We start from the raw sequence: 72,089 nt of genomic DNA, 5'->3' as shown, positions 1-72,089 counted from the left end.
TGGGGCCTTGCCGGAACTCACTTGGAAGCTGTTGTTGTAGGAGAACTCAGCATATGGAAGACAATCTTCCCACTTCATACCGAAAGAGATGACACAAGACCTCAGCATATCTTCAAGAATTTGATTTACTCGCTCGACTTGGCCACTAGTTTGAGGATGAAAAGCTGTGCTGAAGCAAATGTTGGTGCCCATGGCCTTTTGAAAAGAATCCCATAACTTGGAGGCGAAGATGCTGCCATGATCTGAAGATATCAACTGCGGAATGCCGTGCAAAGAGACAATCCGGGAGGTATATAGCTCTGCCAATTGAGCTGCTGTGATAGATTCTTTGATAGGAAGGAAATGAGCCACTTTAGTGAGTTTGTCGATGACAACGAAGATAGCATCATTGCCATGCTTGGACTTTGGAAATCCAGTCACGAAGTCCATCTCAATGTGGCCAAACTTCCATTCTAGAATGGCAAGAGGTTAGAGGAGACCAACTGGTCGTTGGTGTTCTGCTTTCACTCATCTGCAGACATCACATTCATTAACGAACTGAGCAATCTCACGCTTCATTCGAGTCCAACAATATGACTGCTTGAGGTCATGGTACATCTTTGTACTTCCAGGGTGGATAGAGAGGAGTGAATTGTGAGCCTCGTTCATAATGACTTTACGAAGGTCACCTTTAGGCACAACAATGCGATCCTCGAAGAATAGAGTATCCTTGTCATCAAGATGATAGCACTTGTACTTAGGTTGACTCTTGGCAATCCCAATCTTCACCTTCTTCACCATAGCATCAAGAAGTTGAGCCTCGCGAATCTGATCTTCCAAAGTAAGAGAGACTTGGAGGTTGGTGAGGAAACCTTGAGGAACAACTTGCAGATTGAGTTTGCGGAAAGCTTCACAAAGCTCGGGTTGGTAAGGCTTGAGAATCAAACTATTGCAATAAGCCTTCCTGCTCAATGCGTCAGCAATTACATTGGCCTTGCCCGGAGTATATTCGATACTCGGATTATACTCTTGAATCATTTTGACCCAACGAGTCTGTCTGAGGTTGAGATTAGGCTGAGTGAAGATGTACTTGAGACTCTTGTGGTCAGTGAAGATGTCCACTTTTCTTCCCGATAAGAGATGTCTCCAAGTTAAAAGAGCATGCACAACTGCCGCCAACTCGAGGTCATGAGTGGGGTAGTTCTTTTCATTGGTCTTCAACTGGCGAGAGGTATAGGCCACAACTTTCTTCTCTTGCATCAACACTGCACCAAGACCTTGAAGGGAAGCATCACAGAAGACCTCGAACGGTTTGGATTCATCAGGAGGAGTCAGAACTGGAGCAGTGACTAACTTCTCTTTCAGGGTGTTGAAAGCAATGTCACATTCAGGAGACTAGACGTACTTCACATGCTTCTGGAGAAGGTTGGAAAGAGGCTTCGCGATATTTGAAAAGTTCTCAACGAACCTTTGACAATAGCTTGCGAGACTAAGGAAACTGCGGAGTTGCTTCACGTTCTGAGGTGGTTCCCAATTCACAATTGCAGACACCTTCTCAGGATTCACAGCTATGCCCTTGGCAGAGATGATATGTCCAAGGTAGAGAACCTCATCGAGCCAAAACTCGCACTTAGAAAACTTGGCATAGAACTGATGTTCTCTGAGCTTATCCAAAACCAAACGCAAGTGCTTGGCATGATCCTCCTTGTTCTTGGAAAAGACCAAAATGTCATCAAAGTAGACCAAGACGAAGTCATTTGTGTAGGCGTTGAAGATGAAATTCATCATGCGAGAGAATGTTGGAGGAGCGTTGACGAGGCCGAAAGACATGAAAGTGTATTCATATGAACCATAGCTTGTTCTGAATGCTGTCTTGGGGATATCTTCTTCACGAATGCAAATCTGGTGATAGCCCATACGGAGATCAAGCTTGGAGAATACTTGAGCACCTTTGAGTTGTTCAAACAGCTCGTTGATGTTGGGAAGTGGGTACTTGTTCTTTATGGTCTTCTTGTTCAATGGACGGTAGTCGACACAGAGTCGGTCCGTTCCATCCTTCTTCTTCACAAAAAGAACTCCACAACCCCACGGAGAAGAACTAGGTCGGATGAGACCCATTCGCTCTTGAATATCGAGTTGCTTCTTTAGCTCCTTCAACTCTTCTGGCCCAAGCTTGTAAGGACGTTTGCAAACAGGTTCCGTGCCAGGCTCAAGATCGATGACGAATTCAACTGGCCGGTGCGGAGGCATTCCTGGAAGCTCTTCTGGAAAGTCGTCTTGATATTCGCAAACAACTAGAATTTGAGAGATGGCATCCAGCTCACCCTTCTCATTGAGAGAAAACAGACGGATGGTATTATCCCTTGCGGCAAAGAGAATTACATCCTCAGACGAATGAGTCAATTGAATCTGTCTGGCGGCACAATCAAGCTGAGCCTTGTGCTTAGAAAGCCAGCCCATTCTGAGAATAAGATCAATATCCGAGTTACCAAGGACCATTGGAGAAGCCAGAAACTTGAAATCACCTATCATGATAGAAATATCCGGAACCGCGTAGTTTGCGAGCAAGAATTTACCCGGTGAGACAACTGCTAACGGTTTATGCAAAACTTGAGAAGACAACTCATGCTTAGATGCAAAAGGTCTCGAGATGAAACAATGTGATGCACCAGCGTCAAAGAGAACTTTTGCAGGAACATCGTTAACAAGAAGGTTACCCATGATGACATCTGGCGAGTCCTCTGCCTGAGCTGCGTTCAACAAGTTGACCTTGGCGTGCTTGGGGTTATGCTTGACCACTGCGGTGCTGGCAGATCTCACAGGAGGAGGAGGAAGACGCCTATGATTGAAGCATTTGTTGGCATAGTGACCCTTCTATTGACACTTGTTGCACGTGACTCCGAGAGCGGACGGTGATATGAAGCACTTGATCTTGGAGCTTGAGACGAAGTCTTGTTCTGAAAGCCTGGGTTGGGTGGGTGGGAAGATCCATTGCCACCTTTGCTCTTCTGCTGATAAGGCTGATGGAACGGAGGAGGAGGCGGCCAATACTTTTGCTGCTTAGAAGCCACTTGAGTTGAGGAAGAAGTAGTTGCATCTCTGACTCGCTTCTTGGAAGCATCGCACTTTAGTTGGGCAGCCTCTTGCTTCATTGCCATGTTGTAAAACTCATCGTACTTCTTGGGCTCAAAGAGGACGAGAGCTAGTTGGAGTTCTTCTCTGAGGCCACCTCTGAACTGGTATATCATGCTCTTCTCGTCAGGGGCGTCTTGCTTAGCGAAACGGGCGAGCTTCTGAAACATGATGTTGTACTGGTAAACAGACAAAGTGCCTTGCTTCAGGTTGCGGAATTCCTCACGCTTGCTCTCAACAACACTTTGAGGAATTAGATGAGCTTTGAAATCTTGACAGAATTCATCCCAGGTAATCACACGGCCTCCTCTGAAATCTTTGTATTGCTGAAACCATTCTGTAGCTTGGTCTTTGAGTTGGAACGAGGCAAACTTGACAAATTCCTCAGGCCTGACGTTACTGCACTCGAAATGCTTGCATATATCCACGAGCCAATCATCAGTGTCTGAGGCCTCGACACAGTTGCTGAAGGTCTTTGGCTGATTAGCGAGGAACTGGTTGAGTGTAGCAAACTGATTCTGATTGTTGCCATGGCCTTGGTTGCGCTCTTGCAGAATTTGCATGATCAGCTGCATGTTTGCATTGGTAGCGGCCATCACAGCTTGCCATGCCTCCGGAGGTGGTGGTGGCGGATCTTGATTCAGATTTTGACCCTTAGCAGGAGCCATCCTGAAGAGGGTGACATCAGTTAGCATCTTGACAGACAAAAATTCAAGCTGAATCAAATGGATAGAAATTGCAACTTATAGTCTTCACATCCGAACAAAATGAATGAATGCCTTCCAATTGAAATGGTCACATTTCCATAAATTGAGAAGCCACTTAGATAGAGGTAGAAGAATAAAAACAAGGTACGGACAATAACAAATACTTGGTGAGGATTACCCAATCTCAAATCAAATATCCGCGGAAGAAGAACTAGAGCTACAAGAATTCCCACCTATGAAACTCCCGAACCTTTCCGGTTATGCAATCAGGTGTTGGGGATACAGGGGAAGCATAATATCTCACCCAAAGCTAGCAAATCCTACATCCAGCTGTATCCATCCTTCAACACATAACCGAGAAAACTTCAGAAATCATTTACCTCAACCTTCGAAAAGCATCGGTTATACGAGTTATGGCAATACTCCCGAACTCCCGCCCCAGTACTGGGTGGCGTCGAGGTTATCTCACCAACAACTGCATAAAAGAGATTTTCGATGTCGGCGAAACTCAAGTATTCCAGAATCTCAACAATAAAGTTGTGAGGACAACACCTCGGAGCTCAACTCCCCGGGACACTGCCACAACCCCTAAATGACAGGAGGCACCAAGAATAATGTTCTCATCACAAAACCATCGGAACGATTCCAAGATACCCGAGTGATCCTAAAAAAAATTTAGTGAAATTTGAGAAGAGAAGAGTCAAAACTCTACGTCAGGATGCCTCACCAGAGCGATGAAGGGACTGAGGAGAAAAAAGAATTCCTAACTCTCCGATATATATAATCCTAAATGACTCAAATCATTTTTCTAGACTCAACAACGCCAACGATTCGATCAAGCAGGGGGCTCCTAAGGTCGGGGAAGGCTCTGATTACCAACTTGTAACGCCCTCGATGCGGCTATATCTCCTACGTGTCAAAGCACGACTTAGAGGCATAACCGCATTGAAAGCAATGTCGCAAGTGAGGTAATCTTCACAACAACCCATGTAAATAAATAAAGGGGGAAAGTACATAGTTGGCTTACACTTGCCATGTCACACAATTACATAAATAAGTCATTACATTCATCCAATACCATCAGGGTCCGACTACGGTACCAAAATAAAGATCAACCCCCAAATGCGACATAGTCCCCGATCGCCCCAACTGGGCACCACTACTGATCATCTGGGAAAGACACGTAGTAACGCCAAGAGTCTTCATTGAACTCCCACTTGAGCTCGGTCATATCATCTGGAGCAGTATCGTCGGTCCCTGCATCTGGTTTGGAAGCAATCTGTGAGTCACAGGGACTCAGCAATCTCGCACCCTCGCGATCAAGACTATTTAAGATTATAGGTAAGGTAAAGGTATGATGTGGAGCTGCAGCAAGCGACTAGCATATATGGTGGCTAACATACGCAAAACAGAGCGAGAAGAGAAGGAAAAAGCACGGTCGAACAACTATGATCAAGAAGTGATCCTAGAACAACCTACGTCAAGCATTACTCCAACACCGTGTTCACTTCCCGGACTCCGCCGAGAAGAGACCATCACGGTTACACACACGGTTGGTGCATTTTAGTTAAGTTAAGTTTCAGGTTATCTACAACCGAACATTAACAAATTCCCATCTGCCCACAACCGCGGGCATGGCTTTCGAAAGTTCAAATCCCTGCAGGGGAGTCCCAACTTAGCCCATCACAAGCTCTCATGGTCAATGAAGGATATTCCTTCTCCCAAGACATTCCGATTAGACTCGGCATCCCGGTTACAAGACATCCTCGATAATGGTAAAACAAGTCCAGCAACACCGCCCGAATGTGCCGACAAATCCCGATAGGAGCTGCACATATCTCGTTCTTAGGGCACACTCAGATTGTCCAAACTTCCGTCTAGGCCAGCCCAGAGTTGCCCCTGGTGGCCACCGGCGGCTGACAAGGTGGACCAACACTCAGAGGAGCACTGGCCCGAGGGGTTTAATAAAGATGACCCTTGGGCTCCGGAAACCCAAGGGAAAAAGAGGCAAGGTGGCAAATGGTAAAACCAAGGTTGGGCATTGCTGGAGGAGTTTTATTCAAGGCGAACTATCAAGGGGTTCCCATTAAAACCCAACCGTGTAAGGAACGCAAAATCCGGGAACACAACACCGATATGATGGAAACTAGGGCGGCAAGAGTGGAAAAAAACACTAGGCATAAGGCCGAGCCTTCCACCCTTTACCAAGTATATAGGTGCATTAAGATAAAGAAGATAATATTATGATATCCCAACAATAAACATGTTCCAACAAGGAACGATCTCCAAACTTCACCTGCAACTAGCAACGTAATAAGAGGGGCTGAGCAAAGCGGTAACATATCCAAACAACGATTTGCTAGGACAAGGTGGGTTATAGATTTGACATGGCAAATATGGGAGGCATGATAAGCAAGTGGTAGGTATCGTAGCATAGGCATAGCAAAAGAACGAGAATCTAGCAAGCAAAGATAGAAGTGATTTCAAGGGTATGGTCATCTTGTCTGCCAAGTTCTCAGAGTTGCCTTGATCCTTAGAAGCGTACTCAACGGGCTCCTCGTTCACGTACTCGTCTCCCGGCTCTACCCAAGCAAGAACAACAAGCAAAAGGAACACAATCAACCACGTGCAATGCTCAAACAACATCATGCAAACATGATATGATATGCGGGATGCGGTATGTGATGCATATGCATGACTTGGAAAGGAAATGATGAACCTGGCCTCAACTTGGAAATCCGAGAGTGCCACTGGAAATAAGAGTTGATTTCGGTTGAAATCGATATAAAGATCACCGGAATCGGATGCACGGTTTGGAAATGGCAAGCAGAACAAATATGGCACCGGTCTGCGATAATCAGCACGAGACCATCTAAATGCATCAAGATAAACAAGCTACAACACTCCAACATGACAACAAAATACATGGCAAGGATCCACTCATGATGCTTGACAAAAGATGAGCACTGAGCTACGGCTAATTCACTCATTAACAGGTTCAAACAAGCATGGCAAAAGTGCAAACGATAACAGGTTTCTGACTTAGTGAAATTAACAGCATGTCAGGAATTTATCATCAGGAAGCAATGTTTAGAGCACGAAAACTACATGCTACAGGAACATATCGTGGCAAATCAAGGTGTGGCATGAAGATACTCACAGCATATAACAAAAGTCCCTTAGTGACCATGAGCCAAAAGGGATCAGAAAATACAATTACAAGCATGTGAACATAGCAAAACATAAACAGATTTAAACTGGAGCATGCATAACAGATTAACAAGTAGGCATGTTTACGAGCTCGATGCACTCACTACGAGGCATTGCATAACAAACTAAGCATACACCCAGCAAATAGACATGGCATAGAAGCTATACATGGCAAGAACAACAACATAGCATGCAAAGATCAACAACAACAAGCTCGGCAAAATTGCTAAACATGTTAACAATCTGCCAGGAACATTTTATAGGAAAAGTAGAGCTCGATTGACTCAAGCTAGGGTGCTCCATAATTGCAAACAAAGACATGGATGGATAGAGCGCAACATTATCTACAAAACATCGTTACTAATCATCCTCAAAATAGGCACGGATCACTAGGAAACAACATGAACATATGGCATAAAAGTAATGATAGGGCAAGGACTTAATGAAATTCTAAGTCCCTGAAATCAGCATCATTGAGCATGCTACTTTGCATGCTTGTGCTAGTCACCAAATATATCACAAAAATACATGGCATACACCCATGTAAAGATGGCATGGCATTCTACAAAACACATGTAGAGCTCAAGATCATAGCATGCACACATTAATCATGGCAAAAATGACAAAAGGCCATTTGCTGAAACAGATCTGAAATAATCATCACATAGCCCTTTTCCAACAGCATTTCGGGCATCAAGATGAGCTCAAATGAAAATGATGCAATGAGATGAAATGATGACCTCGTCGAGACGAACATTTTGATATGCTACACGCACGAATCGGAGCTACGGATGCAGAGTTATGGCATGTCAAAGATAGCAAAAATATTAGGGTTTCGGGGATAAAAGTCAACCGAGGCAACTTCAGATCCAGATCGGGATCGAGAGTGAACTTCGAGGTTCGTCGCCGGGGTACTGTAGCTGGCTGGAGAGGAGTCGATGGCGGCCGGAGACAAGGTGGGGGCGCCGGATCTGGGCCGGAACAGTGCGGCGGCGAGCGGCGCCTGCGTCGGAGAAGAAGGGCGGCGCGCGGGCGGAGCAGACGGCGTCGGGGGCGAGGACGGCAGGTGGCGGCGCGACCCGGATGGGCCTCGGGGGCCGGCGATGGGCTTCCCGGGCCCTGGCGGCGCGGCGATCTGGGGACCGGGCGGCGGCGAATAGGGCGGCGACACGTGGTGGCGGCGGTGGATTCGGACGTGTCCGGCCAGACGGAAAATATTCCAGCGGCGCGTGGAGAGGGAGGGGACTAGGGTTTGCCCGAAATTTCGGGGGAAGGCATTTATATAGAGGTAGAGGGAGCTAGGAAGCTCCAAATGAGGTGCGGATTTTGGCCACGCGATCGTGATCGAACGCTCTAGATGATGGAGGAGGTTTAGGTGGGTTTTGGGCCACTTTGGAAGGGTGTTGGGCTGCAACACACACGAGGCCTTCTCGGTCCCTCGGTTAACCGTTGGAGTATCAAACGAAGTCCAAATGGTACGAAACTTGACAGGCAGTCTACCGGTAGTAAACCAAGGCCGCATGACAAGTATCGGTCCAATCCGGAAACATTTAGCACCCACACACGAAAAGAGGTAGAAAGGGACACCGGAGGACATAGGAGCGCCGGAATGCAAAACGGACAACGGGGAAAATGCTCGGATGCATGAGACGAACACGTATGCAGATGCAATGCACATGATGACATGTTTGAGATGCATGACAAAGACAAAACAGACGGAGACAAAAACCCGACAATGAGGAAATAAAATAACTTAGTGCCGGAAACGGCAAGAGTTGGAATACAATTAAGGTAAATTACATTCGGGGTGTTACATACTTGCAGACATAGGACATGTAATCAGTGCATGTTTCCATGTGTCTATGGCTCCACAATATGTTTATGGTTAGCATGTGCAAGATGCGAAAAGAACATCACAATTTGTGAGAGCGCTAGAAGAAAATTTTGTTATTGCAGGTGACCTGAAGGCAGTACTAAAGAAGGATGGATGGAGAAAACCATCTAATGGCTTTTTTCAGCTGAACGTAGATGTCGTCTTTGACTGTGACGCGCTACATGAAGCTATGGGAGCAATCATAAAAGACGACAGAGTTCATTTCATAGTTTTCGTAAACAAACTAATACTCCTATTATGACCCTCTTTTTGTAGAGGCATTGGCTCTTAAATTCGGTTTACAACTCTCTTCCACGGCAGGGTGTAATAGGCTATTCATTAATTCCGACAGTTTGGAACTAATGGAGATTATGAACATGGATGATCAGTATGCGGGCAATGCAGCAACCATCATTGATGAGTGTTACCATTTGGCATGTGAGTTTAGTTCAATTTAGTTAAAATTCTATCCTAGAGAAGCAAACGTTGTTTCTCATGAATTAGCTAGTGTAGCTAGATCTAAATTCTGTAGCGAGTGGATTGAAATTGCTCCTAATGAGCTTCTTCCTCTTTTACTTAAAGATGTAAGTGTTATCACCAATGAATAAAGAGGGTTTTAGTTATCAAAAAAATATAAGCATGAACAACAATATTGATTTGTGTTCCTTGAAATTGTGATTTTTTTCAGGCAGAGTCTATAATGCATGTGTCATTCATATGCCCCAACATTTAAAATGCAGTTTCATGAAAAAGAAAAATGCAATTGCAACTACTAAAAGTTCAACTGCACACAATAATTGTGTGCAATTTCAACAAAAATAAAACAAAAATGCCAAAAAGAGTGAAAGTACGATTACAACAAGGACAAGGTGCAATTGCACAAAAAGAAAAGTGTAATTGCAACAAAAATAGAACTAGCAAAGTAGCAAGAAAATGGTGACTGAAAATTCTGAAAAGGGATTGCAACTCACAAAAGTAAGTGAAATTACCTGTCCTGATGAGATGGTGCTGGTGAAGATGTTGATGGAGATTGACCCCCTCCCGATGAGAGGATCGTTGGTGATGACGATGGTGGTGATTTCCTCCTCCCGGAGGGAAGTGTCCCCGGCAGAACAGCTCTGCCAGAGCCCTAGATTGGTTCCGCCTCATGGCAGCGGAGTCTCGTCCCGAAAGCTTGCTTATGATTTTTTCCTCGACGAAAGGCTTCATATAGCAGAAGATGGGAATCGGAGGGCCACCAGGGGGCCCACGAGGAAGGGGGCGCGCCCAGGGGGGTAGGGCGCGCCCCCTACCCTCGTGGCTGGTGGGTAGCCCCCCTCTGGTACTTCTTGCGCTCAGTATTTTTTACATATTCTGGAAATAACTTCCGTGAAGTTTCAGGACTTTTGGAGCTGTGTAGAATAGGTCTCTAATATTTGCTCCTTTTCCAGCCCAGAATCCCAGCTGCCGGCATTCTCCCTCTTCATGTAAATGAAGGAAATATGCCCTAGAGGCAATAATAAAGTTATTGTTTATTTCCTTATATCATGATAAAAGTTTATTATTCATGCTAGAATTGTATTAACCAAAAACATAATACATGTGTGAATACATAGACAAACAGAGTGTCACTAGTATGCCTCTACTTGACTAGCTCGTTAAATCAAAGATGGTTATGTTTCCTAACCATGGACAAAGAGTTGTCATTTGATTAACGGGATCACATCATTGGTTTAATGATCTGATTGACATGACCCATTCCATTAGCTTAGCACCCGATCGTTTAGTATGTTTCTATTGCTTTCTTCATGACTTATACATGTTCCTATGACTATGAGATTATGTAACTCCCGTGTGCCAGAGGAACAATTTGTGTGCTACCAAACGTCACAACGTAACTGGGTGATTATAAATGTGCTCTACAGGTGTCTCCAAAGGTACATGTTGGGTTGACGTATTTCGAGATTAGGATTTGTCACTCCGATCGTCGGAGAGGTATCTCTAGGCCCTCTCGGTAATGCACATCACTTAAGCCTTGCAAGCATTGCAACTAATGAGTTAGTTGCGGGATGATGTATTACAGAACGAGTAAAGAGACTTGCCGGTAACGAGATTGACCTAGGTATTGGATACCGACGATCGAATCTCGGGCAAGTAACATACCGATGACAAAGGGAACAACGTATGTTGTTATGCGGTCTGACCGATAAAGATCTTCGTAGAATATGTAGGAGCCAATATGGGCATCCAGGTCCCGCTATTTGTTATTGACCGAAGACGTTTCTCGGTCATGTCTACATTGTTCTCGAACCCGTAGGGTCCGCACGCTTAAGGTTTCGATGACAGTTATATTATGAGTTTATACGTTTTGATGTACCGAAGGTTGTTCGGAGTCCCGGATGTGATCACGTACATGACGAGGAGTCTCGAAATGGTCGAGACATAAAGGTTGATATATTGGAAGCCTATGTTTGGATATCGGAAGTGTTCCGGGTGAAAATCGGGATTTTACCAGAGTACCGAGAGGTTACCGGAACCCCCCGGGAGATATATGGGCCTTAGTGGGCCTTAGTGGAAAAGAGAAGAGACAGCCAGAGATGGGCCGTGTGCCCCTCCCCTCCCTTGGTCCGAATAGGACAAGGAGAGGGGGCCGGCCCCCCTTCCTCTTTTCCCCCCTCCGCGAATCCTATTCCAACTAGGATTGGGGGGGGAATCCTACTCCCGGAGGGAGTAGGACTCCTCCTGGCGCGCCTCTCCTAGGTCGGCCGCACCCCCCCCCCCTTGAGCCTTTATATACGGAGGCAGGGACACCCCAGAGGAACACAAGTTGATCCACGTGATCATATTCTTAGCCGTGTGCGGCGCCCCCTGCCACCATAGTCCTCGATAATATTGTAGCGGTGCTTAGGCGAAGCCCTGCGACAATAGTACATCAAGATCGTCACCACGCCGTCGTTCTGATGGAACTCTTCCCCGACACTTTGCTGGATCGGAGTTCGGGGATCGTCATCGAGCTGAACGTGTGCTAGAACTTGGAGGCGCCGTAATTTCGGTGCTTGATCGGTCGGGCCGTGGAGACGTACGACTACATCAACCAAACGCTTCCGTCGTCGATCTACAAGGGTACATAGATCACACTCTCCCCTCTCGTTGCTATGCATCACCATGATCTTGCGTGTGCGTAGGAATTTTTTTGAAATTACTATGTTCCCCAACAGTGGCATCCGAGCCTAGGTTTTATGTGTTGATGTTATATGCACGAGTAGAACACAAGTGAGTTGTGGGCGATATAAGTCATACTGCTTACCAGCATGTCATACTTTGGTTTGGCGGTATTGTTGGACGAAGCGGCCCGGACCGACATTACGCGTACGCTTACGCGAGACCGGTTCTCCCGACGTGCTTTGCACATAGGTGCCTTGCGGGTGACAGTTTCTCCAACTTTAGTTGAATCAAGTGTGGCTACGCCCGGTCCTTGCGAAGGTTAAAACAGCACCAACTTGACAAACTATCGTTGTGGTTTTGATGCATAGGTAAGATTGGTTCTTGCTTAAGCCCGTAGCAGCCATGTAAAACTTGCAACAACAAAGTAGAGGACGTCTAACTTGTTTTTGCAGGGCATGTTGTGATGTGATATGGTCAAGACATGATGCTGAATTTTATTGTATGAGATGATCATGTTTTGTAACCGAGTTATCGTCAACTGGCAGGAGCCATATGGTTGTCGCTTTATTGTATGCAATGCAATCGCGCTGTAATGCTTTACTTTATCACTAAGCGGTAGCGATAGTCGTGGAAGCATAAGATTGGTGAGACGACAACGATGCTACGATGGAGATCAAGGTGTCGCGCCGGTGACGATGGTGATCATGACGGTGCTTCGGAGATGGAGATCACAGGCACAAGAAGATGATGGCCATATCATATCACTTATATTGATTGCATGTGATGTTTATCTTTTATGCATCTTATCTTGCTTTGATTGACGGTAGCATTATAAGATGATCTCTCACTAAAATTATCAAGAAGTGTTCTCCCTGAGTATGCACCGTTGCGAAAGTTCTTCGTGCTGAGACACCACGTGATGATTGGGTGTGATAGGCTCTACGTTCAAATACAACGGGTGCAAAACAGTTGCACACGCGGAATACTCAGGTTATACTTGACGAGCCAAGCATATGAAGATATGGCCTCGGAACACGGAGACCGAAAGGTCGAGCGTGAATCATATAGTAGATATGATCAACATAGTGATGTTCACCAATGAAACTACTCCATCTCACATGATGATCGGACATGGTTTAGTTGATTTGGATCACGTGATCACTTAGAGGATTAGAGGGATGTCTATCTAAGTGGGAGTTCTTTAAGTAATTTGATTAATTGAACTTAAATTTATCATGAACTTAGTACCTGATAGTATCTTGCTTATGTATGTTTGATTGTAGATAGATGGCCCGTGCTGTTGTTCCGTTGAATTTTCATGCGTTCCTTGAGAAAGCAAAGTTGAAAGATGATGGTAGCAATTACACGGACTGGGTCCGTAACTTGAGGATTATCCTCATTGCTGCACAGAAGAATTACGTTCAGGAAGCACCGCTGGGTGCCAGGCCTGCTGCTGGAGCAACACCAGATGTTATGAACGTCTGGCAGAGCAAAGCTGATGACTACCCGATAGTTCAGTGTGCCATGCTTTACGGCTTAGAATCGGGACTTCAACGATGTTTTGAACGTCATGGAGCATATGAGATGTTCCAGGAGTTGAAGTTAATATTTCAAGCAAATGCCCGGATTGAGAGATATGAAGTCTCCAATAAGTTCTATAGCTGCAAGATGGAGGAGAACAGTTCTGTCAGTGAGCATATACTCAAAATGTCTGGGTATAATAATCACTTGATTCAGATGGGAGTTAATCTTCCAGATGATTGCGTCATTGACAGAATTGTCCAATCACTGCCACCAAGCTACAAGAGCTTCGTGATGAACTATAATATGCAAGGGATGAATAAGACTATTCCCGAGCTCTTCGCAATGCTGAAAGCTGCGGAGGTAGAAATCAAAAAGGAGCATCAAGTGTTGATGGTCAACAAGACCACTAGTTTCAAGAAAAAGGGCAAAGGGAAGAAGAAGGGGAACTTCAAGAAGAACAGCAAGCAAGTTGCTGCTCAAGAGAAGAAACCCAAGTCTGGACCTAAGCCTGAAACTGAGTGCTTCTACTGCAAGCAGACTGGTCACTGGAAGCGGAACTGCCCCAAGTATTTGGCGGATAAGAAGGATGGCAAGGTGAACAAAGGTATATGTGATATACATGTTATTGATGTGTACCTTACTAATGCTCGCAGTAGCACCAGGGTATTTGATACTGGTTCTGTTGCTAATATTTGCAACTCGAAACAGGGACTACGGATTAAGCGAAGATTGGCTAAGGACGAGGTGACGATGCGCGTGGGAAACGGTTCCAAAGTCGATGTGATCGCGGTCGGCACGCTACCTCTACATCTACCTTCGGGATTAGTATTAGACCTAAATAATTGTTATTTGGTGCCAGCGTTGAGCATGAACATTATATCTGGATCTTGTTTAATGCGAGACGGTTATTCATTTAAATCAGAGAATAATGGTTGTTCTATTTATATGAGTAATATCTTTTATGGTCATGCACCCTTGAAGAGTGGTCTATTCTTATTGAATCTCGATAGTAGTGACACACATATTCATAATGTTGAAGCCAAAAGATGCAGAGTTGATAATGATGGTGCAACATATTTGTGGCACTGCCGTTTAGGTCATATCGGTGTAAAGCGCATGAAGAAACTCCATACTGATGGACTTTTGGAGCCACTTGATTATGAATCACTTGGTACTTGCGAACCGTGCCTCATGGGCAAGATGACTAAAACACCGTTCTCCGTACTATGGAGAGAGCAACAGATTTGTTGGAAATCATACATACAGATGTATGTGGTCCGATGAATATTGAGGCTCGTGGAGGATATCGTTATTTTCTCACCTTCACAGATGACTTAAGCAGATATGGGTATATCTACTTAATGAAACATAAGTCTGAAACATTTGAAAAGTTCAAAGAATTTTAGAGTGAAGTTGAAAATGATCGTAACAAGAAAATAAGTTTCTACGATCTGATCGTGGAGGAGAATATTTGAGTTATGAGTTTGGTGTACATTTGAAACAATGTGGAATAGTTTCGCAACTCACGCCACCCGGAACACCACAGCGTAATGGTGTGTCCGAACGTCGTAATCGTACTTTACTAGATATGGTGCAATCTATGATGTCTCTTACTGATTTACCACTATCGTTTTGGGGTTATGCTTTAGAGACGGCCGCATTCACGTTAAATAGGGCACCATCAAAATCCGTTGAGACGACGCCTTATGAACTATGGTTTGGCAAGAAACCAAAGTTGTCGTTTCTGAAAGTTTGGGGCTGCGATGCTTATGTGAAAAAGCTTCAACCTGATAAGCTCGAACCCAAATCGGAGAAATGTGTCTTCATAGGATATCCAAAGGAAACTATTGGATACACCTTCTATCACAAATCCGAAGGCAAGACTTTTGTTGCTAAGTTCGGAAACTTTCTGGAGAAGGAGTTTCTCTCGAAAGATGTGAGTGGGAGGAAAGTAGAACTTGATGAGGTAACCGTACCTGCTCCCTTATTGGAAAGTAGTACATCACAGAAAACTGTTTCTGCGACACCTACACCAATTAGTGAGGAAGTTAATGATAATGATCATGAAACTTCAGGACAAGATACTACTGAACCTCGTAGATCAACCAGAGTGAGATCCGCGCTAGAGTGGTACGGTAATCCTATTCTGGAAATCATGCTGCTAGATCATGGTGAACCTACGAACTATGAAGAAGCGATGGTGAGCCCAGATACGGCAAAATGGCTTGAAGCCCTGAAATCTGAGATGGGATCCATGTATGAGAACAAAGTATGGACTTTGGTTGACTTGCCCGATGATCGGCAAGCAACTGAGAATAAATGGATATTCAAGAAGAAGACTGACGCTGACGGTAATATTACTGTCTACAAAGCTCGACTTGTCGCAAAAGGTTTTCGACAAGTTCAAGGGGTTGACTACGATGAGACCTTCTCACCCGTAGCGATGCTTAAGTCTGTCCGAATCATGTTAGCAATTGCCGCATTTTATGATTATGAAATTTGGCAGATGGATGTCAAAACTGCATTCCTGAATGGATTTCTGGAAGAAGAGTTGTATATGATGCAACCGGAAGGTTTTGTCGATCCAAAGGGAGCTAACAAAGTGTGCAAGCTCCAGCGATCCATTTATGGACTGGTGCAAGCCTCTCGGAGTTGGAATAAACGCTTTGATAGTGTGATCAAAGCATTTGGTTTTATACAGACTTTCGGAGAAGCTTGTATTTACAAGAAAGTGAGTGGGAGCTCTATAGCATTTCTGATATTATATGTGGATGACATATTACTGATTGGAAATGATATAGAATTTCTGGATAGCATAAAGGGATACTTGAATAAGAGTTTTTCAATGAAAGACCTCGGTGAAGCTACTTATATATTAGGCATAAAGATCTATAGAGATAGATCAAGACACTTAATTGGACTTTCACAAAGCACATACCTTGACAAGATTTTGAAGAAGTTCAAAATGGATCAAGCAAAGAAAGGGTTCTTGCCTGTGTTGCAAGGTGTGAAGTTGAGTCAGACTCAATGCCCGACCACTGTAGAAGATAGAGAGAAAATGAAAGATGTTGCCTATGCTTCAGCCATAGGCTCTATCATGTATGCAATGCTGTGTACCAGACCTGATGTGTGCCTTGCTATAAGTCTAGCAGGGAGGTACCAAAGTAATCCAGGAGTGGATCACTGGACAGCGGTCAAGAACATCCTGAAGTACCTGAAAAGGACTAAGGATATGTTTCTCGTATATGGAGGTGACAAAGAGCTAATCGTAAACGGTTACGTTGATGCAAGCTTTGACACTGATCCGGACGATTCTAAATCGCAAACCGGATACGTGTTTACATTAAACGGTGGAGCTGTCAGTTGGTGCAGTTCTAAACAAAGCATCGTGGCGGGATCTACATGTGAAGCGGAGTACATAGCTGCTTCGGAAGCAGCAAATGAAGGAGTCTGGATGAAGGAGTTCATATCCGATCTAGGTGTCATACCTAGTGCATCGGGTCCAATGAAAATCTTTTGTGACAATACTGGTGCAATTGCCTTGGCAAAGGAATCCAGATTTCACAAGAGAACCAAACACATCAAGAGACGCTTCAATTCCATCTGGGATCTAGTCCAGGTGGGAGACATAGAGATTTGCAAGATACATACGGAGCTGAATGTAGCAGACCCTTTGACTAAGCCTCTTCCACGAGCAAAACATGATCAGCACCAAAGCTCCATGGGTGTTAGAATCATTACTGTGTAATCTAGATTCTTGACTCTAGTGCAAGTGGGAGACTGAAGGAAATATGCCCTAGAGGCAATAATAAAGTTATTATTTATTTCCTTATATCATGATAAAGGTTTATTATTCATGCTAGAATTGTATTAACCGGAAACATAATACATGTGTGAATACATAGACAAACAGAGTGTCACTAGTATGCCTCTACTTGACTAGCTCGTTAATCAAAGATGGTTATGTTTCCTATCCATGGACAAAGAGTTGTCATTTGATTAACGGGATCACATCATTAGTTGAATGATCTGATTGACATGACCCATTCCATTAGCTTAGCACCCGATCGTTTATATGTTGCTATTGCTTTCTTCATGACTTATACATGTTCCTATGACTATGAGATTATGTAACTCCCGTGTGCCGGAGGAACACTTTGTGTGCTACCAAACGTCACAACGTAACTGGGTGATTATAAAGGTGCTCTACAGGTGTCTCCAAAGGTACATGTTGGGTTAACGTATTTCGAGATTAGGATTTGTCACTCCGATCGTCGGAGAGGTATCTCTGTGCCCTCTCGGTAATGCACATCACTTAAGCCTTGCAAGCATTGCAACTAATGAGTTAGTTGCAGGATGATGTATTACGGAACGAGTAAAGAGACTTGCCGGTAACGAGATTGAACTAGGTATTGGATACCGACGATCGAATCTCGGGCAAGTAACATACCGATGACAAAGGGAACAACGTATGTTGTTATGCGGTCTGACCGATAAAGATCTTCGTAGAATATGTAGGAGCCAATATGGGCATCCAGGTCCCGCTATTGGTTATTGACCGGAGATGTGTCTCGGTCATGTCTACATTGTTCTCGAACCCGTAGGGTACGCACGCTTAAGGTTTCAATGACAGTTATATTATGAGTTTATACGTTTTGATGTACCGAAGGTTGTTCGGAGTCCCGGATGTGATCACGGACATGACGAGGAGTCTCGAAATGGTCGATACATAAAGATTGGTATATTGGAAGCCTATGTTTGGATATCGGAAGTGTTCCGGGTGAAAATCGGGATTTTACCGGAGTACCGAGAGGTTACCAGAACCCCCCGGAAGATATATGGGCCTTGGTGGGCCTTAGTGGAAAAGAGAAGAGACAGCCAGAGATGGGCCGCGCACCCCTCCCCTCCCTTGGTCCGAATAGGACAAGGAGAGGGGGCCGGCCCCCCTTCCTCTTTTCCCCCCTCCACGAATCCTATTCCAACTAGGATTGGGGGGGATCCTACTCCCGGAGGGAGTAGGACTCCTCCTGGCGCGCCTCTCCTAGGCCGGCCGCACCCCCCCCCCTTGAGCCTTTATATAAGGAGGCAGGGACACCCCAGAGGAACACAAGCTGATCCACATGATCATATTCTTAGCCGTGTGCGGCGCCCCCTGCCACCATAGTCCTCGATAATATTGTAGCGGTGCTTAGGCGAAGCCCTGCGACAGCAGTACATCAAGATCGTCACCACGCCGTCGTGCTGACGGAACTCTTCCCCGACACTTTGCTGGATCGGAGTCCGGGGATCGTCATCGAGCTGAACGTGTGCTAGAACTCGGAGGTGTCGTAGTTTCGGTGCTTGATCGGTCGGGCTGTGGAGACGTACGACTACATCAACCAAACGCTTCCGTCGTCGATCTACAAGGGTACGTAGATCACACTCTCCCCTCTCGTTGCTATGCATCACCATGATCTTGCGTGTGCGTAGGAAATTTTTTGAAATTACTACGTTCCCCAACAGTAAAGCTTGTAAAATAAGAGAGAATAGGCATAAGTATTGTGACATAATGTGTAATGACAGCCCATAATGCCATAAATATCGATATAGAAGCATGATGCAAAATGGACGTATCAACAACCACCTTCTATTCCACCTATAGTGCTATGTCCATGGCTCACGCTCATGTATTCCATGAAAGTTGAAAAGGTTTGAGAACATTAAAAGTATGAAACAATTGCTTGGCTTGTCATCGGGGTTGTGCATGATTTGAATATTTTGTGTGATGAAGATGGAGCATAGCCAGACTATATGATTTTATAGGGATAAGTTTCTTTGGCCATGTTATTTTGAGAAGACATAATTATTTTGTTAGTATGCTTGAAGTATTATTGTTTTTTGTCAATATTGAACTTTTGTTTTGAATCATATAGATCTGAACATTCATGCCACAATAAAGAGAATTACATGGATAAATATGTTAGGTAGCATTCCACATCAAAAATTCTGTTTTTATCATTTACCTACTCGAGGACGAGCAGGAATTAAGCTTGGGGATGCCTGATACGCCTCCAACGTTTCTATAATTTTTGATTGTTCATTGCTATTATATTATCTGTTTTGGATGTTTTATATGCATTAATATGCTATTTTATATTATTTTTGGGACTAACCTATTAACCTAGAGTCCGGTGCCAGTTTCTGCTTTTTTCCTTGTTTTAGAGTTTCGCCGAAAAGGAATACCGAACGGAGTCCAAACGGAATGCAACTTTCGCGATGATTTTTCTTGGACCAGAAGACATCCAGGGGACTTGGAGTACACGTCAGGGAAGCCACGAGGCACCCACAAGGATGGAGGGCGCGCCCTCGGGGGTAGGACGCGCCCCCACCCTTGTGGGCCCCTCGTTACTCCACCGACCTATTTCTTCCACCTATATATTCTCAAATATCCTAAAACCTTTCATGGGAGCCACAAAACCACTTTTCCACCGCCGCAACCTTCCGTACCTGTGAGATCCCATCTACGGGCCTTTTCCGTCATCCTGTCGTAGGGGGAGGGCTTCTACATCAGCACCATTGCCTCTCCAATGAAGCGTGAGTAGTTTACCACAGACCTACGGGTCCATAGCTAGTACCTTCTTCTCTCTCTTTGATTCTCAATACCATGTTCTCCTCGATGTTCTTGGAAATCTATTCGATGTAATACTCTTTTGCGGTGTGTTTGCCGAGATCCGATGAATTGTGGATTTATGATCAGCTTATTTATGAATATTATTTGAATCTCTTCTGAATTCTTATATGCATGATTTGATATCTTTGCAAGTCTCTTCTAACTATCGATTTGGTTTGGCCAACTAGATTGATTTTTCTTGCAATGGGAGAAGTGCTTAGCTTTGGGTTCAATCTTGCAGTGTCCTTTCCCAGTGACAGTAAGGGGTAGCAAGGCACGTATTGTATTGTTGCCATCGAAGATAACAAGATGGGTTTTTCATCATATTGCTTGAGCTAATTCCGCTACATCATGTCATCTTACTTAATGTGTTACTCTGTTCTTTATGAACTTAATACTATAGATGCAGGCAGGAGTCGGTCGATGTATGGAGTAATAGTAGTAGATGCAGAATCGTTTCGATCTACTTGACAAGGACGTGATGCCTATATTCATGATCATTGCCTTAGATATCATCATAACTTTACGCTTTCCTATCAATTGCTCGACAGTAATTCGTTCACCCACCGTAATATTTTCTATCTTGAGCGAAGCCTCTAGTGAAACCTATGGCCCCCGGATCTATTTTCCATCATATAAGTTTCTGATCTACAGTTTTAGTTTCCTATTTATTGTTTTGCAATCTTTTACTTTCTGTTCCATAAACCAAAATACCAAAAATATTACTTTACTGTTTATCCATCTATATCAGATCTCAGTTTGCAAATAACCGTGAAGGGATTGACAAAAACAGTATTGCAATGCTTAAAATGAGGCCTAGGGTCCGTACTTTCGCTAGTGCAATCTCTCAACAGTGCTAATATAATTGGATCATATAACCATCTCTCAACATGCAACAAAGAATCACTCCAAAGTTTCTATCTAGCGGAGAGCATAAGAAGAAATCGTTTGTAGGGTACGAAACCACCTCGAAGCTATTCTTTCCGATCGATCTATTGATACGTCTCCGTCGTATCTACTTTTCCAAACACTTTTTCCCTTGTTTTGGACTCTAACTTGTACGATTTGAATGGAACTAACCCCGACTGATGCTGTTTTCAGCAGAATTGCCATGGTGTTGTTTTATGTGCAGAAAACAAATATTCTCGGAATGACCTGAAACTCCACGGAACATCTTAGAAAAAATAATAAAAAATCCTCGCCAAAGATGAAGACTAGGGGGCCCACACCCTTATCATGAGGGTGGGGGGCGCCCCCCCTAGGGCGCGCCCCCCTACCTCGTGGGCCCCTTGGATGCCCTCCGACGCCAACTCCAACTCTATATATTTGCTTTCGGAGAGGAAAAAATAAGAGGGAAGAAATCATCGCATTTTACGATATGGAGCCGCCGCCAAGCCCTAAAACCTCTCGGGAGGGCTGATCTGGAGTCCATTCGGGGCTCCGGAGAGGGGGATTCGTCGCCGTCGTCATCATCAACCATCCTCCATCACCAATTTCATGATGCTCACCGCCGTGCGTGAGTAATTCCATCGTAGGCTTGCTGGACGGTGATGGGTTGGATGAGATTTATCATGTAATCGAGTTAGTTTTGTTAGGGTTTGATCCCTAGTATCCATTATGTTCTGAGATTGATGTTGCTATGACTTTGCAATGCTTAATGCTTGTCATTAGGGCCCGAGTGCCATGATTTCAGATCTGAACCTATTATGTTTTCATGAATATATGTGAGTTATTGATCCTATCTTGCAAGTCTATAGTCACCTACTATGTGTTATGATCCGGCAACTCCAAAGTGACAATAATCGGGACCACTCCCGGTGATGACCATAGTTTGAGGAGTTCATGTATTCACTATGTGCTAATGCTTTGTTCCGGTTCTCTATTAAAAGGAGGCCCTAATATCCCTAATTTTCCAATAGGACCCCGCTCCCATGGGAGGGTAGTAAAATATGTCATGCAAGTTCTTTTCCATAAGCACGTATGACTATATACGGAATACATGCATACATTACATTGATGAATTGGAGATAGTTCTGTGTCACCCTATGTTATGACTGTCACATGATGAACCGCATCCGGAATAATTATCCATCACTGATCCGGTGCCTACAAGTTTTCCATATATTGGTTCTCGCTTATTTACTTTCCCGCTGCTACTGTTACAATCACTACAAAATACCAAAAACATTACTTTTGCTGTCTTTACTTTTGTTGCTGCTACCACCACTATCATATTACTGTGCTACTAAACACTTTGCTGTAGATACTAAGTTTCCAAGTGTGGTTGAATTGACAACTCAGCTGCTAATACTTGAGAATATTCTTTGGCTCCCCTTGTGTCGAATCAATAAATTTGGGTTGAATACTCTACCCTCGAAAGCTGTTGCGATCCCCTATACTTGTGGGTTATCAAGACTAATTTCTGGCGCCGTTGCCGGGGAGCATAGCTCTATTCTTTGAGTCACTTGGGATTTATATCTGCTAGACACTATGAAGAACTTGAGAGATCCAAAAACCAAGATCTATCCCTCAACTACGAGGGGAGGTAAGGAACTGCCATCTAGCTCTACACTTGATTCACCTTCTGTTATGAGTAAGTTTGCGACACCTTGCTACGTCTTGAGCTTGCGTTGGATATCCCCTAAGAGGAAGGGATGATGCAGCAGAGTAGCGTAACTATTTCCCTCAGTTTTTGAGAACCAAGGTATCAATCCAGTAGGAGGCCACGCTCAAGTCCCTCGTACCTGCACAAAACGATAGCTACTCGCAACCAACGCGATTAGGGGTTGTCAATCCCTTCACGGTCACTTACGAGAGTGAGATCTGATAGAAATAATATTTTTGGTATTTTTGGTATAAAGATGCAAAGTGAAAATTAAAAGGCAAAGTAAAAAAGCAAAGCAAGATTAAAGTGATGGAGATTGATATGATGAGAATAGACCCGGGGGCCATAGGTTTCACTAGTGGCTTCTCTCAAGAGCATAAGTATTCTACGGTGGGTGAACAAATTACTGTTGAGCAATTGACAGAATTGAGCATAGTTTTGAGAATATCTAGGCATGATCATGTATATAGGCATCACGTCCGTGACAAGTAGACCGAAACGATTCTGCATCTACTACTATTACTCCACTCATCGACCGCTATCCAGCATGCATCTAGAGTATTAAGTTAAAAATAGAGTAACGCCTTAAGCAAGATGACATGATGTAGAGAGATAAATTCATGCAATATGAAATAAACCCCATCTTGCTATCCTCGATGGAAACGATGCAATACGTGCCTTGCTGCCCCTTCTGTCACTGGGAAAGGACACCGCAAGATCGAATCCAAAGCTAAGCACTTCTCCCATGGCAAGAACTACCAATCTAGTTGGCCAAACCAAACGGATAATTCGAAGAGACTTGCAAAGATAACCAATCATACATAAAAGAATTCAGAGAAGATTCAAATATTATTCATAGATAGACTTGATCATAAACCCACAATTCATCGTTCTCAACAAACACACCGCAAAAAGAAGATTACATCGAATAGATCTCCACAAGAGAGGGGGAGAACTTTGTATTGAGATTCAAAGAGAGAGAAGAAGCCATCTGGCTACTAACTATGGACCCGAAGGTCTGAGGTAAACTACTCACACTTCATCAGAGAGGCTATGATGATGTAGAAGCCCTCCGTGATGACGGCCTCTCCGGCGGAGCTCCGGAATAGGCCCCAAGATGGGATCTCGTGGATACAGAAAGTTGCGGCAATGGAATTAGGTTTTTGGCTCCATATCTGTTCGTTTGGGGGTACGTAGGTATATATAGGAGGAAGGAGTACGTCGGTGTAGCTCCGAGGGGCCCACGAGGCAGGGGGCGCGCCCTAGGGGGGGCGCCCCCCACCCTCGTGACCGCCTCTTTGACTCCTTGGAGTAGGGTCAAGTCTCCTGGATCACGTTCGGTGAGAAAATCACGTTCCCGAAGGTTTTATTCTGTTTGGACTCCGTTTGATATTCTGTTTCTCCGAAACACCGAAATAGGCAAAAAATAGCAATTCTGGGTTGGGCCTCCGGTTAATAGGTTAGTCCCAAAAATAATATAAAAGTGGAAAATAAAGCCCAATATAGTCCAAAACAGTAGATAATATAGCATGGAGTAATCAAAAATTATAGATACGTTGGAGACGTATCAGGCATCCCCAAGCTTAATTCCTGCTCGTCCTCGAGTAGGTAAATGATAAAAAGAGAGTTTTTGATGCGGAGTGCTACTTGGCATAATTTCAATGCAAATCTTCTTAATTGTGATATGAATATTCAGATTCGAAAGATTCAAGACAAAAGTTTATATTGACATAAAAATAATAATACTTCAAGCATACTAACAAAGCAATTATGTCTTCTCAAAATAACATGGCCAAAGAAAGCTATCCCTACAAAATCATATAGTCTGGCTATGCTCTAGCTTCACCACACAAAGTATTTAAATCATGCACAACCCCGATGACAAGCCAAGCAATTGTTTCATACTCTAACTTTTTCAAAACTTTTTCGATCTTCACGCAATACATGAGCGTGAGCCATGGATATAGCACTATAGGTGGAATAGAATGGAGGTTGTGGCGAAGACAAAAAGGAGAAGATAGTCTCACATCAACTAGGCATATCAACGGGCTATGGAGATGCCCATCAATAGATATCAATGTGAGTGAGTAGGGATTGCCATGCAACGGATGCACTAGAGCTATAAGTATATGAAAGCTCAAAAATAAACTAAGTGGGTGTGCATCCAACTTGCTTGCTCATGAAGACCTAGGGCAATTTGAGGAAGCCCATCATTGGAATATACAAGCCAAGTTCTATAATGAAAGATTCCCACTAGTATATGAAAGTGATAACATGAGAGACTCTCTACTATGAAGATCATGGTGCTACTTTGAAGCACAAGTGTGGTAAGAGGATAGTAACATTGTCCCTTCTCTCTTTTTCTCTCATTTTTTTATTTATTTGGGCCTTTTCTCTTTTTTTTATGGCCTCTTTTTATTTGGGCTTCTTTGGCCTCTTTATTTATTTTTCGTCCGGAGTCTCATGCCGACTTGTGGGGGAATCATAGTATCCATCATTCTTTCCTCACTAGGACAATGCTCTAATAATGATGATCATCACACTTTTATTTTTCTTACAACTCAACAATTACAACTCGATACTTAGAACAAAATATGACTCTATATGAATGCCTCTGGTGGTGTACCGGGATATGCAATGAATCAATACTTAGAACAAAATTTGACTCTATATGAATGCCTCCGGCAATGTACCGGGATATGCAATATGACAATGATGAATGTGTCATGATAAACAGAACGGTGGAAAGTTGCATGGCAATATAACTCAGAATGGCTATGGAAATGCCATAATAGGTAGGTATGGTGGCTGTTTTGAGGAAGGTATATGGTAGGTGTATGATACCGGCGAAAAGTGCGCGGTATTAGAGAGGCTAGCAAAGGTGGAAGGGTGAGAGTGCGTATAATCCATGGACTCAACATTAGTCATAAAGAACTCATATACTTATTGCAAAAATCTAGAAGTTATCAAAGCAAAGTATTACGCGCATGCTCCTAGGGGGATAGATTGGTAGGAAAAGACCATCGCTCGTCCCCGACTGCCACTCATAAGGAAGATAATCAATAAATAAATCATGCTCCGACTTCATCACATAACGGTTCACCATACGTGCATGCTACGGGAATCACAAACTTTAACACAATTATTCTTTAAATTCACAACTACTCAACTAGCATGACTTTAATATTATCACCTCCATATCTCAAAACAATTATCATGCTTCAATCTTTTCTTAGTATTCAACACACTCAAAAGAAATTTTCACAAATCTTGAATACCATGCATATTATTATTAAGCAAATTACCATGCTATTAAGAGACTCACAAAATAATTTAAGTGAAGCATGAGAGATCAATAGTTTCTTTAAAAAAATCCACCACCGTGCTCTAAAATATCTAAGTGAAGCACATAGAGCAAAATTATAACGCTCAAAAGATATAAGTGAAACACATAGAGCAAAACTACATAGCTCAAAAGATATAAGTGAAGCACATAGAGTATTCTATCAAATTTTAATTCATGTATGGCTCTCTCAAAAGGTGTGTACAGCAAGGATGATTGTGTCATACTAAAACACAAAGACAAAAATAATACAAGACGCTCCAAGCAAAACACATATCATGTTGGTGAATAAAAATATAGCTCCAACTAAATTACCGATGGAAGTGGACGAAAGAGGGGATGCCTTCCGGGGCATCCCCAAGCTTTGACTTTTTGGTGTCCTTGGATTATCTTGGGGGTTCCATGGGCATCCCCAAGCTTAGGATCTTGCCACTCCTTGTTCCATAATCCATCAAAAGAATTCACCCAAAACTTGAAAACTTCACAACACAAAACTTAAAGTAGAAAACTCGTGAGCTCCGTTAGCGAAAGAAAACAAAATACCACTTCAAGGTACTGTAATGAACTCATTATTTATTTATATTGGTGTTAAACCTACTGTATTACAACTTATCTATGGATTATAAACTATTTTACTAACCATAGATTCATCAAAATAAGCAAACAACGCACGAAAAACAGAATCTGTCAAAAACAGAACAATCTGTAGTAATCTGTAGCTAGTGCAAGATCTGGAACCCCAAAAATTATAAAATAAATTACTGGACGTGAGGAATTTATCTATTAATCATCTTCAAAAAGAATTAACTAAATATAACTCTCCAAATAAAAATGACAGCAGTTCTCGTGAGCGCTAAAGTTTCTGTTTTTTACAGAAAGTTCAACAAGACTTTCCCCAAGTCTTCCCAACGGTTCTACTTGGCATAAACACTAATTAAACACAAAAAACACAACCAAAACAGAGGCTAAATAATTTATTTATTACTAAACAGGAGCAAAAAGCAAGGAATAAAAATAAAATTGGGTTGCCTCCCAACAAGCGCTATCGTTTAATGCCCCTAGCTAGGCATAAAAGCGAGGATAGATCTGGGTATTGCCATCTTTGGTAGGCAATCCTTCGATGAGGCATCTAGTTACCTTAGGAATTTCTTTCTTTCTAGTTATTATCAAACTTTTAGGCACAAGATCGAAAAATTCATTTGTAGCAATTGGTTCCTTAATGATAGCAAAAAGATTGGGATGAATACTTATAGATTTAAGATCCGCAGTTTCCTTACTAGATGATTCACCCTTATTTTTAGGAACATACATAAGCTTGGCAATTTTAGTAGGAGGACTTGGAGTATTCTTTACGGAAGAAAAAGCGGTTCCCAAGTTTGTAATGATACCCTCAAGTTTATCAATTCTAGTAGAATCTAAGTTTATCTTCTCATTAACTATGGGTTCCTTTTCCTTAATATTTTTCAAAGTCATTCCTACCTTAGATCCATATTGAGTAATTTGATTGTGGATCTTTTTATTTAGATTTTCAATTAATTCAATAGTAGAAACTTTATTTTCAATAATTTCAAGTCTTTGCATAACATGCTCCAAAGTTAACATGGTTCCATTAACCAAAAGAGGTGGTGAGCCAAATAAATCTAACATAGCATTATAAGAATCAAAAGTATGGCTACCCAAGAAGTTCCCTCCGGTAATGGTATCGAGGATATATCTATACCAAGGATTAACACCTACATAAAAATTGCGGAGAAGAACTAAGGTAGATTGCTTCATGGTAGATCTATTTTGAGCAATGCAAATTCTATACCAAGCATCTTTTAGATTTTCTCTCTCCCTTTGTTTAAAATTTAAAACTTCACTCTCGGGAGACAACGGAGAAGATATGAGACTAGCCATGACGACAGGCAAACTAGCACACGAGCAAACAGAAAGGCAAGCGGGAGGGAGGAGATAGAGAGAGAGAGGGCGAATAAAACGGCAAGGGTGAAGTGGGGGAGAGGAAAACGAGAGGCAAATGGCAAATAATGTAATGCGAGAGATAGGGATTGTGATGGGTACTTGGTATGTTGACTCTTTGCGTAGACTCCCCGGCAACGGCGCCACAAATGGCTCATTGTCGGGAGTCAAATCTTGACTTGCGTGAACCTCCCCGGCAACGGCGCTAGAAATCCTTCTTGCTACGTCTTGAGCTTGCGTTGGATTTCCCCGAAGAGGAAGGGATGATGCAGCAGAGTAGCGTAAGTATTTCCCTCAGTTTTTGAGAACCAAGGTATCAATCCAGTAGGAGGCCACACTCAAGTCCCTCGTACCTACACAAAACGATAGCTACTCGCAACCAACGAGATTAGGGGTTGTCAATCCCTTCACAGTCACTTACGAGAGTGAGATCTGATAGAAATAATATTTTTGGTATAAAGATGCAAAGTGCAAAGTAAAAGGCAAAGTAAAAAAGCAAAGCAAGATTAAAGTGATGGAGGTTGATATGATGAGAATAGACCCGGGGGCCATAGGTTTCACTAGTGGCTTCTCTCAAAAGCATAAGTATTCTACGGTGGGTGAACAAATTACTGTTGAGAAAAATTGACAGAATTGAGCATAGTTATGAGAATATCTAGGCATGATCATGTATATAGGCATCACGTCCGTGACAAGTAGACCGAAACGATTCTGCATCTACTACTATTACTCCACTCATCGACCGCTATCCAGCATGCATCTAGAGTATTAAGTTAAAAACAGAGTAACGCCTTAAGCAAGATGACATGATGTAGAGAGATAAATTCATGCAATATGAAATAAACCCCATCTTGTTATCCTCGATGGCAACGATGCAATATGTGCCTTGCTGCCCCTTCTGTCGCTGGGAAAGGACACCACAAGATCGAACCCAAAGCTAAGCACTTCTCCCATGGCAAGAACTACCAATCTAGTTGGCCAAACTGAACGGACAATTCGAAGAGACTTGCAAAGATAACCAATCATACATAAAAGAATTCAGAGAAGATTCAAATATTATTCATAGATAGACTTGATCATAAACCCACAATTCATCGGTCTCAACAAACACACCGCAAAAAGAAGATTACATCGAATAGATCTCCACAAGAGAGGGGGAGAACTTTGTATTGAGATTCAAAGAGAGAGAAGACGCCATCTAGCTACTAACTATGGACCCGAAGGTCTGAGGTAAACTACTCACACTTCATCGGAGAGGCTATGATGATGTAGAAGCCCTCCGTGATGACGTCCCTCTCCGGCGGAGCTCCGGAACAAGCCCCAAGATGGGATCTCATGGATAGAGAAAGTTGCGGCGGTGGAATTAGGTTTTTGGCTCCGTATCTGTTCGTTTGGGGGTACGTAGGTATATATAGGAGGAAGGAGTACGTCGGATGAGCTCCGAGGGGCCCACGAGGCTGGGGGCGCGCCCTAGGGGGGGCGCCCCCCACCCTCGTGACCTCCTCTTTGACTCCTTGGAGTAGGGTCCAAGTCTCCTAGATCACGTTCGGTGAGAAAATCATGTTCCTGAAGGTTTTATTCCGTTTGGACTCCGTTTGATATTCTGTTTCTGTGAAACACTGAAATAGGCAAAAAAAATAGCAATTCTGGGCTGGGCCTCCGGTTAATAGGTTAGTCCCAAAAATAATATAAAAGTGGAAAATAGAGCCCAATATAGTCCAAAACAGTAATATAGCATGGAGCAATCAAAAATTATAGATACGTTGGAGACGTATCAGACCTACACCTGCTTCTGCTATTCGTTCTGATATGTCGCATGTTATTGATGATGCCACTTCTGCTATGCGTGATACTTATGATGAAACTTCTTCTATGCCTGATACTACTGTGCCCCTTGGTGAATTTCTTGATGAACAAATTGCTAGGGCTAGAGAAAAAGAAATTATTGAATTTGAATACGATGATGATAGTGATGATGAAAATATGCCTGTTATTCCTGAGGGTTATCTTTTTGATATGGAATCTTCTGCCGCTATTTTAGGTTGCAAAGATAGATATGAGCTTAAGAGGTTATTAATTAAATGGAACAAAGAATCACTTAGAGATAAAATGAAACCCGGCCCTGCTTTTGCTACTTCACCTATATGTGTTCCTGATAAGGATTATGAATTCTCTGTTGATCCTGATATAATTACTTTGGTTGAATTTGATCCGTTTTATGGATATGAATCTGAAACTGTTGTGGCACATCTTACTAAGTTAAATGATATAGCTGTCCTGTTCACTAATGATGAGAGATCGCGATACTTTTATATACTCAAAATATTTCCGTTCTCATTAAAGGGTGATGCTAAGATATGGTTTAATTCTCTTGATCCTGGTTGTGTGCGTAGTCCCCAGGATATGATTTATTTCTTCTCTGCTAAATATTTCCCTGCTCATAAGAAACAAGCTGCTTTGAGGGAAATATACAACTTTGTGCAAATTAAAGAAGAGAGTCTCCCACAAGCTTGGGGGAGGCTTCTCAAGTTACTTAATGCTTTGCCTGATCATCCTATTAAGAAACCTGAAATACTTGATATCTTTTATAATGGACTAACCGATGCTTTCCGAGATTACCTGGATAGTTGTGCTGGTTCTCTTTTCAGGGAAAGAACACCGGATGAAGCTGAAATTCTATTGAATAATATGTTGACAAATGAAAATAATTGGGCACCTCCTGAGCCAGCTCCTTCTCCAATTACTGAGCCTATTCTTAAACCAACTCCGAAGAAGAGAGGTGTTCTATTCCTCAGTCCCGAAGATATGCAAGAGGCAAAGAAATCTATGAAAGAGAAAGGTATTAAAGCTGAAGACGTTAAGAATTTCCCTGCTATTGAAGAAATACATGGTCTTAATATACCGCCTGTTGAAGAAACATATGATCCAAATTCTTTATTTATTGAAGAACCTCCTGATCCCGATATCCCGACACAGGTAGTAAAGGTAAGTTCTCTCTATAGATATGATAAATCTGAAGTTCCTCCTATTAAAATTGCTAGTTAGTGCTTGGATGAGTTTGATAACTTTATGTTTAAGCAAGACAACTTCAATGCTTATTTTGGTAGACAATTAAAAGAAAATGCTTATATGATTAGACGCTTGGGTGATTATATGGCTGATATTAAAGGTGAACTTAAACTTGTTAGCAAACATGCTTCTATGGTTACCACTCAAGTAGAAAAAGTGCTTAAAGCTCAAAAAGAAGTGTTTGATGAAATGAATAGTAAGAAAAAGGATTATGCTGTTAGAGTGGCTACTAGAACCGGTAGAATGACTCAGGAACCTTTGTATCCTGAAGGCCACCCTAAGAGAATCGAGCAAGATTTTTAGAGAAATAATATTGATGCACCTAGTTCTTCTAAAAGGAAGAAAAAGAAAAATGATAGAACTGTGCAAACTTCTAGTGAACCTGTTGCTGAACCACCTGATAATCCAAATGAGATCTCTAGGTCTGATGCTGAAACACAATCTGGTAATGAACATGAACCTAATGAAAATATTAATGATGATGTTCATGATGATGCTCAACCTAGTAATGACAATGATGTAGAAATTGAACCTGCTGTTGATCTTGATAACCCACAATCAAAGAATCAACGTTATGATAAAAGAGACTTTGTTGCTAGGAAACATGGTAAAGAAAGGGAACCTTGGGTTTAGAAACCCATGCCTTTTCCTCCAAAACCGTCCAAGAAAAAGGATGATGAGGATTTTGAGCGCTTTGCTGAAATGATTAGGCCTATCTTTTTGCGTATGCGATTAACTGATGTGCTCAAAACAAATCCTTATGCTAAATATATGAAGGATATCATTACTAATAAAAGAAAGATACCGAAAGCTGAGATTTCCACCATGCTTGCTAATTATACTTTTAAGGGTGGAATACCAAAGAAACTTAAAGATCCTGGAGTACCTACTATACCTTGCTCCATTAAAAGAAATTATATTAAAACTGCTTTATGTGATCTTGGAGCTGGTGTTAGTGTTATGCCGCTCTCTTTATATCGTAGACTTGACTTGAATAAGTTGACACCTACTGAAATATCTTTGCAAATGGCTGATAAATCAACTGCTATACCTGTCGGTATTTGTGAGGATGTGCCTGTTGTGGTTGCAAACGTTACTATTTTAACGGGCTTTGTTATTCTTGATATTCTCGAGGACGATAGTATGTCTATTATTCTTGGAAGACCTTTTCTTAATACTGCAGGGGCTGTTATTGATTGCAACAAAGGCAATGTCACTTTTCATGTTAATGGTAATGAGCATATGATACACTTTCCGAGGAAACAACCTCAAGTTCATAGTATCAACTCCATCGAAAAAAATTCATCGATTATATTTGGGGGTTTTGAATTTCCTCTTCCTACTATCAAGAAGAAATATGATATTCTTATTATTGGGGATGTGCATATCCCCGTTGAGGTAACTAAGTGTTATTCGAAATTTCTCCGGTTTCATGATTATCGGAATGAGTTTGTTAACAAGACTTGATCAACCTTGTTAGTGGATTCTTTTTGATGAGCATGAGATGGATGAAACTAGAAGCACAAACTTCTGTACCCTCTCTATACTTTATGTTAATTAGTAGAAATAAAGTAAAAATAGTATTTTTCTGTCTGTTTCCTGACTTATCCGTGCAATATAAAAATATCCCGAAAATAAAAGTCCTCAGAATGACATGCCAATTTAATAAGATTTTTTCAAGAATATTTGAGGATTTACTGTGCAAAAATTACCGCGGGAGGAGCTGCCACAAGGGTGGTGGGCGCCCCCCCCCTCTAGGGCGCGCCCCCTGCCTCATGGGCCCACGGTGGCCCTCCTCCACTTATCACAGCACCCATATTCTTCCTCTGTCTCACACAAACCCGAAAAACCAACTCAAGCATGAGTTCCAGCCATTTTTGCTGTGATTTTCGATCTCCTTGCTCAAAGCACCTCTCGCAAAACTGCTTGGGGAGATTGTTCCTTGGTATGTGACTCCTCCATTGGTCCAATTAGTTTTTGTTCTAGTGCTTTATTCTTTACAAATTTGTGCTGCATAGGCAACCATGTTCTTGAGCTTGCATGTCAAATTTATATGGTTCCAAGTAGTTCTAATGCTTGATATAGGCTCTAGGAACTTGTAGGAGTAGTTGCTATCAGTTTTACTGAGTTTGGTTTATTTTTATTTTTATTTTGAAGTTACTAAAAATTTCAGAATTTTTCAGAGAAAAACAATGTGCTTAGGAAGATGTTCCAAGGTGGTTCCTCTAAGAAGCAAGGACCCAGGATTGCTATGCGCGATGCTGACAAGGATCCACCAAGAGACGCTCCAGTACGGCCTTGCGAATGGCCGTCGGAAAATTTTATGGACCGTGCGGGAATTAAAGAAGAATTCAAAGCATATTTGCGCAATGCCAGTCTTGAGGATTTTGAGGCTAACAAATGCCCCCAGTATCATGATCTCACAAGTTCATTTGTGAAGAGGTTTGAGTATTCATCTTCGCGTAATTCTCCTTCAGTCATGTTTGATATTTATGACAAATCTTATACCATGGACCTAGAGGATTTCACTCTTGCATGCAAACTTCCATCATGGGGCAGTATTAGGGATCCCCCTAAATCTGAATTTAGAAACTTTCTTGCTAGTATAACTGTAGGGGAATCTAGAGATATAACGCAGGCTACCATAGGGAGCATTCACTTTCCTGCTATATATTATTTTGCTCTCTTCATCGATAGATGCTTAAATGCTAAGGATGAAGCATGTCACATGTGTGTCCCTGATCTTAGAATTCTTAGGAGTGTTGTGTTAGGAGACCAATCTTATCATATGGGAGCCATTGTAGCTCGTAGGTTGCATCATAATAGACATAATGGAGATTTCTTTGGAGGAATTTATGCAACCCGCTTAGCTCATTTTCTTGAGATAGACATTCATGAGGGTGATACGGAGTTGCCTCCTGCATATTTAGATTATAACTCCATGGCTTCGCACCAGTTTGTCGAGAGGCCTGAATCACCTCTCATATATCGTTTAATTTTTGATAAAACGACATGTTTTCCGTATTACTCTCCCTGCTCCTGCCTTCTTTGATTCACCTGTTTATTGTAGAGGGAAGCAGTGAAGATATGTTATTACCAAAAAAGGAGGCAGAAGAGTACGAGAGGAGAGCAGAGGCAGCTCGACTCCACGCTGCAGTTCAGTAGGCGATAACTGCTGCACATCAGTATGATCCCAACTATTCTTCGTCGCAGTACGACCCCAGCTACACCTACGGGTACCCGCCAGGCTATCCCTGGCAATAGACCAACTTAGGACAAAGCCTAAGCTTGGGGAAGTACGTATTTCTCACCGACATTACATTTATGTTCACACACACTCATTGCTAGATGTCGGTGCTCATACTCTTTCACTGTAATATCCATGCTAGTTTATTTTCTTTTTCCTGCTTTCTTCTTGTGTGTTTGTTAAACCTTAAGAAAAAACAAAAAAATTAGTATTAGTTTATTTTTCTGCTGTAGTAGTAATAATTAAAAAGAAAACCAAAAAATATTTCTCGTTCTTCTTTTGCTTGTTGGGAGCTTTCCCATATAAATAGTTTTATTTCTTTTCTTTTCTTTTGGGGGTCAGTAGGAGAAGACCATAATTAAATTGTTGAAGTGGCTCTTATATGCATTATTGTTGATTTAACCAAGAGCCCATATTGCTTTGTCTTCGCCTATTATTGAATGCTCGCAGATTCCAGCTTAAATCCAATGCACGTACACTCTTATTATTATTCACACCATTTGGTCGTGCAAGTGAAAGGCAATTATGATGATATATGATGGACTGACTGAGATGAGAAAAGCTGGTATGAACTCGACCTCTTTTGTTTTTGTAAATATGATGAGTCCCTCGTTCTTGATTCAGCTTATTATGAATAAACATGTTTGCAATGACAATTAGAGATCGTAGTTGCTTGTGCCATGCTTGATTAGCTATGAGTTATAATGGTTTACCTTGTGTGCCAACATGCTATTGAGATGATTATGATGTGGTATGATGGGGTGGTATCCTCCTTTGAATGATTTAAGTGACTTGACTTGGCACATGTTCAGGCATGTAGTTGAAACAAGATCAACATAGCCTTCACGATATTTATGTTCATGGTGGATTATATCCTACTCATGCTTGCATCCAATGTTTATTAATTTTAATGCATGTACATGGCTGTTGTCGCTCTCTAGTTGGTCGCTTCCCAGTCTTTTGCTAGCCTTCACTTGTACTAAGCGGGAATACTGCTTGTGCATCCAATCCCTTAAACCCCAAAGTTATTCCAGATGAGTCCACTATACCTTCCTATATGCGGTATCTACCTGCCGTTCCAAGTAAATTTGTATGTGCCAAACTCTAAACCTTCAAATAAACATTCTGTTTTGTATGCTCGAATAGCTCATGTATCAACCAAGGTTGTCCTTATCTTCCGTGTTAGGCGGGTTATTCTCAAGAGGAGTGGACTCCGCTCCTCACTCACGAGAAAATGGCTGGTCACCGGGATGCCCAGTCCCATGCTTTATGCAAACTAAATCAAAATTAATTGCAAACAAAACTCCCCCTGGGACCTGATGTATGTTGGAGGCACTCGTTGTTTCGAGCAAGCCATGGATTGATGTTTGTTGGTGGAGGGGGAGTATAAAATTTAACATTATGTTTGGGAACCGCCTATAATGTGTGTAGCATGGAAGATATCGCCATCTCTTAGTTGTTATGTTGACAATGAAAGTATACCACTCAAAATACAATTTATCTCTATTGCAAAACCGAGCTCTGGCACCTCTACAAATCCCTGCTTCCCTCTGCGAAGGGCCTATCCATTTACTTTTATGTTGATTCATCACCCTCTTATTAAAAAGCACTAGCTGGAGAGCACAGCTGTCATTTGCATTCATCACTATTAATCTATGTTGGGTGTGACTATGATTGGATCTCTTTTACCATGAATTACAATGTCTAGTCAGTCCTTGATCTTTAAAGGTGCTCTACATTTATGTTTTGCGGTCTCAGAAAGGGCTAGCGAGATACCATCTTGTTATATCATATTATGATTGTTTAGAGAAAGTGTTGTCATCCAAGATTTATTATTATGACTTGCTAGTTGATTATGCTATTGATATGAGTAATTATGAGACCTGAGAATTATTGCAAATGTGGTTAGTTATGATCTATGTTGAAAACTTGAATGCTGGCTTGACATAGTTACAACAACAAGAGCAAACAGAGTTTGTAAAAGTTTTTCTTTCTTTCAGTTTGACAACTGAATTGCTTGAGGACAAGCAAGGGTTTAAGATTGGGGGAGTTGATACGTCTCCATCGTATCCACTTTTCCAAACACTTTTGCCCTTGTTTTGGACTCTAATTTGTACGATTTGAATGGAACTAACCCGGATTGATGCTGTTTTCAGCAGAATTGCCATCGTGTTGTTTTATGTGCAGAAAACAAATATTCTCGGAATGACCTGAAACTCCACGGAACATCTTAGAAAAAATAATAAAATATCCTCGCCAAAGATGAAGACCAGGGGGCCCACACCCTTCTCATGAGGGTGGGCGGCGCCCCCCTCCCCCTAGGGCACGCCCCCTACCCCGTGGGCCCCCTGGATGCCCTCCGACGCCAACTCCAACTCTATATATTTGCTTCGGAGAGGAAAAAATAAGAGGGAAGAAATCATCGCGTTTTACGATACGGAGCCGCCGCCAAGCCCTAAAACCTCTCGGGAGGGCTGATCTGGAGTCCGTTCGGGGCTCCGGAGAGGAGGATTCGTCACCATCGTCATCATCAACCATCCTCCATCACCAATTTCATGATGCTCACCGCGGTGCGTGAGTAATTCCATCGTAAGCTTGCTGGACGGTGATGGGTTGGATGAGATTTATCATGTAATCAAGTTAGTTTTGTTAGGGTTTGATCCCTAGTATCCATTATGTTCTAAGATTGATGTTGCTATGACTTTGCTATGCTTAATGCTTGTCACTAGGGCCCGAGTGCCATGATTTCAGATCTGAACCTATTATCTTTTCATGAATATATGTGAGTTCTTGATCCTATCTTGCAAGTCTATAGTCACCTACTATGTGTTATAATCCGGCAACCCCGAAGTGACAATAATTGGGACCACTCCCGGTGATGACCATAGTTTGAGGAGTTCATGTATTCACTATGTGCTAATGCTTTGTTCCGGTTCTCTATTAAAAGGAGGCCTTAATATCCCTAAATTTCCAATAGGACCCCGCTGCCACGGGAGGATAGGACAAAAGATGTCATGCAAGTTCTTTTCCATAAGCATGTATGACTATATACGGAATACATGCCTACATTACATTGATGAATTGGAGCTAGTTTTGTGTCACCCTATGTTATGACTATCACATGATGAACCGCATCCGGCATAATTATCCATCACTGATCCGGTGCCTACGAGTTTTCCATATACTGGTTCTCACTTATTTACATTCCCGCTGCTACAATATACACAAGCTCGAAAGTAGAGCATTGTTCAAAAGCAGATGATACAATTTACCAAAGGCATTATATACCAATGGAGAGGCTCACAAGGTTATTCAATATGAAGGACACTGTCGGATAAAATCCAACAAAGGAACCGATGGTCCACAAGGGATCTGATGTGAGCATCGGTACTCAACCAGAGGAAGAATGCAAGGAGATCTGATTATAGAAACATCTGACTAATTCAAAGTTCAAATGCAAAAGAATTATGATTTCCAAATCAGGGGATCAGAAACAACTCTTTGATCAAGGATGGATAAGTTGAGTAGGATTAGGGGTACAATCGATGGCAATTTAACTGGTCGAGATCCAACTCATGTTTAAAATGACGTCTGAGCCAAAACGATGAATTCTAGGATCTGATAAAGGATTGCATCATTCGCAACATATTGAACCAAGGGACCCAAGATGATAAAGGCAAAGGACATCCATGAATATTGCTAGTCATTTGGAATTAACCAAAATGCAGGCAGACAAGCATTTCAAGAGCCATAGGCTAATGAGGATTCTCGAAAGATCGGATAGTATTTTGAAGAATTTTGTGAAACACATGAACAACTAGGGATGAGCGGATACTCAGTAAGAGCGAGGAATTATCCGTAGGGGTATTCATGTGGCAAAGAACTGCAAGGCAATAGGCGCAAAGTATTCTTGAAACAATAGAGAGCATTTCGATGTATCTTGTAATAACAAGATCAACTGGGAAGCATTGTATGAATGGCGAGTATACGTGGTTATCCATAGGGGTTTATCGATGGAGGGGAATTGCAAAAGCGACGCCATAAAGTCTCAAGAGAACATCGGAGAGTATCTTCGGATTCTTTTGGTGCAGCAAACGATCATCTGAATAAGGGGCTCTCCAAAAGAAAGTATTATCGAGAACCTAGAGTCAGAGTTAGTAAAATTGTTTAACCCGAATAGAAGAGATGTCAGAGTCCCAGAGTATAGGTCGAGGAATGAAAGATCCTACTGCCACCCAATGGCGACGTGTGCCCGTAAGACACACAGCCATGTTAGTAAAAGTTTTGCAATGTCTAGACTCGACTTTGGCCAAGGAGTTGGAAAGGGGGATTCCTACAGGAAGTCGGCTCTGATACCAACTTGTGACGCCCCCGATTCAATCGTACACTAATCATGCACGCAAAGGTGTACGACCAAGATCAGGAACTCACGGGAAGATATCACAACACAACTCTAGACACAAATTAAAATAATACAAGTTTTATATTACAAGCCAGTGGCCTCGAAGGCTCGAATACAAATGCTCGAAGGCACAAGAGTCAGCGGAAGCAAAAATATCTGAGTACAGACATAAGTTAAACAAGTTTGCCTTAAGAAGGCTAGCACAAACTGGGATACAGATCGAAAGAGGCGCAGGCCTCCTGCCTGGGATCCTCCTAAACTACTCTTGGTCGTCGTCAGCGGGCTGCACGTAGTAGTAGGCATCTCCCGAGTAGTAGTAGTCGTCATCAACGGTGGCGTCTGGCTCCTGGGCTCCAACGTCTGGTCGCAGCAATCGGGTATAGAAAGGGGGAAAGAAGGAGCAAAGCAACCGTGAGTACTCATCCAAAGTACTCGCAAGCAAGGAGCTACACTACATAAGTATGCATTGGTATCAAATGTAATAAGGGTATCATATGTGGACTGAACTGCAGAATGCCGAAATAAGAGGGGGATAGCTAGCCCTTTCGAAGACTACGCTTCTGGTAACCTCCATCTTGCAGCAGGAGAAGAGAGTAGATGGTAAGTTCACCAAGTAACATCACATAGCATAATCCTAACCGATGATCCTCCCCTCGTCGCTCTGTGAGAGAGCGATCACCGGTTGTATCTGGCACTTGGAAGGGTGTGTTTTATTAAGTATCTGATTCTAGTTGTCATAAGGTCAAAGTACAACTCCAAGTCGTCCTGTTACCGAAGATCGCGGCTATTCGAATAGATTAACTTCCCTGCAGGGGTGCACCACATAACCCAACACGCTCGATCCCATTTAGCCGGACACACTTTTCTGGGTCATGCCTGGCCTCGGAAGATCAACACGTCGCAGCCCTACCTAGGCACAACAGAGAGGTCAGCACGCCGGTCTAAATCCTATGGCGCAGGGGTCTGGGCCCATCGCCCATTGCACACCTGCACGTTGCGTACGCGGCCGGTGAGCAGACCTAGCCTCCCTTATACAAGACTAGGCGTTCCAGTCCAACCCGGCGCACGCCGCTTAGTCGCTGACGTCACGAAGTCTTCGGCTGATAACACAACGTCGAGTGCCCATAACTGTCCCCACGTAGATGGTTAGTGCGTATAGGCCAGTGGCCAGACTCAGATCAAATACCAAGATCTCATTAAACATGTTAAGTATCCGCAAACGCCGACCAGGGCCAGGCCCACCTCTCTCCTAGGTGGTCTCAACCTGCCCTGTCGCTCCGCCACAAAGTAACAGTCGGGGGCCATCGGGAACCTAGGCCCACCTCTACCGGGATGGAGCCACCTGCCCCTTCAGCCCCCAACTCCAAACAGTATCACCGGTAATGTAATAGTGTAAAGTATATAGTATATGCCCGTGATCACCTCCCGAAGTGATCACGGCCCAGTAGTATAGCATGGCAGACGGACAAGAGTGTAGGGCCACTGATAGAACACTAGCATCCTATACTGAGCAGTAGGATAGCAGGTAAAGGTAACAACAGTAGTAGCAAGGACAGGCTATGCAGCAGTATAGGATTAACTGAAAGCAGTAACATGTTACACTACTCTAATGCAAGCAGTATAGAGAAGAATAGGTGATATCTGGTGATCAAGGGGGGCTTGCCTGGTTGCTCTGGCAAGAAGGTTCGTCAATACCGTAGTCGTTCTGGGTAGCAGCGGCGTCAGTCTCGGTGTCTAGCGAGAGAAGAGGGGGAAGAAACAATGAATACAATGCAAACAGATGCGTAACGATGCATGACAAAGCAAAGCGTGATGCTAGGCGTGCCCTAACGCGGTATGAGGTGATACCGGTGAAGGGGGGGTACACCCGGGAAAGTATCCCCGGTGTTTCGCGTTTTCGGACAAATGAACTGGAGGGGAAAAGTTGCAAGTTTGATATGTTAGGGGTGTGTGGCGGACGAACGGGCTGCGTATCCGGATTCATCTCGTCGTTCTAAGCAACTTTCATGTACAAAGTTTTCCCATCTAAGCTACGGTTTATTTTATATTAATTTTCTAAGTTATAAACTTTTTTTAAGTCCTGGAATTATTTTTAATCTCGAAAATCTCCAGAAAGGCTAGGTGCACCCGGTGCACTGCACCCAGAGTGCACCAAAGGGGCTAACAGTGGGGCCAGTCAACTGCTGACTCAGAAGTTGACTGGTCAGCGGGTCTAGTGGGACCCGCATGTCATTGACTCAAGGCCAGTTAACATTTTTTTAAACAAAACTTAGCTAATTAGTTAGTGTCCTTGGGCCCACTGTCATAGACTATTAGAGGGGGGGTTAGCACTAAAAGGGGATTACCCCTAATTAAGCTAAGAGGGCCCATGGGGGGATTTGTATGCGCGCGCCCACGGAGGCGTGCCGGCGGCCACGGTGTTCCGCCGGCCGGCCGTGGTAGGCGGAGGCGGGCGCCAGGGCCGGGGCGGCCGGCGCGTGCGGCCCATGGCAGGGCGGCGACGGCGCGGCGAGGCGAGGGAGGACGCAGGCGGGGGAGGTCGGGGGGTGCAGCAGGGAGTAGCAGCGGCGGCGGGCGGCGACGATAGCAAGCAGCGGTAGCATGGGGGTGTGGTCTCGCGCGCAGGGCGTCGAGGAGCGGCGCTCGGCGGCAAGGACGGCAGTGAGCGGCAGCAGCTGCAGCAAGCATCAGCGTAACAGCAATCTGCAGCGGTAGCGGTAGGCGCTAGCAACCGGGTGCAGGCGAAAGCGGACGGGCAACGACGAGCGAGGCGATGGCTGCGGCAATGCGTGAGCGGGCACGCACGGGGGCACGACCAGGGAGTGCCCAGGGCGGCCAGGACGCAACGGGAGCATGGGCAGGGGGCGCGATGAATGCGACCAAAGGGCAAGTGGAGCTCCGGACTCATCGGGGTCGATAACCAACGACATCAGATCGGTGGGGAAGACAAGGGGAACGGGGGAGGAGCTCACCGCGGGGGCACACGGGGGCCCGTTGGTGGCTTAGGAGCTGCTGCGGCGAACAAATCGGTGACGTGCTTGCGGTTGCCGGAGGTAGAAGATGGCTCGATCCCGATCTGTGGTGGTGGAGCGCTCGATTCAAGCCTTGTAGAAGACGTGGTCGACGCCGGTGGTCCTCCAGGACAACCTCTCATGGAACGGGGACAACGAAGAGCGCGTGTGCGACGAACGCTATGGCAAAGGCGGCTCGGTTGCTTGCTGGGGGAAAAGAAGCGGCACGAGGAGTGGGTGGAATGGAGCTAGGGTTTGCCATGGTTGCGAGGAAGGATTAGTAGGCGTCGGCGAGGCAGGGGGGCGCCGCGGGATGCTCTGCACGTGGCCATCAGGCGACGTATGCGGCCATGGCGTGCTCGGCCTTCCCCTGTAGCGGGAGGAGGAAGGAAAGGTCGGCTTATGCGGGCCGGGCTGGTTGGCCCAGCGTAGGGGGCGGGGGGGAAGTTGTATCTTTTCCTTTTCTTTTCTTTTTTCTTCTTTTTTTGTTTTTATTTTACTTTCTTTTAATTTTAGTTTTATAAAATATAAATACAACTCCTAAATTAATGTTATAACTTATTCCACTGCAACAAAAAGTTTGACACCTAAATAAAATAGTCTGCATTATTATAATTTTTAAAAGGCATTTAATTAATTGTCATAGTTACTATTTTAATTACTTTAGAGCCTTTATTTAATGTATAGAGATGTGGATTCTCCACCATGATTACCTATGATTTATTTGACACATTTTGGACATTTTAGTTTTAATGTTTGAAAACTTTTGATGTTTGCCATTAACTCAAATTTGAATTTGAATCGTTTTGAACTAACGCGAGATTAGCAATAGTAACCCTCATGACGTGGCATCATTAACAGAGGTTTACTGTAGCTTAACTACACGGGCGTCACAATTCTCCTCCACTACAAGAAATCTCGTCCCGAGATTTAAGAGGGGAGTAAGGCGGAAAGTTCTGGTTACGATATTCTATCGGATCTTCTCGAATAATTTAATCCCTTTCATTGATGTCTTCAATTCTTTATTCCAATGCATCATGATAAACTTGTCATCATTTCTTCGGGAACTCCACTATACTTACAAAAGGATAAGGGGCAGCTCAGCTACGACGGAATGCTTTTGAGGGAAACAATCTGGGGTTAACCCATGAATGAGCATAAGATTATCTCTCGAGTTGAACATATGAAATACATCGAGAGTAAGGTACGAAGGTACAATAAGATGTTCCAAGCGGATAGATAGTTGCTCGAAGTCTCAACCAGTGTGAGAAAGGGGTTCAGAGTAGCGAGAGTAAGTATTGCGTCTGATACCAGAATAGAGCACTAGGAAGGTGGCCCATGAATTAAATACGAAGCCAAGCATGGAGAATAACCATTAGAAACAGGGTTGTACAGAAGAGTCAGGTTTCGATCCTGTGGAACTGTGGGTTATGGGACCACCATGTGGGTTAAAAGTAGGAAGGGCGCTGACATCTCGCACGGTCAGGGTGGTAAGGCATGTCAAAGGATAGTCTGTCAGTTATGTCGGCAACAACATCGGTACCAAGGGAGAGGAACGAAGAGAACCGTTTTCCTGCTCGTTGAAACGAGGCGGACCAATAGGCAAAGTTCTCGTCCATCGGTGGTTACCGGAATGCTATCAACAATAGTAACAGGGTCTTACTGACAAGGTTGTACACCGAGGTGTTTACATAAGAAGGGAAATATTACTACTTATATCATATAGATCATTGGAAAGATTAAACAAAATAATGGAAAGGAAAATGTGTCTAAACACATATTTCAGGGGCATGTCCTTCCCAAGGACAAGCAGAGCATGATATCCATGACAGGATAGAAAGTATAAAACCATTTAGGTAAGGGGAGAGGAATTTCATGACATTACCCAAACAACGGTGTTTGTATAATTGATAAAGAAAATTTTAGCATTGGGCTTCAAATGTTCTTGTTGAAAATCGGAGTACCTCAGACATGCTTCGGGGTAGCATTGACATGGTCTTCAAGCAAAGATCGGACTTGGATACACAAAGGATCCATCAGGATAAACTTATTAAACAAGGCATTCAATTTCCCCATGGAAAAATGATTAACCTTGTTAAAAAGGAAACTATAACACTAGGTCCTCCAGTCAGGCGTGCATGACATCACCTTACCAGGTCATATGAGGATCAATGTTATAACTCTTGAAAATATGTTCCAACCATCATATCTGATCGAGATTCAGATCTGACTCATACACGGGATTCCTGACAAGAAAAGGTGCAACACAAATTGACGAGATGACATTGTAAGATTCTCGGGAAATGGACTATGGAAGCAAGTTCCGAAACAAGAGTTGAAAGGTGACGAGATGACAAGAAATGGACTATGGAAGCAAGTTCTCGGGAAATGGTAATGTTCCGAGTAAACCAACGAGAGGATGAGGAGGTGGCTGATGGAATCAGCGACAATTCATCGAGATTAACAAAAGATGGATTTCCACAACTATGTGAACAAGGAGATAACATTTGTCAGATCGAACAGTACAAAATAATGAAGTATGTTCGAGGAAAACATACACAATTAAACATGGGTTGAAAGGTGCACCCGAAATATGGGTTGGGTTGCACGACCAACATCAGAATGGTGATTTAGCAACAAGCACACCAAATTGGAATTATTGTCCATTAACTTTGAAGCAATATGGTTGCTAGAGATATTAAATTTGCACCACAGAGTTCACTCAACACGGGGACAAAAAAAGGATGGTGATGGTGAGAAGCATCACTGTCTCACAAATTCTTAAGAGGTGGTGTAATTCTCACAACATTGATGACATAAGAAATGGTAATGTTCCGAGTAAAGAAGAACAATTGCTGGATGGAAGGGAACTGAAGGTATAACACAAAACATGAACTAGTTTTGTGTTGGAGGGAATGCAATACTGTTGTGGATGATAACCCAAATCATCGAGGGCAAAGGATGCTATTTCTCATCAAGAATTCGATAGATATCTTGGAAGACCTCAGAATGTTGATGATGATCATGACACATTTGCCGAGAGGTTTCGAGAAGATGTAACTGATCGGCGATGACATCAAGTCAACGGAATGATGAAGAAAAAAGGTTATTGGAACCATGGGTACGACACAAACTCGAAATCAAGCTTGCTGTTCAAGGACAAACGATATGACGAGGAAGATCGATTGTAAGATTAGCTCATCATCAAAAATTGTGCTATGGGAAGAAGAACCAGGTAGCACAGTTAAAAAGTTGCACGATAATGATATAGCCAATCAGGCTAGGACTGACTTGAAGGGTTATTAAATCATAAGCAATGAAAATTACTTAGAGTTATTGAATCGGAGTGCGGAATTGATTCACTTAACGGTGTTCTCGAGTGACTAATAACTCAGAACCCGAGGGAAATTGGAATTGGCGAGAATAATAGTTGATGAAGAACTCATAAGAAGTTATGTAGTTCCACGGTATTCTTAAGATACCGGAGTGTAATGCTCGATGGTAGATCAAAGGGTTGGACAGGTGCAATGATCTGCAGAAGACAAGTACTTCAACTTGTCCGAGAAATGGTATTTAAAGGAGAACATGGTTGGAACCACGATTGCAAAAGGCCAAATCCCAGATACCAGATGATATTACATCAACGAAATAGTTATTATTACAAGAAGCTTCTATGGTAGGATCTACATCGTGTCCATGGGCATGAACACAAGGTTCAAGGTCGACTCCCACTTCTTCAATGCATAACCTTTCATTCACTTCTCGTCTTGATAAAATTGTAGTGTTGGAATTTTATTTGGTAGAACACCGGAAAAGTATGACTTGTGAAAACTTCTAGGTTCTCACGGATTAGGGGAAGGCATAGGTTCAACCCTTCGGGCATCTTAGTAACATATACCACAAGTTTCGAAAGTAAATACACAAGCTAGAAAGTAGAGCATTGTTCAAAAGCAGATGATACAATTTACCAAAGGCATTATATACCCATGGAGAGGCTCACAAGGTTATTCAATATGGAGGACACTGTCAGATAAAATCCAACAAAGGAACCGATGGTCCACATGGGATCTGATGTGAGCATCAATACTCAACCAGAGAAAGAATGCAAGGAGATCTGATTATAGAAACGTCTGACAAAGTTCAAATGCAAAAGAATTATGATTTCCAAATCAGGGGATCAGAAGCAACGCTCTGATCAAGGATGGATAAGTTGAGTAGGCTTAGGGGTACAATCGATGGCAATTTAACTGGTCGAGATCCAACTCATGTTTAAAACGACGTCTGAGCCAAAAGGATGAATTCTAGGATCTGATAAAGGATTGCATCATTCGCAACATATTGAACCAAGGGACCCAAGATGATAAAGACAAAAGACATCCATGAATATTGCTAGTCATTTGGAATTAACCAAAATGTAGGCAGACAAGCATTTCAAGAGCCATAGGCTAATGAGGATTCTCGAAAGATCGGATAGTATTTTGAAGAATTTTGTGAAACACATGAACAACTAGGGATGAGCGGATACTCGGTAAGAGCGAGGAATTATCCGTAGGGGTATTCATGTGGCAAAGAACTGCAAGGCAATAGGCACAAAGTATTCTTGAAACAATAGAGAGCATTTCGATGTATCTTGTAATAACAAGATCAACTGGGAAGCATTGTATGAATGGCGAGTATACGTGGTTATCCATAGGGGTTTATCGATGGAGGGGAATTGCAAAAGCGACGCCATAAAGTCTCAAGAGAACATCGGAGAGTATCTTCGGATTCTTCTGGTGCAGCAAACGATCATCTGTAATAAGGGGCTCTCCGGAAGAAAGTATTATCGAGAACCTAGAGTCAGAGTTAGTAAAATCGTTTAACCCGAATAGAAGAGATGTCAGAGTCCCAGAGTATAGGTCGAGGAATAAAAGATCCTACTACCACCCAATGGCGACATGTCCCCGTAAGACACACAGCTATGTTAGTAAAAGTTTTGCAATGTCTAGACTCGACTTCGGCCAAGGAGTTGGAAAGGGGGATTCCTATAGGAAGTCGGCTCTGATACCAACTTGTGACGCCCCCGATTCAATCGTACACTAATCATGCACGTAAATGTGTACGACCAAGATCAGGAACTCACGGGAAGATATCACAACACAACTCTAGACACAGATTAAAATAATACAAGCTTTATATTACAAGCCAGGGGCCTCGAAGGCTCGAATACAAATGCTCGAAGGCACAAGAGTTAGCGGAAGCAACCATATCTGAGTACAGACATAAGTTAAACAAGTTTGCCTTAAGAAGGCTAGCACAAACTGGGATACAGATCGAAAGAGGCGCAGGCCTCTTGCCTGGGATCCTCCTAAACTACTCTTGGTCGTCGTCAGCGGGCTGCACGTAGTAGTAGGCATCTCCCGAGTAGTAGTAGTCGTCATCAACGGTGGCTTCTGGCTCCTGGGCTCCAACATCTGGTCGCAGCAATCGGGTATAGAAAGGGGGAAAGAAGGAGCAAAGCAACCGTGAGTACTCATCCAAAGTACTCGCAAGCAAGGAGCTACACTACATAAGTATGCATTGGTATCAAATGGAATAAGGGTATCATATGTGGACTGAACTGCAGAATGCCGGAATAAGAGGGGGATAGCTAGCCCTTTCGAAGACTACGCTTCTGGTAACCTCCATCTTGCAGCAGGAGAAGAGAGTAGATGATAAGTTCATCCTCCCCTCGTCGCCCAGTGAGAGAGCGATCACTGGTTGTATCTGGCACTTGGAAGGGTGTGTTTTATTAAGTATCCGGTTCTAGTTGTCATAAGGTCAAAGTACATCTCCAAGTCATCCTATTACCGAAGATCACGGCTATTCGAATAGATTAACTTCCCTGCAGGGGTGCACCACATAACCCAACACGCTCGATCCCATTTGGCCGGACACACTTTTCTGGGTCATGCCTGGCCTCGGAAGATCAACACGTCGCAGCCCTACCTAGGCACAACAGAGAGGTCAGCACGCCGATCTAAATCCTATGGCGCAGGGGTCTGGGCCCATCGCCCATTGCACACCTGCACACCTGCACGTTGCGTACGCGGCCGGTGAGCAGACCTAGCCTCCCTTATACAAGACTAGGCGTTCCAGTCCAACCTGGCGCGCGCCGCTCAGTCGCTGACGTCACGAAGGCTTCGGCTGATACCACGGCGTCGAGTGCCCATAACTGTCCCCACGTAGATGGTTAGTGCGTATAGGCCAGTGGCCAGACTCAGATCAACTACCAAGATCTCATTAAACGTGTTAAGTATCCGCGAACGCCGACCAGGGCCAGGCCCACCTCTCTCCTAGGTGGTCTCAACCTGCCCTGTCGCTCCGCCACAAAGTAACAGTCGGGGGCCGTCGGGAACCCAGGCCCACCTCTACCGGGATGGAGCCACCTGCCCTTCAGCCCCCAACTCCAAACAGTATCACCGATAATGTAACAGTGTAAAGTATATAGTATATGCCCGTGATCACCTCCCGAAGTGATCACGGCCCAGTAGTATAGCATGGCAGACGGACAAGAGTGTAGGGCCACTGATAGAACACTAGCATCCTATACTGAGCAGTAGGATAGCAGGTAAAGGTAACAACAGTAGTAGCAAGGACAGGCTATGCAGCAGTATAGGATTAACTGAAAGCAGTAACATGCTACACTACTCTAATGCAAGCAGTATAGAGAAGAATAGGCGATATCTGGTGATCAAGGGGGGCTTGCCTGGTTGCTCTGGCAAGAATGTTCGTCAATACCATAGTCGTTCTGGGTAGCAGCGGCGTCAGTCTCGGTGTCTAGCGAGAGAAGAGGGGGAAGAAACAATGAATACAATGCAAACAGATGTGTAACGATGCATGAAAAAGCAAAGCGTGATGCTAGGCGTGCCCTAACGCGGTATGAGGTGATACCGGTGAAGGGGGGGTACATCCGGGAAAGTATCCCCGGTGTTTCGCGTTTTCGGACAGATGAACCGGAGGGGAAAAGTTGCGAGTTTGATATGTTAGGGGTGTGTGGCGGACGAACGGGCTACGTATCCGGATTCGTCTCGTCGCTCTGAGCAACTTTCATGTACAAAGTTTTCCCATCTGAGCTACGGTTTATTTTATATTAATTTTCTAAGTTTTAAACTTTTTTTAAGTCCTGGGAATCTCGAAATCTCTAGAAAGGCTGGGTGCACCCAGTGCACCGCACCCAGAGTGCACCAGAGGGGCTAACAGTGGGGCCAGTCAACTGCTGACTCAGCAGTTGACTGGTCAAAGGTTGACTGGTCAACGGGTCTAGTGGGACCCGCATGTCATTGACTCAGGGCCAGTTAACATTTTTTAAACAAAACTTAGCTAATTAGTTAGTGTCCTTGGGCCCACTGTCATAGACTATTAGGAGGAGGTTAGCACTAAAAGGGGATTACCCCTAATTAAGCTAAGAGGGCCCATGGGGGGATTTGTACGCGCGCGCCCACGGAGGCGTGCCGACGGCCACGGTGTTCGGCCGGCCGACCGCGGTAGGCGGAGGCGGGCGCCAGGGCTGGGGCGGCCGGCGCGTGCAGCCCACGGCGGGGCGGCGATGGCGCAGCGAGGCGAGGGAGGACGCAGACGGGGGAGGCCGGAGGGGTGCAGCAGGGAGTAGCAGCGGCGGCGGGCGGGCAGCGACGATAGCAAGCAGCGGTAGCATGGGAGCGCGGTCTCGCGCGCAGGGCATCGAGGAGCGGCGCTCGGCGGCAAGGACGGCAGTGAGCGGCAGCAGCTGCAGCAAGCATCAGCGCAACATCAATCTACAGCGGCAGCGGTAGGCGCTAGCAATCGGGCACAGGCGAAAGCGGACGGGCAACAACGAGCAAGGCGAGGGCTGCGGCAATGCGCGAGCGGGCACGCACGGGGGCACGACCAGGGAGTGCCCAGGGCGGCCAGGACGCAACGGGAGCACGGGCAGGGGGCGCGATGAACGCGACCAAAGGGCAAGTGGAGCTCCGGACTCATCGGGGTCGATAGCCAACGACATCAGATCGGTGGGGAAGACAAGGGGAACGGGGGAGGAGCTCACCGCGGGGGCACACGGGGGGCCCGTTGGTGGCTTAGGAGCTGCTGCGGCGAACAAATCGGTGACGTGCTCGCGGTTGCCGGAGGTAGAAGATGGCTCGATCCTGATCTGTGGTGGTGGAGCACTCGATTCAAGCCTTATAGAAGACGTGGTCGACGCCGGTGGTCCTCGGGGACAACCTCTCATGGAACGGGGACAACGAAGAGCGCGTGTGCGACGAACGCTATGGCGAAGGTGGCTCGGTTGCTTGCTGGGGGAAAAAGAAGCGGTGCGAGGAGTGGGTGGAATGGAGCTAGGGTTTGCCATGGTTGCGAGGAAGGATTAGTAGGCGTCGGCGAAGCAGGGGGGCGACGCGGGATGCTCTGCACGTGGCCATCAGGCGACGTGTGCGGCCATGGCGTGCTCGGCCTTCCCCTGTAGCAGGAGGAGGAAGGAAAGGCCGGCTTAGGCGGGCCGGGCCAGTTGGCCCAGCATAGGGGGCAGGGGGGAAGTTGTATCTTTTCCTTTTCTTTTCTTTTCTTTTCTTTTTTCTTCTTTTTTTGTTTTTATTTTACTTTCTTTTATTTTTAGTTTTATAAAATATAAATACAACTCCTAAATTAATGTTATAACTTGTTCCACTGCGTCAAAAAGCTTGACACCTAAATAAAATAGTCTGCATTATTATAATTTTTAAAAGGCATTTAATTAATTGTCATAGTTACTGTTTTAATTACTTTAGAGCCTTTATTTAATTTATAGAGATGTGGATTCTCCACCATGATTATCTATGAGTTATTTGACACATTTTGGACATTTTAGTTTTAATGTTTGAAAACTTTTGATGTTTGCCATTAACTCAAATTTGAATTTAAATCATTTTAAACTAACGCGAGATTAGCAACAATAACCATCGTGACGTGGCATCATTAACAGAGGTTTACTGCAGCTTAACTACCCGGGCGTCACAGCCCCAAAATTTCTACCGGGGAAACAAAAGACGAGAATGTGCATGAACCCCTATGCATAGATTACCCCAATGTCAGTGCGGGAATCCGTGAGTTGAATGACAAAACACATATCAGGTGAATCAATATGATGCCCCATTGTCACCACGAGTATTCATATGCAAGACATATATCAAGTGCTCTCAAATCCATAAAAGTATTCAACCCGATAACAACGAAATATCAAAGGGAAAAACTCAATTCATCACAACAAGATAGAGAGGGGAAAACACCATATGATCCGACTATATTAACAAAGCCCGCGATACATCAAGATCGTGACATCTCAAGAGCACGAGAGAGAGATTAAACACACACATAGCTACTGGTACAAACACTCAGCCCCGAGGGTGGACTATTCCCTCATCATCGTGGTGGCCGCCGGAATGATGAAGATGGCCACCGGTGATGATTTCCCCCTCCAACAGAGTGCCAGAACAGGGTTAGATTGATTTTCGGTGGCTACAGAGCCTTGCGATGTCAGAACTTCTGATCTAGGGTTATTTATGATGGTTTCTCTATTTATAGGATTTTTTGGCATCAGTTTCATGCGAAGATGGGCCTCAAGGTGAGCACAACCCACCGGGGCGAGCCAGGCCCACCAGGCGCGCCCTAGTGGGTTGTGCCCTCCTCGTGGCTCTTCTGGCCCTCCCACGAAGCTTTGTGGGTCTCTTTTGTTTCAAAAAAATCGTCAAAAAGTTTCAGCTCATTTGAATAACTTTCGTTTCTGCACAAAAAATAACATCATGGTAGTTCTGCTGAAAACAGCGTCAGTCCGGGTTAGTTCCATGGAAATCATACCAAAATCATATAAAATTGTTGTAAACATGGCATGAATACTTCATAAATTATAGATAAAAGAAATAATTTATGAAGTGTGAATGCTAGCCAAGTGCACAAGTTTGATCAATGATAATTTCAATCACTTTTCCTAGCATCATAACAGCAACTCTTTCTCATAAAACTTATCATGATAAAGTAGCAATTGAAACTAGAATATTTGTTGTGGAAAGCTACCTATCATATTCATCACATATTTTTTTCTTTTGAGCATGGACATTTGGACTTTTATATGGTTCAAAGCAATAATCTAGTTTTGATATAAGGACTTTAATACTCAAGCATACCAACAAGCAACCATGTATTTTAAAATATCAACGCTAAAATAAGTTATCCCTAGCCCATCATGCTCAATCATTGATCCATTCATAAAACACACTCGCATATTAACTACACCCAATGCTCAAGTACGATCATAGTGCCCCCTAGTTGGTGCTTTATAAGAGAAGATGAAGAATCAAATAAAAAATTAAAAATGCATAAAGTAAAAGAAAGGCCCTTCCTGGAGGGAAGTAGGGATTTTTAGAGGTGCCAGAACTCAAAGCAAAAATTGAGAGATGAAAACATTTTGAGAGGCATACTTTTCCACCAACGAAAACGACTTAGAGCTCCCAACACTTTCCATGCTAGATATATCATAGACGGTTCCCAAACAGAAAATAAACTTTATTCCTTTTTTCACCATACTTTCACTTTCCATGGCTAACTGTATCCACAGGTGCCCTCCATACCAACACTTTCCAAGGAATTTATGATTTGACAACATAAAGTAAATTCATTTTTCATTTTGGGACTGGGCATCCCTAATACCTTTGTCTTACTCTCGTGCAATGACAAATGAATAAACACTCATCGTGAGAATAACACATCTAGCATGGAAAATATTGACCACCCCTCACCGCCTCGTGAGCGGTAGGAACACACAAAAGAAAATTTTATTTTGAAAATTAGAGATGGCACATATAAATTTGCTTAGAACGGTAAAAGAATACCGCATATAGGTAGGTATAGTGGACTCATATGGCAAAACTGATTTAAAGGATTTTGAATGCACAAGTAGTGATCATACTTAGTGCAAAATAAAGGCTAGCCAAAGATTGAGAAGATTGCAAGGAACTGATAGATCACTAAGAGTCAGTTTGGTTCGCTTCCTCACGTATTGATGCCTGGCCTAGAGCTTGGAGCTTGCCTGATACTATCCTGGAGATTGTTTGGATGGTGTCATAAGCATTAAAAAGCTTGCCTGGCCTGGAGCATCTGCCATGTTGATTAGCCTGGCAGGAGCACCAAGCACGGTCGTTAGCCTGGTGCAGACGCACAAAACGGATGCCTGGCCATCCAGAAACTTGCCTGGGCACACTACCCAATGCAAATAGCTTTGTCTAAATCTTTTATTAATAGTTTATTCAGTTTTACTATCAACCAATGTGTTATTATATCCGGGCCACCAACCAAACACTTCCTGCCCACGCTAGATTCGCCAGGCAAAAATCAGCACAAGCCAGGTGCTAGTTTTTCCCAGGCACGAAGCCCATGTCATCATCCAAACTATTCCTAAACCTATGCCAAAGTTGCAAAATATTACCCATCAATGCCATCTATAAGTGATAAAGAACGTTTTAGACAAGGGAATGCCCGCCTGGGCCGGCCTATGCAGTAGGGACCTCCTATACTGTGCTTTGCGCGCTAGGAGAAGACGCGACACACCCGTTTGGGCCGGCTCATGTCCCGGCGGTCTTTTTTTTATTTCATTTTTTCCATTTCTTCCCTGTTTTCATTTGTTTCTACTTTAAATAATTTGGGACTTCAAAAAATTTCTGGATTTTTTAAAAACAATTTTGAAATAAAATTTTAATAAATCACAAAATGTTTGTGGATTCAAAAAATGTTCGCAATTTTGTAAAAAAAATGTTTGCTCATTCAAAAAATGTTCCAAATGTTAAAAACAAATGTTTGGGAAATAAAAAGATGTTCACGATTTTTTTACAAGTTAGTGTATTAAAAATGTTAATGAAATTGAACAAAATTTCACCAATTCAAAAAATGTTCACGAATGAAAAAACATCCTAAAATTTTAAAAACTATTCATGAGTTAGAAAATAGTTTATTCATTCATAAAATCTTGGATGATTCAAAAAAATTAAGTTAAATCAGAAACATGTTCGTGAATTTCAAAAATTGTTCCACCAATTTCCAAAAAAACACATGCTGGCCCCCTTAGCTGAACCGACGAGAAATAACTCATTTATACATCATTGACCAAAGTTATATCATGTGAAATTCAAAACAAATAATTCATATGCTATTCTTTAGTGGGGGTGTGTGGACAAATAGCACGCACAGGAAGTTAGGAACAAAACTTAAACTGCCCAAAAAAAAAGCAAACACAAGAAGACAAACAAATTATATTCAACCCCCCTCGCCATGGTCACTAGGTTGGGCTGGATGGCTACCAATTTCTCCCTCATTACCCCGCACAACTGCACTCGAACACCGAGGAGAATCGGTTTTGGACGGGAAGGTGCCTGCTCTTCCTTGAAAATGTGCCTTATTGGCCGTGCGCCGAAATCAGCTCCTCTTCAACACCGAGGAGAATCGGTTTTGGACGGGAAGGTGCCTGCTCTTCCTTGAAAATGTGCCTTATTGGCCGTGCGCCGAAGTCAGCTCCTCTTCCCCCCCCCCCCCCCCCCCCTCTCTCTCTCTCTCTCACTCACACACAGACTCAACAACTCATCCCCTCTAGAAATGACACAACTGAAAAAGGACACCCCCACACGAGTCGGAGTCCAAACAAGGAGTGGGCGGCCCACAACTTGAATAAAAAGTCCAATGACAAATAAACCCGACACGCACTCGCGAGTGACAGATAAATGAGGGACACCTGCGACGCTAAGATTCGTGCATGATTAGACTGACACAAAATTCTAGCTAAAGCCAAATAAAAAAACAGATGACTGATTTTTAGTAAAAATGTATATATTAGCAGAAAAGAACATCAGCGCTGATAAGATTTAAGAAACCATTGGATTAATTTAGGAGACGGGACAAATTCTAACGACAATTACACTTGCTAGATTTTTCATAGCAAGGAAGGATGCATTTCAGATGTTGAATCACATGCTACGATAGTATGCGAAGATTTACTATTCAATTAGGACAGAGTAATTTCTATCTAGACTTCGAAGGCAAACAATACAAAGGAGGTAATTATGGCTCCCTCCACATTTTCGCATCTGGGCTTGAGACCGGCAAAGGCAGTGTTAGGCCACACCAATCAATCATTCAGCAAAGCATACAAGGCACACACACTCAGAGAGTCATGCCACACACAATCATTGCCAAAATGCAACATTCACACTTCTAAGGCAAACAATACAAAGGAGGTAACTGCAGCTCCCTCCACATTTTCGCATCCGGGCTTGGGACCGGCAAAGGCAGTGTTAGGCCACACCAACCAATCATTCAGCAAAGCATACAAGCCACACACACACACAGAGAGAGTCAAGCCACACACAATCACACTCAGTCATTGCCAAAATGCAATATTCAGTCACACACATCACAGTCAAATGCACAATATTCACACAGTCACACACACAGTCAAACACAGAGTCACACACACAGTCACACATCACAGTCAAATGCAATATTCACACACAGTCAAACACACAGTCCCACACACAGACAGTCAAGCCACACACACAAGAGAGTCAAGCCACAAACAGTCAGACAGACACATAATGGAGCACTTGCACATAAGAAACAACAAGAAACAGACATAGATAGGGGCACAAACAGAAAGCAAATACATGCAAGCCCGAAGTAAACTCAGAAAGCTATAAATAAATTCCAGAACCTGAATGACTAAACGATTTCTCTGAGGGGTGAGGGTGATTCAGATCTTCGCTCCTGAAAACAGGAAGCTGGTTAGAGGCTGATTAAGTGATTAGAGGCTGATTAAGCTAGAGAAAGCAAGGCATGTAACATGAGCAACATTCTTATAGAAATTTTGGCTAAGGTAAGCCATTCGTACCTAAAATATATATGTTTCAAGTTGGCAACTGTGGTTGCCTATCATGAGTTACAAGCCGATGGATAGCCTGAAAAATGACATGAGCAACTTAAAATGTGAGTTTCCACAATGTAAATGATGTTTCTAAGAAAAGTAGCTTACGTTACCAGCAGCACCAGCAGTCATATTTACAAAAGAAGATTAAGATGACTTGTGATGTATAAGCATCATATGAGTCAAAAATACTTGGAATCAGTTTATGATCATAACAACATAGGTAATTATTCCCGTGTGTATATCGAAGTTATCAAGATAGGAACTTACCGATTCTGTGTATCTTGCACCTCCAAAAATTCACCTGGTTTGTCATCTTTGACTTTAGCTATAGGTGAGAAGAACTGATAACAAATAGAAGTTACACAAATAGAAGTACCCCATTCCTGCAATGTCCAGATGTCTGATGCACGGTATGATGTTCAGGAAAGAGTGAGGAAGTGGCAGGGGACCAAGGTAGTACCTTCTAGGAAGAAATTTTGCTATTTTTGCCCATTTATTCCCTGGGCATTATACAGTGCATGTTCCTCCTCATAGTCCAAGCATCTCTCTGTATGTTTGGATTCATATGATTATTCCACCTAAGATGTTATGTATGAATTCGAAATCAGCTTCATAACCAATCAGCTCTTTATGTAACCAGTGTGTTTCTGAATTAGCAAACATTCCCCTGTTTGTCTTGCACAAAGGGGAAAATGCATTTAAGCAAATCATGAAAATGAAACAATCAAAAGAATACCTCTCTTGACATTGCTTGGCTATATGTCCAGGTAGTGACCTTGCAATGAGACCAAATTCTTGCTCCATACTGCATTTTGAGCACAAATATCAGGTGCCAATAGGTAGTTACGGATACAACACATCTAAAACAGAAGTACCCAGAAGTAGCACAATTTGGCTAAATAAACATTTTGACATCAGCATCGCAAAATATAAAGAACGTAAATACCTGCGTTTTATGCAAACTCAACCCATCAGTGTCCTTAGCAACACAATAAAGAGCCAATGTGAAATGTCCAGATCCAATGTATGTACCTTAAATACTTAGAAAAGCATTATTCCAGTGACTGGACAATAGTAATACATAAAAAAGAATATGATATCCACATAAGACATAATCACAAAAAAGTTCAGAAAAAAGAATAGTGCTAGGTCTGTTCACATTCAACAATCAACAAAGCAATCAATCGTGAAATATAGAACACAAGTTATACAACCAAACATTCAGCAAAGCATACAAGCCACACAATCAAACAAATGCAATTTTCACAGTCACACACACACACACACAGTCAAGCCAGACACATATTCACCATCAAGCCACACACACTCACACACAGAGTCAAGCCACACACATATTCACAATCAAACCACACAGTCACACACACAGTCAAGCCACACATAGAGAGAGTCAAGCCACACACACAGAGTCAAGTCACACACATAGTCAAGCCACACACAGAGAGAGTCAAGCCACACACACAATCAAGCCACACACACACCATCAAGCCACACACACAGAGTCAAGCCACACACATATTCACCAACAAGTCACACACAGACACACACACACACATAATGAAGCACTTGCACACAAGAAACCGACATAGACAGGGGCACAAAGGGAAACCTAATACATGCAAGATCGAAGTAAACCCAGAAATCTATAAAGAAATTCCAGAACTTGAATGAGTAAACTGATTTCAAGTTGGCAACGGTGGTTGCCTCTCATCAGTTACAATATTGTGCATGTTACAGCAGCACTAAGAGCTTGTTAAAGAGCATTTTCATCAATCTATCAGAGAAAATACAGAAACTATGTTCCATCAAGATCTTTGAGAATAAAATATGGAGGCCATATCAGTTCCAAACACAACTTGCTAATAACCACTGCAATACTTAAACATGAGTATCAAGTAGGGTAATTTGAAGGGTGTAAAATAGAAATTAGGCATCACTAGACCGGCAAGGCAACAAAGAACCATACAAGACAGAACATTAAAAATGAGTAAATTGCAGAAGAGAGAAACAAATCTACAACTGAATAGAGTAAGCCTTACTCATCCCCAATTTGGCGTTGCTCAATTTGAGAGATACCATAGTATCGAAGTGCAGCTTCCAAGAATTTATTCTTTAGATCTAAAATTCTCGCATAGCATACCTACAAGAGATATAAGAAGGGAACTAAATTTTTGTCCTTAGTTGTAGACAGATAGATTATTAAACTGTTTCTGAACCAACAAACCTTGTATTACAAGTTCAGAACTTCCTGGTTGCTGTTTGTGACAAAAAATGAGGCTTTGTTGATAAAAGCTTCAACATTCACTGCATCATCATCCTACAAAATGAAGAAATACATTAGTCCAGCTGAAAATGCAATGACGACAGAGGCTAAAATGGGACTAACCTCCAAATAGTCATGCAATCTGGACGCACTTGGATAATTTGTTTGTCATCAAGCATCCTGGTTTTTAAGAAGATGGTCAGATTTCCCAGACTTAGAATATCCAATGACATGTAAAGAGAGACAAAAGCTTTGCTTCTACCTTATTCCTGAGTCCAAGTCAATGCCACTAAGCATTTGTACTGCTCTCGACCATTGTTGTTCAAATTCATACGGTTCTGCAAGCTTCTCCCTAATCACTACAACCTGCAGATAGCCAGCAAGGTAAATACACCATTTTAAAATAACAGGACGTATGTTTTTCTTGTTCAATTTGTTCATTTATTACGAATAATTTGTTCCAAGAGATCCATTTGGCAAACAAGTTAAGCATGATGTGGCAGAGAACATCAACTACACATAAAATCAAGTGTACCTGATTAGCCAGGCTATGCGGTGGCCTAGACAAACCGTTCAGTGTCCTTAGCAACACAATAAAGAGCAAATGTGAAATGTCCAGATCCACATGTCTGTACCTTAAATACTTAGAAAGGCATTAGACATATCACAAAAAAGTTCAGAAAAAAAGAATAGTCAATTGTCTGCACTAAACAAGTACTGGTCTGTTACCTATGATCAAGTACTGGTCTGTTAGCATAAATGATTATTCGTCAAGACAATCACTCCTGCCATATAAACATGTATCTCAAGGAAAATTTGTAAGAGATGTGGTTAATTACTTGAATAAAACACACCATATCAAGTATACTAACACAGAAGTGATATCAATATTTCCACCTTCCACATCAGATAGTATAGAACACACCATAGCTAGTTAAAAACACACCATGGCCTACACGGTTTGCACCCTAACGCATCCCCATATATGGAAAGACAGACATTGGGAACATAAGCAAAGCATGACAAGAAGAACCCAATTGGAAAGAGCACTAAATAAGCAACCATCAAAACAACCATTATGTGTCACCCCATCTCTGCTTATAAGATGGGTGATTCAAGAACATAAGAACAACCGTAACGAACAACCATAACGACCAGCGAGCCAAACCAGAGTATCACAAGGGCGCATGCGTTTGAGGTCTGGAAATCGAACAACGCAGCGACAGAACCGAGGAACCGATCTGAGCGAACACGATAAACTGACCTTGTTTTGACCTCTCCCCGTCTCCGTAATCCAAATCCAAAACCAGACCGGCAAACACGAAACATAATCGTTCATCGCTCCGCCAATATGAAACACAGGATAGTGAGTGTCTCTCAGATAACCAAAGCACACACAGAAGTTAATGATCCAACAAACTCAGAATCAATATTAACTACTCGATGATCCAGCAAACATTACAACGGAATTTTACGGAATAGGGTGTCAGAAGCTCAATGATCAATGATCGCACTATAAGTTAATTGTCACAAAGTCTAGGCAAAGCAAGAAAAGCATTTCCATTGACTGGCTATAGTAATACAAAGAAAGAATATGATATCCACATAAGACATAACAAAACACACATATCACTAAAAATTTAAGAAAAAGAAGTCAAGTATCGTCATTAATCACAATACCGAGTTGATGCCATAGAATTTAACATGACAAACAATAATTTTTCATGCACACTAACTGGGGATTAACAAATGTCAGAGCATAAGAGTTGGGCTACTCAATTGGATCACCATCATCACAAGAAAACAAGCAGCACATGTCCACGTTATAGGTTCGTTGAAATTGTTGTCCAAAAGGAAAGGGGCATGACACAAGTTACCAGCATTGATAAAAAACATGTGATGAACATGCTTTCACAGATAAATAAATTCTAGAGTTATGCTCACAGCAGAATTATATGCCCAAGTGTGCAATGACAAAATATTGGAGTTATGCCATGCAATCTAGAATGTAATCTAAGGGGAACTAATTAGCAGCAGCTCACCTAGAACTCGTATGAGTACTTCAATGGAAATAGTAACATCGGGAAGAAAAGAAGGAACCTTGTCCAACAGTAGCAGCAGCAGGCCACATGGTTTGCACTCTTGTAAAACTTTTCTGCTCGGAACACACTAGCTAAGCATGATAAAAAGAAACAAATTGGAAAGAACATAAACAGTATACACCATCAGATCAAGCGTAAAGGAATCACCCCATCTCTGAATCTAGGATGAGAGCGCACACGCCTAGCCAGTACAATGAGAACTCAAGAATTAACAGACCCTGGAACTCAAGAACTGACAGAGGGCCAACAAGAACTGACAGAGGGCCAAGAATTGACAGAGTATCACAGGAGAGCACACATTTTGAGTTCTGAAAATCACCAAGAGCAACGTAGGTGACGGAACGGACGAACCAGTCTGAACTAGCACGATAAACAAACACTGCTCCCCGTGTCCGGCCGTAATCCAATTTCGAAACCAGACCTGTTCATTCCTGTAACCGACGTGAACACGAAACCCAGGACTGCTAGTTCGGATAACAGAAGCACGCGCGGACAGAATTGCTACTACGCAAACGAGACGGAGGAGACCGCCGACGAGGCGAGACCGGACCAAGAACACGCGGGCGCGTCGGGACAACGGCGAGGATGAGCGAAATCGAATCAGTCGCGACTCTACACGGACGACGGCGAGGACGAGCGAAATCGAATCGGACGCGACCCTACACGGACGACGGCGGTGAGGACGAGCAAAATCGAACCGGACGCGACCCCAAACGGACGACAGCGAGGACGAACAAAATCGAACCAGACACGACTCTAAACGGACGACGATGAGGACGAGCAGAATCGAACCGGACGCGACCCTACACGGACGACGGTGGCGAGGAGGAGCAAAATCGAACCGGACGCGACCCCAAACGGACGACGGCGAGGACGAGCAAAATCAAACCGGGCGCAATTCCAAACGGACGAATCGAGCACGAGCAGAAACCAAATCACGAGCCTAAACGCGCGACGAATCGAGGAGGAGTGAATCCAAACCAGACGCGAGGAGGCGAGGCGAGAGGCTTCCACGACCCGGGGCCCCGGACGAAGAGAGGAGGAGCAGACTGGCCACGGCCAGGGCGGTGGGGAGGGAGGAAAGGGCCCGCCTGGCCGCGGGCAGGCCGCCGGGGAAGAGGCCTTGTCGCCGGCCGGGTCCTTGCCCGAGGCGGCTTCGGCGGGCGGCGGAAATCAAAGGGAAGTGGAGCTGGTGGTGGTGGGTTGGGGCTGCATCCAGACCGGGTGGGCAGGACAGGAGGGGTCGGTCTCGGTCGGTCGGCAACGCGGCGCGGCACGGAGATATTACCGTTGGGAGCCTCAGATTGGGGTCCGGTGCTCGAGGCGGACCGGGAAATTTCTAGCTAGGTCGGTCGAGGCAGGGGCGGTTGCGTGGGCACACGGGGCTATCCGACCGGCGCACATGAGCGGACCGGCCCATTTGGTCATGTTAGGTTGTGTGTCGTGTTTTATATCTTAGAGAAAAAATGTATTCTCAAAAAAAAGTTCTTCTAAAAAAAGGAAAAAGAAAATATGTTTGTGCAAAGGGACATGCATCGCCAATGTTTTCATTTCGTTAGCATCAACTTAAGGGCGAGCTCTTTCGGAAAACTTTGCCTACAGGTTTAAGGGCGGGTCGTTTTTCCACTCATATTTCTCAGGCTTGTTGTAGGTGTGGTAAACAAGAGGATGAATTTCATTTGTTCTTTTTGTGTGATTTTGCTCGTGCGGCTTGGTTCTCCTCTCATTGGTTCATTAGATCAGATGTTTTAATTCAAGGCCATACTAGTTTGCATTCCTCTATTTCAACCTTTCTTAGCATGTCTCATCCACATGTCTCTATCGAAAATATTCTTAATTTTTTGTGGTGTCTTTGAAAGGCTAGAAATGATTTTCTTTTTGATCGGAAAAAAGCCCTCCCTCATCATGTGCACATTGTTGCAAAAGCCTTGTCTTATGATTTATATGATGTTTCTAATCATATGTCTAGCTTGCAGGAGGTGCCTCAAGTTCAAATTTCTCCTGATCAACTTCCTCTGCAGGGAAAGACTCTTAAATCTAATTTGCTCGTTGTCGGTCCTAAAATATACTCTGATGCAGCTTTCAGATGTAAGAAAGTTCCAGGATTGGTGCAAGGTTCGGTTGCTACTGGAGTTGGAGTCTATCTTTCGTGACCTCAAGATCAAATGGAAGTAAATGTGCAAATTCAGGCTTCAGCTCCAGCTACAACTTCTCCAATACAAGCAGAAGCATTTGCACTTTCTTTTGCGGCTCATCTGGCTAACAGGCTTAACATTATTCACCCAACTTTTCTTATGGATTGTCTATCCTTGGCATCATTAGCTGCATCGGGTGAGATTGTGGAAGCCAATACCCCATGGAGCATTCGGAAACTTTTGGGTGATTTCTTCAAGCAAGTGTCAAATTTGCAACCTCAAGTATTTCATATTTCTATGGAAATTAATGGAATCGCTCATAATGCAGCTCATCAGGATCTATGTTCTAATGTTGAACCTGAAATATGTTGCTTTTCTTCAGCTCATAGACATATATCTTGCCCTGTTGTTTCTCTCCTAGATACATTTCAGGTTCAGGGCTTTGTAATTCATGCTGTAAGATGCTACTGAGCTGAATGAATTTGGCGCTTCGTGCGCCTTTTGTTGTTCAAAAAAAAGGGCGAGCTTGTTTCAAATAAAAAAACTTAAGGTCCAACTAATCACTCAGTTAGAATAGCGAGGATACGTGCCCGAATTGACTGCGTTCGAGGCGACTTCCTATGACCGACGGCATGGTGCCGGCTCTTCCCTCCCTCTTGCAATTTGATCTGTCGTCTGTCTCTGTGCTCCAACACTACTCTCCCTCCTCTGTTTTGATCCCTTCTCTCATAATTGGTTTCCCTTCCTCTAGTGTTGTTTCCACTGTCTGAGGCAGGATTTCTCAAGTCCTAGTATTGAGGGAGGAGGGCATCGTAGGAAAAAATCGCTAGTAATTTTGTGTATATACAAGCAAACTCATTATGTTGGGTAGGCTCTTGACTCATGCTAGCCACCCCATGCCTCTGTCACTGGTTGTTTCTCCCTATCAATCCTCTATTCCTTTTCTCTTGATCCTTCTCTCAATCCCTGGCCTCCTTAGCCGCTCTGTATCCCAAGAAGAAACACATTTGGCTCGTGTGTGTTGACTACCTAGTGGTCGGGGCGCACCCATGGTGGCCCTCTTGAGGATGTTCATGTGCGGTGCCAAGTAGGGGTCGCCTTTTTCATTTGATTTTTTACATAATGGGTAGTATATATACATGCCAACTGTTGTTGAAAACGAATTGAAGTCTGAACTCTGATCACAGGGAAAGCAGAGCAATCTAATAATAGTGACTCTAATCATTAAAACCGCGTCACAGTTCAGCTGGAACTGCGCCTACTCCACATTCGCGGCCATGTAGCTCGTAGGGTCCTCCACTTCACATGACGTCTTGCTCGCACGCCTCTGTGTGTGTGCGCACCTCGGCCACCTTGTTGAGCTAAACGCGGGTCTTGGCGAGCAGGAACGACAGGCTTAGCCTTGTGCCGGCCGCTTCCATGGATGATGCTTCGCTGCTTTCCATCCTGCTACATGTATTTAGACAATGCAATGGCGTCGGCGCGACCTTGCTGTTCTTGGTGGCGACCCTCCCTCCATCCGCTGCTTCTTGCCGAGCCTGTCATAGAATGAGGTGTAGTTGTGTAGTTGTGTTAGCATGCGAGATCAATGTCAGAAAATCCATGTCCGTAGCTCACAATAGCATACACCTGAAAGTGAATAAATAGTGCCTTGAACATAGAATGTTGTCTATGTTTCTTTATGAAAAAAATACTGCTACATATTCATTTTCGTTCATCTGTCATTTACGTCATAAGTATAACACACACAAAAATTGATGCTTTGCAACACCAATCATTGGGCAAATAGGCCATTATTAACGACATCACAAATTACATACTCCGTTGCAATAGAGCAGAGTTTTTGATACATACTTCATCGAGCTGACTTGTAGCCCTTGTCCTGCAGCTTACAATGCGGCCAATTGAAGCAAACTCGAGGATTTTAGTAGTATTAGCAAAATTCAAGAATTAAGTCCTAAAGTGCATCTAAACTTTATGGATGAACTAACATTTTTCTATTGATTCAACTAATGTCCACACAGGATACCTTGAACCAATTTTTTTAATTTGTTCAATTAAATGTTCTTCCTTCAGTAATTTCTTGCAATATTTCCTACTATATGGAAGACTAACTATGGTGAAACACTTTTTTGGTTATTTTATTCTGAATATTATCTAATACTCCCTTTGTTCCATAATATAATGTGTATAGATTTTTGGAAAGTATTAGTTTGTAAACTTTGTCCAAGTTTATAAAGAAAATTATTTATATGTATAATATAAAATATATAAAATGTGAAACTACATCTTATGATGTATCTAATGATATATGTTTGACATTCTAGATGTAATTGTTTTTCTCTACAAACTTGGTCAAAGTTTGTGAGGTCTAACTTTTCAAAACATCTATATGAATTACATTATGGAACGAAGGGAGTAGTACAAACTCAAGCTCCTCTGATACCTCACTTGCTTGCAGGAAACAACCATGTCAGTTATTGAGGATTATTCATTCTTTACCTTGAGCATCTTAAAGAGAGGAGTGCACTCTAATCTTGTCTACACACAGCAGAGTGGCTAGTTAGGTTCCTAATTTAAGCTTGGTTATGCATGTTGGGCTTCTATAAACTTCCCAATATCCAAGGTTTCAGGATGGTTAAACCACAAAAAAGAATAAACTACTTGCCTGAATCAAATAAAACAGTGAACTGATAGCTAAGCCACTTAGCAAAAATCTACTTCAACAATACAACTAAACACGAACCAGACATCCAACATTACACTAAACTGCGGTCACGAGTATGAGGTCTAAACAGTCTTACATTAAAGGCCCCTGTAGTATGCCATCTTTCTTGAACATGACCTTCTCGTTAGCGTTTTCAGGTCAGCATGTGTCACCTATACACAGAAAACAAAAGAGCAAGAAATCTAAGCACACACAAGTAAAACTTTAGTGCAAGTATTTCTAACATAGGTTATACATGCCACATAGGTGACATAAACTATCCAGTCAAATTAATTAGGGAGCAAGTACTCTAGAAATACTACGATTCCAGCCTCTACGTCATATCATGTTGGTCCTGCTGGGAGCAGGTGCAACTCTGCCTCCTCTACAGAAAATCAATAATACTACCCTTAGATATGATGATACTCGTTTATAAATAAGAAATAAGGAGACATGAGAGGCCAGTTGATCGAGTTGCAAGTACACACGAGCGTGAAAGATGGAATACAATTTTGCCTATTTTTAATAAGGATGCAGTTTATTACTGTACCTTGACCCTATGCTGAAATTCATAGCTAGTTGAGCAGAATATTTTTCATGACTTCAGTACTATTAAAAATCAAGGTATATCTTATTTACAGAGCAATGATGTTTGAAGGAAATATGCCCTAGAGGCAATAATAAAGTTATTATTTATTTCCTTATATCATGATAAAAGTTTATTATTCATGCTAGAATTGTATTAACCGGAAACATAATACATGTGTGAATACATAGACAAACAGAGTGTCACTAGTATGCCTCTACTTGACTAGCTCGTTAATCAAAGATGGTTATGTATCCTAACCATGGACAAAGAGTTGTCATTTGATTAACGGGATCACATCATTAGTTGAATGATCTGATTGACATGACCCATTCCATTAGCTTAGCACCCGATCGTTTAGTATGTTGCTATTGCTTTCTTCATGACTTATACATGTTCCTATGACTATGAGATTATGTAACTCCCGTGTGCCGGAGGAACACTTTGTGTGCTACCAAACGTCACAACATAACTGGGTGATTATAAAGGTGCTCTATAGGTGTCTCCAAAGGTACATGTTGGGTTGACGTATTTCGAGATTAGGATTTGTCACTCCGATCGTCGGAGAGGTATCTCTGGGCCCTCTCGGTAATGCACATCACTTAAGCCTTGCAAGCATTGCAACTAATGAGTTAGTTGCAGGATGATGTATTATGGAACGAGTAAAGAGACTTGCCGGTAACGAGATTGAACTAGGTATTGGATACCGACGATCGAATCTCGGGCAAGTAACATACCGATGACAAAGGGAACAACGTATGTTGTTATGCGGTCTGACCGATAAAAGATCTTCGTAGAATATGTAGGAACCAATATGGGCATCCAGGTCCCGCTATTGGTTATCGTGGAGGAGAATATTTGAGTTACGAGTTTGGTGTACATTTGAAACAATGCAGAATAGTTTCGCAACTCACGCCACCCGGAACACCACAGCGTAATGGTGTGTCCGAACGTCGTAATCGTACTTTACTAGATATGGTGCGATCTATGATGTCTCTTACTGATTTACCGCTATCGTTTTGGGGTTATGCTTTAGAGACGCCGCATTCACGTTAAATAGGGCACCATCAAAATCCGTTGAGACGACGCCTTATGAACTATGGTTTGGCAAGAAACCAAAGTTGTCGTTTCTAAAAGTTTGGGGCTGCGATGCTTATGTGAAAAAGCTTCAACCTGATAAGCTCGAACCCAAATCGGAGAAATGTGTCTTCATAGGATATCCAAAGGAGACTATTGGATACACCTTCTATCACAGATCCGAAGGCAAGACTTTTGTTGCTAAGTTCGGAAACTTTCTGGAGAAGGAGTTTCTCTCGAAAGATGTGAGTGGGAGGAAAGTAGAACTTGACGAGGTAACTGTACCTGCTCCCTTATTGGAAAGTAGTACATCACATAAACCTGTTTCTGCGACACCTACACCAATTAGTGAGGAAGCTAATGATAATGATCATGAAACTTCAGGACAAGATACTACTGAACCTCGTAGATCAACCAGATTGAGATCCGCGCCAGAGTGGTACGGTAATCCTGTTCTGGAAGTCATGCTGCTAGATCATGATGAACCTACGAACTATGAAGAAGCGATGGTGAGCCCAGATTCCGCAAAATGGCTTGAAGCCATGAAATCTGAGATGGGATCCATGTATGAGAACAAAGTGTGGACTTTGGTTGACTTGCCCGATGATCGGCAAGCAATTGAGAATAAATGGATCTTCAAGAAGAAGACTGACACTCACGGTAATATTACTGTCTACAAAGCTTGACTTGTCGCAAAAGGGATTCGGCAAGTTCAAGGGGTTGACTACGATGAGACCTTCTCACCCGTAGCGATGCTTAAGTCTGTCCGAATCATGTTAGCAATTGCCGCATTTTATGATTATGAAATTTGGCAGATGGATGTCAAAACTGCATTCCTGAATGGATTTCTGGAAGAAGAGTTGTATATGATGCAACCGGAAGGTTTTGTCGATCCAAAGGGAGCTAATAAAGTGTGCAAGCTCCAGCGATCCATTTATGGACTGGTGTAAGCCTCTCGGAGTTGGAATAAACGCTTTGATAGTGTGATCAAAGCATTTGGTTTTATACAGACTTTCGGAGAAGCCTGTATTTGCAAGAAAGTGAGTGGGAGCTCTGTAGCATTTCTGATATTGTATGTGGATGACATATTACTGATTGGAAATGATATAGAATTTCTGGATAGCATAAAGGGATACTTGAATAAGAGTTTTTCAATGAAAGACCTCGGTGAAGCTGCTTACATATTAGGCATAAAGATCTGTAGAGATAGATCAAGACGCTTAATTGGACATTCACAAAGCACATACCTTGACAAGATTTTGAAGAAGTTCAAAATGGATCAAGCAAAGAAAGGGTTCTTGCCTGTGTTACAAGGTGTGAAGTTGAGTCAGACTCAATGCCCGACCACTGCAGAAGATAGAGAGAAAATGAAAGATGTTCCCTATGCTTCAGCCATAGGCTCTATCATGTATGCAATGCTGTGTACCAGACCTGATGTGTGCCTTGCTATAAGTCTAGTAGGGAGGTACCAAAGTAATTCAGGAGTGGATCACTGGACAGTGGTCAAGAACATCCTGAAGTACCTGAAAAGGACTAAGGATATGTTTCTCGTATATGGAGGTGACAAAGAGCTCATCGTAAACGGTTACGTTGATGCAAGCTTTGACACTGATCCGGACGATTCTAAATCGCAAACCGGATACGTGTTTACATTAAATGGTGGAGCTGTCAGTTGGTGCAGTTCTAAACAAAGCGTCGTGGCGGGATCTACATGTGAAGCAGAGTACATAGCTGCTTCGGAAGCAGCAAACGAAGGAGTCTAGATGAAGGAGTTCATATCCGATCTAGGTGTCATACCTAGTGCATCGGGTCCAGTGAAAATCTTTTGTGACAATACTGGTGCAATTGCCTTGGCGAAGGAATCCAGATTTCACAAAAGAACCAAGCACATCAAAAGACGCTTCAATTCCATCCGGGATCTGGTCCAGGTGGGAGACATAGAGATTTGCAAGATACATACGGATCTGAATGTAGCAGACCCGTTGACTAAGCCTCTTCCACGAGCAAAACATGATCAGCACCAAGGCTCCATGGGTGTTAGAATCATTACTGTGTAATCTATATTATTGACTCTAGTGCAAGTGGGAGACTGAAGGAAATATTCCCTAGAGGCAATAGTTATTATTTATTTCCTTATATCATGATAAAAGTTTATTATTCATGCTAGAATTGTATTAACCGAAAACATAATACATGTGTGAATACATAGACAAACAGAGTGTCACTAGTATGCCTCTACTTGACTAGCTCGTTAATCAAAGATGGTTATGTTTCCTAACCATGGACAAAGAGTTGTCATTTGATTAACGGGATCACATCATTAGTTGAATGATCTGATTGACATGACCCATTCCATTAGCTTAGCACCCGATCGTTTAGTATGTTGCTATTGCTTTCTTCATGACTTATACATGTTCCTATGACTATGAGATTATGTAACTCCCGTGTGCCGGAGGAACACTTTGTGTGCTACCAAACGTCACAATGTAACTGGGTGATTATAAAGGTGCTCTACAGGTGTCTCCAAAGGTACATGTTGGGTTGACATGTTTTGAGATTAGGATTTGTCACTCCGATCGTCGGAGAGGTATCTCTGGGCCCTCTCGGTAATGCACATCACTTAAGCCTTGCAAGCATTGCAACTAATGAGTTAGTTGCGGGATGATGTATTACGGAACGAGTAAAGAGACTTGCCGGTAACGAGATTGAACTAGGTATTGGATACCGACGATCGAATCTCGGGCAAGTAACATACCGATGACAAAGGGAACAACGTATGTTGTTATGCGGTCTGACCGATAAAAGATCTTCGTAGAATATGTAGGAACCAATATGGGCATCCAGGTCCCGCTATTGGTTATTGACCGGAAACGTGTCTCAGTCATGTCTACATTGTTCTCGAACTCGTAGGGTCCGCACGCTTAAGGTTTCGATGACAGTTATATTATGAGTTTATGCATTTTGATGTACCGAAGGTTGTTCGGAGTCTCGGATGTGATCACGGACATGACGAGGAGTCTCGAAATGGTCGAGACATAAAGATTGATATATTGGAAACCTGTGTTTGGATATCGGAAGTGTTCCGGGTGAAATCGGGATTTTACCGGAGTACCGGGAGGTTACCGGAACCCCCTGGGAGATATATGGGCCTTAGTGGGCCTTAGTGGAAGAGAGGAGAGGTAGCCAGAGATGGGCCGCGCGCCCCTCCCCTCCCTTGGTCCGAATAGGACAAGGAGAGGGGGCCGGCCCCCCTTCCTCCTCTCTCTCCTCCGCGAATCCTATTCCAACTAGGAAAGGGGGGGAAGTCCTACTCCCGGAGGGAGTAGGACTCCTCCTGGCGCGCCTCCTCTTGGCCGGCCGCCCCCCCTTTGAGCCTTTATATACAGAGGCAGGGGCACCCCCTAGAGACACAAGTTGATCCACGTGATCATATTCTTAGCCGTGTGCGGTGCCCCCTTCCACGATAGTCCTCGATAATATTGTAGCAGTGCTTAGGCGAAGCCCTGCGACATTAGTACATCAAGATCGTCACCACGCCGTCGTGCTGACGGAACTCTTCCCCGACACTTTGCTAGATCGGAGTCCGGGGATCGTCATTGAGCTGAACATGTGCTAGAACTCGGAGGTGTCGTAGTTTCGGTACTTGATAGGTCGGGCCGTGAAGATGTACGACTACATCAACCAAGTTAATGCTTCCGTTGTCGATCTACAAGGGTACGTAGATCACACTCTCCCCTCTCGTTGCTATGCATCACCATGATCTTGCGTGTGCGTAGGAAATTTTTTGAAATTACTACGTTCCCCGAACAATGTTTACCTTCATCATGTGCTTTCTCAACCTCCCGCTTCCCACCTTTCCCCCCACGTCGCCCACCTCCCAGGGCGACCCGGGCGGCGGCGAGACCTACTCCGTCAGGTCCCTCTCACACCTTCTCTTCCCCCTCGCCGCCTGTTGGGGAACGTAGTAATTTCAAAAAAATTCCTACGCACACGCAAGATCATGGTGATGCATGCAATGAGAGGGGAGAGTGTTGTCCACGTACCCTCGTAGACCAAAAGCGGAAGCGTTAGCACAACGCGGTTGATGTAGTCGTACGTCTTCATGGCCCGACCGATCAAGCACCGAAACTACGGCACCTCCGAGTTCTAGCACACGTTCAGCTCGATGACAATCCCAGGACTCCAATCCAGCAGAATGTCGGGGAAGAGTTCCGTCAGCACGATGGCGTGGTGACGATCTTGATGTTCTACTGTCGCAGGGCTTCGCCTAAGCACCACTACAATATTATCGAGGACTATGGTGGAGGGGGGCACCGCACACGGCTAAGAGATCAATGATCAACTATTGTGTCTGGGGTGCCCCCTGCCCCTGTATATAAAGGAGCAAGGGGGAGGAGGTGCGGCCAGGCAAGGGGCGCGCCAGGAGGAGTCCTACTCCTCCTCGGAGTAGGACTCCCCCCTTTCCATGTTGGACTAGGAATTGGGGGGAAAGGAGAGAGAGGGAAAAGGAAAGGGGGGCGCCGACCCCCCTCCTTGTCCAATTCGGACTGGGGGGAAGGGGCGCGTGGCTGCCCCTTGGCCTCCTCTCCACTTCCTCCACTAGGCCCATCAAGGCCCATTAGGTTACCGGGGGGTTCCGGTAACCTCCGGGTACTTCAGTAAAATGCCGATTTCACCCGGAACACTTCCGATGTCCAAACATAGGCTTCCAATATATCAATCTTCATGTCTCGACCATTTAGAGACTCCTCAACATGTCCGTGATCATATCCGAGACTCCGAACAACCTTCGGTACATCAAAATATATAAACTCATAATGAAACTGTCATCGTAACGTTAAGCGTGCGGACCCTACGGGTTCGAGAACAATGTAGACATGACCGAGACATGTCTCTGGTCAATAACCAATAGCGGAACCTAGATGCTCATATTGGCTCCTACATTTTCTACGAAGATCTTTATCGGTCAGACCGCATAACAACATACGTTGTTCCCTTTGTCATCGGTATGTTACTTGCCCGAGATTCGATCGTCGGTATCTCAATACCTAGTTCAATCTCGTTACCGGCAAGTCTCTTTACTCGTTCCGTAATACATCATCCCACAACTAACTCATTAGTTGCAATGTTTGCAAGGCTTAAGTGATGTGCATTACCGAGAGGGCCCAGAGATACCTCTTCGACAGTAGGAGTGACAAATCCTAATCTCGAAATACGCCAACCCAACAAGTACCTTCGGAGACACCTGTAGAGCACCTTTATAATCACCCAGTTACGTTGTGACGTTTGGTACCACACAAAGTGTTCCTCCGGTAAACGGGAGTTGCATATTCTCATAGTCATAGGAACATGTATAAGTTATGAAGAAAGCAATAGCAACAAACTAAACGATCAAGTGCTAAGCTTATGGA

The 72,089-nt window shown here is 43.4% G+C and overlaps 1 long non-coding RNA gene across 10 annotated transcripts; it reads right to left on the bottom strand.

Annotated features, from left to right (window-relative positions):
- Positions 1-46,816: 46,816 nt before the first annotated feature.
- On the bottom strand, positions 46,817-61,460 carry LOC125509364 (uncharacterized). 10 transcript variants are annotated; one of them, XR_015604786.1, is made up of 11 exons: positions 58,607-61,460; positions 58,334-58,437; positions 58,195-58,251; positions 58,033-58,125; positions 56,737-57,948; positions 56,527-56,595; positions 56,251-56,368; positions 56,058-56,173; positions 55,755-55,821; positions 55,578-55,630; positions 46,817-47,307 (listed from the first exon to the last, which is right to left on the bottom strand). It is a non-coding gene; the product is annotated as an uncharacterized LOC125509364 (long non-coding RNA). The 10 variants fall into 10 exon arrangements; XR_007284062.2 differs by lacking the exon at positions 46,817-47,307 and having other exon boundaries at positions 54,422-55,630; positions 56,737-56,822; positions 57,848-57,948; XR_007284061.2 differs by lacking the exon at positions 46,817-47,307 and having other exon boundaries at positions 54,422-55,630; positions 58,607-58,714; positions 58,801-61,460.
- Between the last annotated feature and the right edge of the window lie 10,629 nt (positions 61,461-72,089).

The sequence above is a fragment of the Triticum urartu genome, chromosome 5A (genome assembly GCF_056163025.1).
Source record: "Triticum urartu cultivar PI428250 chromosome 5A, HENAU_Tu73, whole genome shotgun sequence".
In the NCBI taxonomy this organism is placed as follows: Eukaryota; Viridiplantae; Streptophyta; class Magnoliopsida; order Poales; family Poaceae; genus Triticum; species Triticum urartu.
This window is presented reverse-complemented; position numbering and strand designations above follow the sequence as displayed.